This window comes from Scardinius erythrophthalmus (genome assembly GCF_964197995.2).
Source record: "Scardinius erythrophthalmus genome assembly, chromosome: 8".
Lineage (NCBI taxonomy): Eukaryota > Metazoa > Chordata > Actinopteri > Cypriniformes > Leuciscidae > Scardinius > Scardinius erythrophthalmus.
Genome location: NC_138228.1, coordinates 16,195,961 through 16,260,598, shown reverse-complemented (window position 1 = coordinate 16,260,598; position 64,638 = coordinate 16,195,961). Strand labels below are relative to the sequence as shown.

Genomic DNA, 64,638 nt, shown 5'->3' with positions numbered 1-64,638 from the left:
CATAAGCCAGCTGGAGATTGACCTACAGAGCATGAGACTGTTAACTTTGTTAACTTCTAAGTTGTCTTATCGGGCTTCTGCATTCACCTTAATACAACTTTAATCCTGTCTTATTGCATTAGTTCAGTGAGACAGAGATCCAGCATCTTAGACTTTGTTGGCAAGATCTCAGTGCTTTTTAAAGAGGTATGTGTCTTCTGATGGTCATCTTATCTCTTTCATGAAGCGGTGGGTAGATATTAAAACAACTACACCTCCTTAATGAAAAAGTGATGAGGGTTCTATTAAAAACAGTGATACCTGATCAACTGTTTGAATCATCCAGGCAAGTGTTGGAAGCAACTTAACAGGCTTTCTATTGAACGTGGACCTACAGCTGCTGACATTTGAGATATCACCTCAGCTGAATTGTTTTTTATGGAGAGGGTTTTTGCCGGTAATCCTCTGCTCTGCCACGGTCCTACAGAGTGAGGCTTTGTTGTGGTACTGGCTGGAAAGTTGCACTTCATTCTGTGTTAAGTGTAGCGGAGAGGCCTTTCTCTTGAGGGTCTTAAATCGCTCTGCCTGCTCGACCATGGCATTGTGATGGATACACGCTCAAAACTTTAAAGGGAATAGCCTGCTTGGTCATGGCCGATCCATTTCTTCAGGGCTCTCCATGTGTGAATATCCATACTTCTCTCAAACAAGTGATTTTCACCATTGAAGACCTTTGTAAGGGCTGAAATCAAAGCTTTGCAGTGTTGTCTTTGATCAGTATTTTCTTTATGTAGACTGCCATTTTGATAAAGTGAGAAATAACTGACTGATGCTTTATGCTATAGCTGCATGTCATGGTGTACTTCACATTTTTAATAATTCAATGGTCCATTGAGTCAATTAGAGGGTGATTCTCACTAAACTTGTCAAGAAAATGTTTAGGTCACAATTCACTTAAACTAACTTTTTTGGACCATTAAGATTTTTGCTTTTGTCAACCAATCCCCATTACTGTAATGAAAAAAATATTGTTTTTATTACGTAGTAATTCTCATTACTTTAACTCTGAGAAAATATTTGAATGTAAATTATTGATACATTTTTTATTTTAAAGGAGAACTCCGGTCAATTTTAACATTGAGCTAATTTTTTTTGTAAATTTGGAGTGCTGTCAATACAGAGAACAACGACAAAAATCGGTGTTCCCTACACCGTGTTATCCTCTTTTTAAAAGTTGCACCCTGTTGACTTCAATGGGGCAAGTTTTAAACCTGCTTTTAGCCTCTTAACATCCTTGATGTGTCATTACAAGTGCACAGCTAATGTGAGTGATTCCTTCAGAGTGAACACGGGTGAATCTGACTGCAGTAGATGTGAAAGATATTAATAAAAATGATGTTATTTCAGCCAGCGCTCATACCTGTATTTACATCCTGTTTTCGGTCGAAGTTCATAGTAATCGATTGTCGAGTTCACACGCATAGGTTTAGTTACCTATGATCACGCGCGTGAACTCGACAATAGATTACTATGGACTTCGACCGAAAACAGGATGTAAATACAGGTATGAGCGCTGGCTGAAATAACATCATTTTTATTAATATCTTTCACATCTACTGCAGTCAGATTCACCCGTGTTCACTCTGAAGGAATCACTCACATTAGCTGTGCACTTGTAATGACACATCAAGGATGTTAAGAGGCTAAAAGCTGGTTTAAAACTTGCCCCATTGAAGTCAACAGGGTGCAAATTTTAAAAAGAGGATAACACGGTGTAGGCAACACCGATTTTTGTCATTGTTCTCTGTATTGACAGCACTCCAAATTTACAAAAAAATTAGCTCAATGTAAAAATTGACCAGAGTTCTCCTTTAATAAAACAAAAAATTGTATAACAGTATTTTACTTTAAGGTAAAACAGATAAACTTTAAAAATAATGAAAATGGTCAAAGCAAAACATCAGGATGCATTATGGTAATGGGATTTTGGGGTATACTATATTTTTGATTGTTTTGAAAATAATGTCACAATACAGAAAATCTTAATGCTCCTAAATGTTGGCTTCAATTCCTTTATGCACATTTTTATATATATAATTTTGAGTGAATTATGACATTTCTTGACAAACTTTGAGATCTTCCTAAAACTTTTCAATTTTCCTAAAATGCTATTATGCAGAACTTCTTTACGCTGACTTTTACTGAATAGAATAGAATAGAATAGAATGAGTCATTTATATAGCGCTTTCATATGTACTGTACACCCAAAGCGCTTTACAATCATATCAGGGGATCTCTCCTCAACCACCACCAGTGTGCAGCATCCGCTTGGATGATGCGACGGCAGCCACAGAACAACGGCGCCAGTGCGCTCACCACACACCAGCTATAGGTGGAGAGAGGACCTCTCCTGCGTCTTGCTTAGAAACAGACCAATTTGCCATTTACTAGTTCAAGTGTTCATAATGTGGCAACTCGCATGAATCTTCTTTAAAACTGTGCTAATACATAATCATTTAGACAGTGATATAATATGAGCTAATACATATCACTTATGTATGCATGACGTTTTATGATATTTTGTGAATGCATGCGACTAAAAGGACATGTGATGCACACCTGTGTAAGCTAGATGCAGAGCAAAATTTACTATATAGATGAACAGAGCTTTCATTGCAGTCCACAGACTTAGCAGACTCGCACCCCTATTGAGATGGCAGTCTCTCCTCCACGAGTTTTCATCACGGGGTGCGTGTTCCACCCTGACAGCGCACTCCTCCCAGCCCAGTGGGATGGCTGTCTCGGCTAGCAAAGGATGTTTTCACATCATTTACATGAGAGAAAATATTTTCACTGCTGTGTGAATCATGAAAGCAGTGGTTCAAGGCCAAAGGAAACTAATCTTTGATATTAACACCAATTTAAACTGTCTTTTTTTATTAGGAGTTTCGGATGGGGGGAGTTAAAAGGAGTCTGTGATGCTGCTGTAACTCTCCAGGGTTAGGCTACTTGGAGGTGATTGACAGATGAAGAGAAAGTCAAGTTTCTGACCTATAGAAGAGAAAAATTACAAAAGACATTTCTCATTTGTTCCTCCTAGATAGCAACGAGATTGAAAGAAGAGCAAAAGGTGACTTTTTGAAAGGAAAAATTGGGGCTCAGTACATGTTAAGCTCCATTAACAGCATCTGTTGCATAAAGTTTATTACTACAAAAATATTTTTTTAACTTGTCCCTTAATAAAGTTGCATTGTTTTCCTATTAATTGACTGACAGCTCTCCTGTCCCTGTGTTGAGAGAAATCAGGAGTAAGTGCAGAGACATTGTGTGCGCTGTGTAAACATGATGGTTATTGTAGTTATAGACTAAATGTGAGCATACATTTGAAGAGTTCAGATGCAAAAGCCTCTAAATGCCATCTGAAATTTTCTTCTAGAATGATCATTTTTATCAAGCTTGTATATTTAAGTTCAGTAATTTCACTTAAATGGCAATGCAAATGACCTATTAATTGTCATTTAAGATAAATAACTGAACTTAAATATACGAGCTTGATAAAAATGATCATTCTAGAAGAAAATTTCAGATGGCACTTAGAGGCTTTTGCATCTGAACTCTTCATTTACTTATCTCGTGCAAAAACAGATTTAGAATCTCTTTAAAATGGATAAAAACAGTGAAATGTAAATTCGTAATATTACTCAAACCTGCAATAATTAAATAACTCAAATATACTTAATGCATTTAATCTCACTTTATTAACAATGCCTTTGCTGGTGAACTTTGATTATCCAATTCAACCATACAAATAAGCAAAAATGACTTTAGTTAAACATCACAATGTGTTTCTGCTGAAGTAAGAGTGTTTCTCAAACAGAAGGCTGTGTCTTAAGAATGCTGCATAGCTCTGCTGCCTCTTTATCAAGTGTCGCCGAGGATCCTTGGAAGGCAGCCTTCATTTTGCTTTCTTCATTTGGCCTGTTTTGAAGGATGTATCAAGTCTATCATTCGTGCCCTTTAGTCACCCACAATCCTTTGCACACATTCCAATTCACGAAAAAGAACTGATGGAAAATGAGTCTGCACTGAGCTTGTCTGAATTCATAATGAAATGTGAGACAAAAATAATGTTTTCGGAGATGAAGGCATACAAGTTCTCTTTTGTTTTTGGTATTAATTAATCACTTAACACTAAGCTGCCAATAATGTAAGCCTCTGGGAGACTACAGATGGTTGTCATTCACTGTATTTTACAGTGGTTCAACCTTAATTTTATGAAGCTACGAGAATACTTTTTGTGTGCCAAAAAATAAAATAACAACTTTATTCAACAATTTCTTCTCTTCCGTATCAGTCTCCACAACGCATGCGAGTGGTGATGACGCAGGAGCTTGCGTTCTGACATATGACCAGGAAACGTCGGGCTTTGTTTACAAGCAGAGGAAGACGCACGCGAGGTCACGCAAGCATCATGGTGCTCTCGTAAATGCACGTCGGAGACTGATACGGAAGAGAAGAAATTGTTGAATAAAGTTGTTATTTTATTTTTTTGCCGCACAAAAAGTATCCTCGTCGCTTCATAAAATTAAGGTTGAACCACTGTAGTCACGTTGACTATTTTAACGATGTCTTTTCCACCTTTCTGAGCCTTGAAAGTGTTAATTAAATAGCTGTCAATGGAGTCCCCCCTGAGCCATCGGATTTCCAAAGAGGAACGAAGGTCTTACGGGTTTGGAACGGCATGAGGGTGAGTAATTGATAACAGAATTTTAATTTTTAGGTGAACTATCCCTTTAATAATGAACAGTTCCCTGGAGAAAAAGACCCTTGTCTTGTCACTGTATGTAAAAAAAAAAAAAAAAAAAAAAGTCTCATTTGTATTTTTATCTTCATTAAGTCACCTTAAAGGTGCTGTAAGTGATCCCGGGAGATGTTACCTCTTGTTGACATTCGAATTGTTGTCAAACAAAACGGAGGCTAGCTAGACCCTCCCTCCTCCTCATCCCGTCTCCTCCCTCCTCCCCTCCCTTCCGACATAAAGGAAAGTCCAAATAGTCACTACAAACAAAGTTAAGTTTTACTGATACTTTATTCAGTGAGTAATGTCGCCAAGTTAGATAAATGCTTTTATATACTGCAGAACAGAATGCAGAAAAAGAGAAACATTATCTTAAAATCGTCTCGCCACCTGAGGTTATAAATAGCTCCCATACAAGGACGCAATAATAGCATGATAACGTTAGCTTCGCGTTTCGCAGTGAGTGAGCATAAACAACGGCGGCGGCGTAAACAAATTTAGTCAAAGTTGTCAATAGCCTATAAATGAACATTCAAATTCATAACAAACAGTGGATGAAAACAATCATTCACAAATTGTTGCCCTACTGTGAATTTGCTTGATCATTTACAATAGAGATTGATCGCTGCTAGAAACATACATGTTGTATTCACCAAAGTTAACGCTGACTGCATAGATCTAGCTAATTACATCCTTGTGATGGTTTAGCGAACATGAACGTCAGTTTAGAAAGAAAATTGGATTTACCTGTTCTGCAAAAACAGAGCAACTAACGTTATGTCGGATTGGAAGCCCTTCTGCCGGTGGAGTTCTCGCCACCTTTTAAAGGTTTTTCTGATGTAAATTCGGGACTTCGTGCGTTCCTTATCCTTGTCCCTCTTCTTTGCAATTTGTTCATCGGAATGTCGTCTCTTTGGTCGTGTGTCGGCCATAATTCAAACTTCCCTCTTAATGCTTCTCTGTTCTCTCTCCTCCACACACCCCCTTCACGTGCACGTGCACTAACCCCCCAAACCCCACCCTCCAATACTTCTTGTCGGTTATTGGCTGGAACTCTGTTTATTATGTTTCGTGGTGCGGGTGAGCCCAGTTTGTTTTTGTTGCCGTTTGTGGAGCCTGTGGTGTCTAGAGAGACCGCGTTTTTTTACAGTGTGTTCAGGGGACAGGCAGCTAGCGGATAGTGAGGAGATGTTTGCTGTATGTGACAAAAAATGTTTTGGCCTAAAAAACGCGTCGCATCACTTACAGCACCTTTAAAGTCCCCGTGAACCGGAAGTTGCAAACGACTTTTCTCCAGTGTTGTGACGCATTTCCCAGTGAAACGGAATATTGAACAGAGGGCAGGGTTTTACTCTAGCGCTCCTCCTCTCCATCGCTCGCTCATAACAGACTAACGGTTTGAGGGGAGTGGTTAAGCGTTGCCCAAACCAATTCCTCAAACCTACGTCATCAGAGAAGGTCCTCCAATGCAGAGGGGAGGGGCATTTTCAGATTTTGATTAAAGATTATGAAGCCAAAAAATTTTTTGGTGTGGATTGACTTGCATGGATGAATTGTTCACCACAAAACGATCAATTTAGGCAAACAAAGTAAATATGGTCAATTTTGATTTCATGAGGACTTTAAGTAATACCATTTTCCTCCTGGATATGTCCAATTTGTGTTAACAGATAATATTTATTGTATTGTTTGGACAGAGCATCATCTTGAAAAGGCTGGTGTTATATCTCTCTTACAAATGATCATCTGAAGTGTTTACTCAATCTGAGAGCCGCAGCGTTTAAAATCAGCAGTAGCGAGTTTAGCATCAGATTGATCAGATATCTGACCTTTTCAGCTAATCCAAGAGAAAGACATGTGTCCCAAGAAAATGTATGAGAGCAGAGATATAAAGCAATAATGTCAGTATAATAAGTGTACTGGCACAGGCTGAGTGATTTCTGATGGCTTCCTTTGCACTGGTGCAGCTTCCTAAAGCCTTCACTCTATTTCTCTGTTTGTCTCTCATTCAGCTGGAGATTGTAGGGTGACTGTCAGTATGTCCGGTAGCTGTTATCATAAAAGAAAGCGTGAAAGAAGGGGATAATGAAAGGTTAGGGTAATGGACAGCAGGCAGATGGAACTCTGCATATGACACACCCACTCATGCTGTGATTTCATGCAGATTGTATTCAAAAGGAACCAATTAGTCATTGTTTCACTGGCCTTGCCATTTTCATTCCAGTGCAGTCACCCTATAGGAATAGTAAGATGAGTAATAATTATTCAGTGCACTGCAGTATAGAGATCCAAATAGAAATCAACATTCCCTCTCTAGTTTGCTTCAAAAGCAGGTTGTTCAGAAATTATTATTTGTGATGTTAATGCCATGTGATGTAAATGTGATGTTAAGCCATATTAATGTATGACCATGTTTATATATACAGTCAAACCAAAATGTATTCAGACACCTTCAACATTTCTCACATTATCACAGTTTATTTGATATAGTTTAGAAAATGGTAATTAAATATGACAAGAACTCATATTTTGGCCAAGTTTTGGCCATCCTTCTGTTAGACTGTCTCACAAATGAATTGAATAGCTGTCAGCTGTTCAATTTAAAGAAGTAGTTCACTTTCAAATGAAAATTAGCCAATGATTTACTCACCCTCAAGCCATCCTAGGTGTATATGACTTTATTCTTTCAGACAAATACAATCGGAGTTATATTAAAAAATATCCGGGCTCTTCCAAGTTTTATAATAGCAGTGTTTGCAACCAACAGATTGAAGCTCAAAAACGTGCATCCATCCATTGTAAACAAACTCCAAACGGCTCCAGGGTTAATAAAGGCCTTCTGAAGCAAAACGATGAGTTTGTGTAGAAAAATATAGCGTGTGCACAACGCGCATGCAGTTTGCTTATCTCAGTTCTCATTTTTAGAAAACCATACATTATTACAAGGAAAAATATTAACACATGAGGGAAATCATTGTGTCCATGAAGAGGTGAAAAAATAGGCATAAATCTAGCTTACACATTTACCCAAATTATCATACGCCTGTTTAACCGAAGCTAATTTGGGTGTTTCTCCCATCCCCAATGTCACTTCTCTGTCTTTTACGGCCCTGACGAGATCGTCGGTCTCCTCGGCTGTGAACCGCTCCTGGCGCGCGCCTGGCAAATCCGCCGTTATAATAGCAATCCGCCATGGAACAAGCGCGCCTGCTCTTAAAGGGAATGTGAGATGTCGCTCTGATTGGTTTATTTCATGTTACGCCCAAACCACACCAATGAATAATGAAGCTACTTCAGACCAACCCATTTTAGATTTGCATCGGGCGCAAGAGTCATTTATCCCGCCAGCAACAGCAACAGCGCCCAAGACCCGTCCACAACGTTACTTGCGTTTCGCGCTTGGTACTTGCGTTTCAGATCGTTAAAATAGGGCCCATGATGTTTTTCTGAATTTTGTGGCCAAGTGTTTCCTGCCTAAATATTGGAATTAACAGATTTTTTATGAGTAATAACAATGTGGTATGGTTTAAATGGGAGAATGTTTTGAGCACTATTTGATGAAAAAAATAAAAAGGTAGTGGTCGAGTAGAGTATTTACAAAGGAATATATGATGTCACCTGATTCAACAAGCGTAACCAGAATGCCACATGCGAACATAGTATGAGATCATCTCAGAATTTAACAAGAATCAGCTGCCATTGGTTTACGAAATTACACGGTGCAATGCTGCTATCCAGAGGAATGGAGGTATGGAGCGTCCTCTCTTCACTTCTCAAATGATAGGCCAATGACGGTGATAATCATTTTTTGATTGATCCAAGTGCTGGAAGTGTGCTGAAGCGCTCTTGTTAGTCTGAACCTTAGGGATTGAGATCATCGGTCACAGGCTGGAGAAACTCAAACAGTGCAAACTAAGAGGAACGTGTAGAAGTGAGAATGACAAAGAAAATGGGCATGAAAGAGAAAAGTTAAGTGCAGTTTAATGGTGCTCCCAAAAATAACCGTTGGTGAACACAGCGCTGCTCTAATGAATCCAGCATTGGCTGCGTAACCACAGGCGCAGATGAAAGTGATTGTTCACAGTCCACACAGCTCAAGAGCCACACTGTGATTGTTTAGTGATGATCAGAGCATGAACGCTCCCTCTCATTTGTCATTGGTGGTTTACTTGAACGAGTGCACATCCATGCTGACTGTGTGCTGCTTTTTCCATCTTTTTTTGGCATACTAGTGTGTATAATATTAGAACATAAGATGGAAACTGTAAGGGGAAGTGGTCTCCTAATTCTTAAAGTCAGCATGAAATGGAAGTTGCTGTAGCTTTTTCTTCCTTATTGGCACATGAATTTAAAGTGACATTTGAAGGCCATGTATGGTAACTCATACTCAGAATTTGTCCTCTGTATTTAACCCATCCAAGTTAGTGCACACACATTAGAAGTGAACAGTGGGCAGCCATTCACTGCGGCGCCTGGGGAGCGATTGGGGGTTTGGTGCTTTGCTCAAGCGGACAATTTCCTGCCGGTATTGAGAATCGAACCCGCAACCTTTGGGTTACCAGTCTAAAGGCCCGTTCACACAAGCATGATAACTATAAAGATAATGATAAAGATATAATTCTAAAAATCTATCTCCATATTAAAGAATAACAGAGTTCACACCACAACTATAACGATAAAAATGTGAGGAACAATATCGTTGGGATCACATTCAGAACGATTTTTTTCCAGCTGTCGAACGATAAAACACTGACAGCCAATCAGAATCCATTCTAATTTAAAGGTCTCGCGCATTTAAAATGGATCTGGATCATCCGGGCGCGTGCGTGCTTAGAATAAAAAGACCGTTATCGGTCGCTGGTGTGGACACATATATAGTTATCTTTATCTTTATAGTTATTGTGCTTGGTGTGAACGGGCCTTAACTCTAATCATTATGCCACAACTGCCCCTATGTGCACTGATAAATCATAAATACTGCAAGATTCCGTTAAATTATTATTATTTTTTTTTTTCAATTTACTGTAGGCTCATCTGCAGGGTTCTTTTTCGAACCAGTCGTTGCTTGCTCGAGATGAACTTTGTGCAAGTAGTGCACAAAACATACTACAAAAAATACAGCCTAATTTTTTTTTTTCAGTTAAGCTAATTGTGCATTAATTTTTTTTATTTTTCAGTTTTTGTATGTCTATACATTTATTGTTAAATAAGTATTTTTAACTAAACGTTACATTTGAAGTCTACTAATATTTAGTTAATTATCAAATTGGCAATACGTGATGTGTCTCTTTTCTCAACACACTATTGTCATATATCAGGTGAATGTCACACAAGCATTTTGTAATATTTATCTGAATTCAATTACCACCAAAACACAAAGATTGGTGTAAAGTTATAGTTATAAAGTGGGCTTAAACATTATTTGGACACTTAATTAGTGCTTCCGTTGTTTTTATTTCAAATAAAACCCCTTTTTTATATTGTGTTATCTCATACAATGACATTCATATATTGTTCAACTTCCAAAGGACACAAGGACGACTCAAATTTCCGACTCAATCACTTTTCTTTTTCTTTTGGCTTCATCAGTTGATTGGTCTGTTCAGTGAATTAGGTTGTAAACCTTTAAAGACAAAAGTTACCATTTTAATTAAACATTTTTAATGAATTTTAAATGAGTTTAAACGTTTAATTAAACATTTTAAATGAATTTTATGATGAATTACCCACTTAAGCCTTTTACATGGAATAAAGAACCCATTTAACAAAAAATCAATGAAGTCAATGCTGCAATGCATTCCTTAACCAATCTAAACAGCAGTTAAACATAGCTCGAACATATTAAGCAGCATTTCAAACACCATGAAAGTAAATAAAACATTTCACCGACCATTGGCGTCTTTGGACTGAACCTACGAGTGAACTTAAAGTGTCTTCTCTATGAAGTTTGTTTGTCTGAATGACTAAGGACCTCCATGTCTTCACAGGTGCTCCAAATCAATGACAATGACTGATCAGGTGACAAGCAGCCGGTTTGCTGCTGCTGGTGCACTCTGGGATGTGTAGTTCTTTGAGACTCATTTCTGAGATTACGCTCAACAATTTGGATAAAGTGTCTTAACTTTTTTTTTTGAAGCCACTGTATATTAAGTTCTAAAGTTTGAGTAACAAGACAATTTTTGGAACTAAATAATTTATATATAATTAATATAAAAATATAATAATGATGTTTTAATCAATGTTATCCAACAGGGCACTCCAGTTAGCCCAGTGTCAGTAAATATGCCTAAAGGTGCGGTCACATTAAAACCAAATTTTTTGGTCCATTGTCGTTAAGCGATGAATGAAGCAATGGGCTGTTTAATTACTTTTTGACTTCATAAATTGTAATGCATCATCCTTATCGTCAGGAAAGGACAAAATTACAGATACATGTGTTAGAGAACAGCTGCTATATAAGCACGAGCCCCGTCTGATTGGTTGTGGCGGTGGTGCTGCAATCTATAGAGATATTCTTAATGTTACTCAAAAAAGGACACAGGTTTAATTCATTTGTAAGATTGTTTCTGTCTAAGTGAATACATAATATTAGCTAACTGCATGATTTGTAATATCTTAATACTGTACATTTTTTGACATATGGGGTATTACTTTGAAACAGTCACCTCTGATAACAAATTTCTCTAAACTGTAAATAGAAACCTTTTTTTCTGTAAAGATACATTGAAACGATATGTATTGTGAAAAGCACTATTACTTTCATTTGGACATGTGCAGAAATAAGATTTATGAAATATTCCGAAAAATTCCTTAAAACAATATTCTGATCGATAAGAAATTTGGCATCTGTCTAATTCTTAAAAGTTACTTATTCTGGTTATGGCAATTGCAGTTGCAATAACCAAATTCTAATAGTGAGCATCATTTTCATGTGCTTTTAAACATGTCCTCTGAGATGAGAACAGAAGTACATCATAAATAGAGGATAGCACAAGGGTGGAACCAAGAGAGTGAGAGAGAAACAGAAGGAGAGAGTGAAAGAGAAGAGGTGGGGGTGGATGTGAGTGGAGCGGAGTGTTTGGCTGTTGTCCATATGTGCGGCAGGGGAGTTGAAGCAGTCAGGAGGGGAGAGAGGGCTGGCACGTGGAAGGGCAGTATTTCACAGAGCCGAGAGAGAGAGAGAGAAAGAAGAGGCTTCTTCTCATTAGAGGAGGAGGAGGTGGAGGTGGAGGCTCTCCAAGATCAGCGTGCTTGATGTCTGACACACTCATACTCACACACATAGTGCTATGTGTTTGAGGAATCCATCGGCTGTGGTAAGAGTGACAGGAACAGTCAGCCAGGATTGAGTCACAGCCTTACACTCGGTTTAGACACTTTTCTTCTCACTGGAATCCACAGAAGCATCTCAAAGCCACACTCACACACCCTAAGCGTCAATGAAGTGAGTTTCATCACAATTCTCTGATGACAGCTTACAAGTTTTCTTCTTTAACCGGCAATTCAGTCTGTCAGCGGATGGAGGCTGCTCGTGGTGGATCATAAGGAGTCAGAGTTTCGCCGTTTAAGAGGAGTGTGTGAGGATGGCATGGGGTGTGTGGACCTTCATGCTTTGCATGACACTATGGATCAGCTCGGCAACTCAATCAGCAAAGAGTGTGTATCCAAGATTACGACTCTCTCACAAAGGTAAGGCAACAGGTGTGTGTTTGTGTGTGTGTGTGTGTGTGTGTGTGTCTGTGTGTCTGTGTGTGTGTGTGCAATGCTTGCACATGAAGTTCACTTAAATGAAATCTGAAACTAATTATTGGTCATCATTTTAGACAAATGTTTTTAGATGAACCCCAATAGAGCTCTTACTTTTTACAGGTTAGTTCATGTTGAACTTTGGACTAATTTACCACTTTCCCCCACATTTAAAATGTACAATTGCCTTAAATAAATAAATAAATAAATAAATAGCTACATTAATTAAAAAAATATTTATATATTATAAATAAATGGCATACAATTCATTATAAATTATGTATGTATAACTATTATACTTAGTTATTACACCACACTTATGAACCGTAATTCATAACTATTTTACATTTTGGATGATTGGTCATGGATTTATATGATTTCCTACAATCTCATTCCAATCTCATTTGTACAGTTTCTTTCGTACAATCTTCTTTCCCCACTGATGGTTAGGTTTAGGGGTGAACCTTCATGCTTAGTTTTTCTTCTGAAAATCTCGATTAAAATCGTGCAAATTCATACAAATTTGCCACCAATTTGCCAGAACGTAATATATAATAACTTAAAATAATACATTGTTTTCTCATGAGAACAGTTTTTATTATTTTCTCTTTTTTCTTTTATTAAGTCTAATGCACAGTGGATTATGGACATGTAGATTATTTGGATAAAGCCACTTGCACTGGCTTTAATACATCTGGAGTCTCTTTTATTTGTTTTTCCTCACTGTTATGGTGGTTGAGCTTCTACAATGTGGTTTTCTGTCACCTTAAGCGGTTCAGTGAAGGAATGTCAACTGTTCTTTTTACTATGCTGGTCTCGAATTGGCATGTTTACAATGAAATCCAGAGATAAATAGGGGCATCCTTTTGTAGATGAACATCCTAGCCCGAAGCAAACTGCCCATGCCTCGCTCAGTCTTCCTCTTTGAGCAAAATGCTGTGGAAACTGTGTCATGTAAAAATCCACACCCCAGCGTTGGTCATGGTTGAGAGTCCGTGTGGAATTTCAGTTCACAGTAAATCAAACCAATTCCGTCTAAACTAACTGTAAAATCATGGAAACAACACTTTTCCTTTGACACCTTTTCCTTTGAGAAAGTCACTGACAGTTTGAGGTGCGTCTGAGTGGCTTTTCTTATCAGATTTGTCATAATATTATTTTGACAGTCATATTCAGTGAGTTGTGTGCGTAGCTTCTGAGAAACTCAAGCAAATTGTGATTGACGTGTGGCGAAGAAACCGGCAGGTTCCAGAGGAAATGTCCCCAGGCAAAGATAAAATTTGGAATTTCTTTCTCAATCCTCTCATAGCCTCTCATTCTCCCTGTGCCTTGTTTTCTTTTCTTCTTCTTCTTCTTTTTTTTTTTTTTTTTGGTTTGATTTAAATGTTGATTTGATAGAAAAAAATAGAGAAACTGTTTACATTATAGAGCTATTTCTACCTGATCTGACCTGAAATCACTTTCATTATAGTCAGGTTGATAGTTTATATAAATATATTTAAAGGGATAGTTCACCCCAAAATTCTGTCATCATTTACTCAACTTTAAGTTGTTCTAAACCTGTATGAACTTCCTTCTTCTGCTGGACACAAAAAATATATTTTGAAGAATGTCGGTGACTAAACAGTTGATGGGCCCCATTGACTTTCATAGTAGGGGAAAAAAATACTATGGAAGTCAATGGGGACAATCAGCTGTTTGGATACTGACATTCTTCAAAATATCTTTTGATCAGCAGAAGAAAGAAATTCATAAAGGTTTGGAACAACTTGAGGATGTCTAAATTATGATAATTTTTGCGTGAACTACCTACCCTTTATGTATATTTTAAGATAGTTCATTCTTGTGTTTTCTGTTATTCTCTTGGTGTGCTCTGCGTGTCTAGACTGATAAAGTTTTCTCTACTCAGCTGAAGAAGCTTTTTCTTTTCTTGTATCCTATCATCATGGAATGAAAAACATGTATCAACTTTAAAATTTGAATAACACGAAGACCTCAGAGGTATTCAAGGCATTTTTTAGACCTTGGAGGCATTCACAGGAGGTTGATTTCTGGTTAAACCCATTGGGTTTCTCTTACTAAATTTTTAAGATCTGGAATCAAAACCAAGAGTTGATTTAATTTAATCCAGGCCTAATCTGTCAGCATGTTATGTGCTAAGTGAGATCTTTTTTTTGGGGGGCCTTTACCAGAAACAGTGCTTGTCCAACTAATCTGTCAGTTATGTGCTAAGTTAGATCTTTTTTCCCTACCAGAAACGGTGCTTGTCCAATTTATTAGATCCTTAATTTAATAATTTAATAAAAATTGAATCTGAGCCACAGTTTTTTTAGTCCACAGAGCCTAAATAGGTAATAGATGTTGGAAGAGTAACAAAGTACAGCAAACTATTTGCGCTACAAACATGTGTACTTATAATCATGACAAAACATTAAAATAATAAGGAATACCAGTTTTGCAATATCAAGCTAAATAAACTCTTTTCTGTCAGTTTAATCTCTAATGTCATCCCTTGCTAATTCCACAAAGTTACGTGGACTTGTGAATTTTCCTAGTCAGGCATTGCTTGTAGCAACCAGTGTTTGTGTGCTTGGGTAAACATTTGACATGCTTATCAATTTCTATAGAGCCTGAGTTTGTCTCTGTGGATTTTCTGAATGCTCCTTTGTTTCCGACTTGACTAGAACATGTGGTCCTGGATATTACATTTGAGTTTGATGCACTGAAAAGCTACAAAGCTGCAAAGTGCTCATTTTCTTAAATACATTTTCAGTTGTGTAGGCAGGAAAGTTTCAGTGGGATTTTCTTCCTCTAAATGTATTTTGGTAAGCATATTAACCCTCGTTTAGGGCTTGACACTAATAAAATAACACAATTTGAAGACTGAATATTTTATCTTCCTGTGATTTTCAGAGTTGTGTGAAGCTAACCAAGTGGAAAATACAGTCCAAATGGGAATTACAAATTCAAATTTGTTTAAGCACACAGTTTTAAACTGCTGTTCTGCATGCTAAAATTTGGCTAGGCTTTGCTTAAAGAAATGAAAAATAACTACAGCAAATGCTAATTACGTGTAAAGGAAGCTTATTTCAAAATAAACTTAAATTCATCGCCTTGAAATGTTTTGGCTTCATTGTCTAACAGCTGAATCATCAACACGTTCAACTGGTTTGTAGGTGTTTGGGTGGAATCGTGTAGGTGGGTGCACATATTTGATATTTATTTTTAAGTGGCTTTTATGGTGTAATGAGGGTAAAAACAACTAAAGTGAGAGTTAAGGGACTGCTGTTGAAATTGGCGTAATTAGTAGGAGCTGCAACTTGGCACTGTTGTTTGTTTATGAGGGAAAAATTTCAGACATGAAAATTGCCAACCGCATTTCTTAAGCAACATCCCAACTGTGCATTCTGAGCCTGACAGGCATCTTGATAATATGCAGGTATTTTTGAGAGTATCGAATAGCGAGGCTGAATTATTTAGTGGTGCGACTGTACATCCTTCACTACCGCAGGGTCCAAGGGGCAACATGCTGAGCACATGATCTGCAAGAGTTGTATATTTATTCGAGAGTGAATTCAGTTTCAATCTACTCTAAACATTATTTCAAAACACTTCCAACTGGTTTTGGAGTGTCCGACCCTAGTTTGGGGTGATGTCATGCTGTTAAGACAGAGTTTGAGTTTCGTGCATTAACTTGTATAAATAAACCTTGCTGGTTTCGGAATGGTATTACTGAACAGTTGCCCCTTGCAAAATTTCAACAAGGAGCCCCCCCAAAAGCTCTCCAGAGCTTTTAGCCCTTGTCCCAGCTACTTATAAAGAGTGTCAGTTTCTTATCCTGAATCTATAGCCATTCAAACATACAAATCCCCATGGACCTCCAGTTAGTCCCAGCTATCATCACGTAAATGGATGCTCGTGAACGTTTTATGAGGTTTGTTGAAACAATCCAAACATATAACATGGTTACCCCCTACATCAATATGAATGTGAGAAAAGAGACATATTTTGAGCTCTCTGACACTTCAGTACAGTCAAATAGGTAGCATACTTTAGTTTCGCCTTGTTATATGGTCTATAATAACAAGCTATAGTAGCTTTTCCATCGTCAGTCAGTCATCAAATGACTAATCACAGTTTGAGCACTATAAATCGGTTTTTCATCACCCTTCACTGGAGAACATTATCTTTAAGTTTTGAATTCAGCCTTGGGATTTGTTTTACAGAGCTTTTGGCTCTTAGTGAGGAAGACCAAGGTCTGTGTTTAATTTTTATATTCTTTTTTAAATTGACAGTATAACAGCCCATTAGCCAGCTCATGTTGCATTTAGGCTTGGATCATAATCACTAACGTGCTGCTCGAGTCTCTGCTGTAATTTTAAACCTACCTCAGTGCAACAAGTCTCATCTATGTTTCAGATGACTTTAAAAGAGTTTACCAAGGGTTATTTTCTTCTTGGTGAATAGAGGCATTTCAGTCCCCCACAGACTTTTTTTTAAAAACATTTTAGATTAAAATTCTCAATTTTAGATAAAAAAATTCTAATTTAATATTTTGCCATTACACATTATTTCATGTGAATGGTTTCATTCTGGCCAAGTTTTGGTAGTGGTATACATTGTTTCTCGCAAAGTTCGCTGATTCAGTATTTGTAGATTATATATCTACATGTTTCTATGGTATACTAGAAAACAAGCATTTCATAAGTTTTAAAGGCTTTTATTGGCATTCACATTCAATATATGCAGAGAATTCAATATTTACGGTCTTGACCCTTCTTCTTCATAACCTCTGCAACTCGCTCTGGCATGCTGGATATCAACTTCTGGGCCAAATCCTGACTGATGGTGATCCATTCGTGCCCTATAAGTGCTTGGAGTAGATCACAATTTGTGGAATTCTGCTTGTCCATTTGCGGATTTGAGGATTGACCACAGGTTCTTCATGGGATTAACACAGAGAGTTTCCAAAATTTAAATGCAATGATCTCTGAGCCACTTCATTATCACTTTTGCCTTGTGACATGGTGCTCAATCATACTAGAAAATGCACGGATCATTACCAAATTGCTCCTGGACCATGAGCAGAAGTTGCTCTTGCAGGACGTTTTGATACCATTCTTTATTCGTGGTAGTGTTTTTGGGCAAAATTGTGAGAGAGCCCACTCCCTTGGATGAACAGCAACCCCACACATGGATGCTTCACTGTTGGCATGACACAGAACTCATGGTACTGTAGTGTTCACCTTTTCTCCGGACAATCGATTTTCGAGATGTCCCAAACAGTTGGAAGGAGGCTTCATCATATAAAATAACTTTGCAGCAGTCTTTTGCTGTCCGATCTTTGTACTTCCTGCAGAATTTCAGTCTGTCCTTTAAGTTTTTCTTGGAGAGTAGTCGCTTCTTTGCTGCCATTTTCACCATGCCATTGCCCAAAAGTCTTTGCCTCACTGTGTGTGCAGATTCACTCACACCCACCCACTACCAATATTGAGCAAGCTTTGCACTGGTGAAGACATGATTCCATAGCAGACTCCTCAGGAAGAGATGGTCCTGGTGCTTGCTGGACACTCTGGGAGGTCCTAAGGCCTTCTTCACTGCAGTTCAATTACTCTCCTTGAAGTTCTTGATGATCCGGTAAATGGTTCTTTCAGGTGCAATATTCTTTGCAGTGATTTCCATGTGAGGCCATTTTGATGCAAAGCGATGATGTCTTTCTTTGGAGGTAACCATTGCTAACACAAGAACACAATGATGGGAAGTATTTCTTCCCTTCTTTTATAGCAATCATTCTGCTCTTATAATCCAGTCATAATGATTACTGAATGATAGTACTCATTCACTGTTTGATGTGCTCATGATATGATTAGCAAATTGTGGGTAATTTTGTGCCAGGCCCAAAAACATTGAAATGTGGGTTTTTGTGATAGTTAATTTGTTTGGACAATGATGCTTTCTGCAATTATTTAAAAAAAATGCATCCGATGCACAATCTAGAAACAATGTGAATCAAGCAGCAAACCACATTTAAAGGGATAGTTCACCCAAATCTGAAAATTATATCATTCACTCACCTTCATGTTGTTCCAAACCTGAATGGCTTTCTTTCTTCTACAGAACAGTGAAAATTCAGAAGACTGTAGTAGCATTAGGCTAAAAACAACATTGGGCCTTATTCAAAAAACATTTTCCAAAATATCTTCATTTTCCATAGAAGAAAGTTATGCAGGTTTGGAACAACTTGAGAGTCAGTAAATGATGTCAGCTTATTTAATTTCTCTCCCCAAAGAGAAATCATTTTCTCCACTTCTAGTCCCCATTACCATCATTTTATTTAGGGAATGGGAATGGTAATGGGTCTCTAGAAGATCTGACAGAAAGCATTTGAATCTTTTTTTATTTTTGTATTATTTTGGTAATGATGGAAATATAACAGTAACATGTAAGTGCATATTTATAGGACATATTTGCATTTGAGTAAGTGTGATCTGATTTTGATTTGGATTAAATGCATTAGAATGAAAGTGTAAATTCAATACTGCTAAAAAATGATGCTATCTGAAACTATGCAAAATTCTATGCAATGTGAAACATTTAACTCCAGCTGTAATGACCTTGTCATTCTAAAGACAAGTTTAGCTTTGAGTCCACAGCACATGAAAGGAGAAGGACTTATACAAGCAAACCTCCTGTTGTTTCATCACCCAGTCCATGTCTCCAGATAGTGCTGCATGTGATTAGCCAGCCCGCAGGTCATTGCGTAATTAATGATGTTCTTGGGAGAGTTTGTTCCTACTTTGGTCTGTTCCTGCCTCTTCCTACCTCTCACTGTGTCTTTCTCAGTATTTCCCCTGACAGTCCCGAAAGGTCTGTTTACGCAATAAACCCATAATTTCCTTTGAAATAAGGCATCTGAAAGGTCGTCATGGAGACGGGTTCTTCAGAGACAGCAAGGCGGGAAGGAAGAAATCCTGTTTTTTAATAAACTTCACAGTCAGTATAATCAGCGCAGGACAGCAGACCCACAGTCGGCACCCTAAAACAAGGGTTTCCTTGACTTACAGTGGCTTCAATGAATGCACATTGTTCTCTGGTCAATAAAAGATCTCCAAGGTCAGGCAATTCACAATGTATCCATCAATCAGCTTGTTTCCCTACATCAAACAACCCGAACAACCACTTCCAATAAAACAATAGCCTGACATTTCATAAAAGATCCAAGCATTGAAGGATAGTGGTCTATGTGATGTCCTATTTGATTTACTTGTACTCCAGTGAAGGCAGTTTATGGTTTTCTTTTAGATGTTCTATGTCCTCTACCTTCAGCTAATGATCTTTGCATTGATTCATTTGCTTTGTGTCCATGTGGCATTCATTTTAGAGGTGACATCATGCACAGTTTACACAACACAATGGATTTGTAAAGATTTGTGTAATTTTCTCTCATCTTGGAGAGATTTCAAACTAACCATTGGGTCGATATGGTTTAATACTTCTGAACTTTGGTAGAAAATGGTTTGAATCGTTTTTTTGATACCCAGTATTTCTCTACAGACTTGTCTCTTGAGGCATTCGTGGCAGTTCTTGTGGGAGGATGTTTGAGTAGAGCTAATCGTCTTATACTTGTAAGTGAATAATGATGTGACATTACTCTAGAGATGTAGTTATTCACGTTTAATCTACTCTGACTGACAGTCCAGGAATTATGATGTATAAATGTCAAGGTTTATTGTTAGTTAAATAAGTGAGTAGTAAATTGTTCTTACACCGTATTTCTCTTTCATACTGTTCAAGGTTCCGTCAAGGTAAAATATGAGAAATATGTTTTATGAACTCAAATCTTTGGCATATTTCCATCCCATCGGCTTTGGGTGTTGAAAGGCTGTTTTTTTTTCCATGAAGTGAGTGTGCGATAGGCCTTACTTTATCCACACTTGTGTTTTGAGACTTTTTCATCTCTTAAACGTGAGCAGTTATTCCAGGTGGGAGGAAATTATAGGGAATAAAACCATGGAAATCCCCTCAGTTCGTTTTCAAAGGATACCACTTAAAATGTGTTTTTATTTCTGTACATGCCAAGACATTGAACTGAAATAATATCTTTATTCAACATTCAGACGTTTGAGGTTGAAAGGTGAAAAAGCTCATAAATATAATATGATGAGTTAGGAGTTTCCTGTAAAATGCTGAGAGGGGTTTGTTATAATCACATATAAGAATCAAGGCTGATTCACCTAGTAGATTTTCAAAATTATTATTATTGTAAGGTTTTTTTTTTGTTGTTTAGTTTTTTTTATGTGTGTTCAAAATGTCCTAAAATTAAAACTTGTAAAAGGTAATAATAATACAAGCATGATAATATTGAGCATGTATACTGCATGGACAGCAAATGTTCCCTGAACACAGTTGCCCTACAAGAAATGTCCAGTTCCACAAAGTTGAGTTCATGTTTTTATAAATGGCTCTTTTTTTTTTTTTTTTTTTTTGGCAAACATGAATGCAGTATGAGAAATTAATTTAAACTAACAGAATGCTATTGAAATCAATCAGTCACCACAAAATAACACATGATGAGCAATATATATATATAGCAATGCTTCCATGAGTCTCTTCTTGAACCTCATGCAATCCGCAGCATGTTCCATCAGCAGGACCTGACCTCTGTCTCTCTAGCTCCACCTCCTGAATGATTGACACTTTTTGTGTTTGTATATTTGGTAATTTGCTATGTATCTACACATTATGTGTCCTAGCAGGTAGCTACTGTGAAATCGGCAGTAGCATGTTGTTTCAGTCAGCGCTGATGTTTGAAATCAAAATACCTGTCTGTCTCTGTTAACTTGATTGACAGGTCAGAAAGACCTTGGCCCATGAAAGGGGGAGCAGATACCCCCCCAGACCCCCCCCCCCACACACACACACCCACACCCCACCCCACCACACACACACATTTTTTTTTTCCTGTTCAATGTTTGATGGGTTACAGTTCTTTTTTTCTTTTTTCTTTTTTCTTTTTCATACAGAGCTGATGCTTGATATCACACTCAATCCCCCAAAAATTCAGATTATAGCATCACTGAAAGCTTCTGCACAAGGGTATGTCAGTTTGGCTGCTCGCTCATGTTTCGCCCCAAGCATCACTGAGAATGTTTATGGAAATAGTCTTTATCTAAGTTCTCCCCATCTCATATCTTCACCCTTAACTGAGTGTTGCATCTAAATGTGGAGTCTCTTTCAAATGAATGTACCACTGTTGCTTTAAATGCTTTGGTAAATGCTTTAATCTCGACCTACTTGCTATAAAACACAGACAAAACACTTTTTTGCAATGTGCCGTATCTCGGCAAAGAGCCATTGTTTCATCATATAGATGAACTGAGACTATGGAATTATCTTGGATATTTTCCATAATATATTTAACTGAAAAAAAGTCTAGATGTAATGCTATATTTGTGAACAAATAAACACATTTTGTAAGAAGACGTATGTAAAATAAATCTAAATTTGTACTTGCAGTTTTTGGTCAATATGTTGTGGCATTGGAATGAAAAGTTATCTATAAAGTTATTGTGTGTGTGCGCATGTATATATGCTTGCTTCACTCCTATTTCCTTGTGCTTTCATGTTTTCAGTCTCCTGTAGAGTTTGTTGAGGGAGGGGCAGGTTGATGTTAGACAGCTTCACTTCCTCTGTACTGGTTCATTGATGTATGACAGCTGCAAATTAGAATAGGTTGAAAGTACAAATAACATGAGTCAGAGCAAATCATACATACATAATACACAATGCAGTCAGAACCCTTTTAATGTTATTTGAGGCCCCAGTTTGCACCACCTCTACAAGGCCACACCGAAATGTGGCCCCAGATCAGGGACATCTCCCTGTCAGCCCGCCCACAAGAAGCAAACCCCTCTGGGCTTCATATCTAAACCAAAAACCTTCACCATTCCAGATCAGAAGAGACAAATGTTTATCATACTGTCGAGTTTTTTCAGGGAGAAATATTTCAAGGGTGGTGTATTGGATTATGTTCTGGCTGCAAACGTTTAGATTTGTATGCCTTTCTCTCAATATGGTCTTGTATAGTTTAATATGTATAATATATATCTATATATATTTATCTAGATAGATAGATAGATAGATAGATAGATAGATAGATAGATAGATAGATAGATAGATAGATAGATAGATAGATAGATAGATAGATAGATAGATATAGCCTACTATACAAGACCATATTGAGTTTGCAGCTAATGTATATATATTATCTTTATTTTGTATTTATATTATTTTATTTGACTTTATTTTATGTGAGCTAGGGAATTTAGACAGTTCAACGTGTATGGATTTATTGTAATAAAGGGAAGTGTTTAGATTTCTCATTGATTTGGTTGATTTTTTTATTTATTTATTTTAATTTGTAAGCTATAAATATTGAATGCACTAATTCCATTATACAAAGCTGTACTTGTGAAGAATATGTAGCCTAACCCAGACATGCAGTCTGTCTGGAAGAAGGTGAAGATCATATTCCCAAATACAGGATAACCCTTACGATAATTACTAGGGTTAACAGGTTAACACAGTCAATATGCTGTGTTAGAGGACAGAGTCTCTCTTAAACAAAGTCTTTCAGTCTTCTCTGGTCAGAATCAGATCTTTTATAGTAATTAGGTTTGGCTTACGGCCTTTTCTAAAGTTTTGTTGATTGAAATAAAATGGACTGTTCATACAAACAAGTTTGCTTTATACTACAGTGAGAAAAATATGATTTAAGAAATGTTCATCCATCTGGAGGTCTACATAATGACCTTTCCTGTTAGACAAAAGATGGAGAACTCACAGTGACCGATGAAAGAAGGAAGCTCTTTTTGTTTCCAGGATGAAAGCACTTCCCTATCTCCGATAGCCGATAGTCCCTCAGCAAAGGGAGTAGACGTCCACATCCGCAATCAGCCTATCAACTCTTTTTAAATCTGGAATCTTCAGCCCTCCAAAGCCCTCTTTAGGGAGAACCGTCACTTCCTTAGACCTGCTCACCCCGGCTGAGGTTCAGATGCCTGAGGCAGAGGAAACAGGTCTTTAGTTTAGCTTACGGGGAAATGCAGCCTGTTCAGCACATGGGGATATGGATTAGAGAGGGTTTGGGTCATTTCCCTTTCAATAACCGCTTTTTCAATTTTATTAGCTGACAGGTCTGAGAATGGGATTTGACAATGTTTCCTGAAAGCAAATGTAGTCACTTCCTGTCTTAAAATCATAGGGGCACCTATTAAAATGTACTTTTACTTACAATCTGAAATTCTGAATTAATAAATATGTTTCCGGATGAAACCATATAAACAAACATTATTGTTTAACAATTTGTTATTTTACTTAAATGTGATTGGCCGATCAAGACAGATCCCTTGAACAGCCAATCAGAATTGGACCTCGGGCATTTAAACCGGTAGACTGCTTTTATTATAAACAGAATGTTCTCATGGATTGATGTGGACACTATATAGTTAATGTTATAGATATTTTTATAGTTATCGTTATTGGTGTGAACGGGCCTTTATTTGGTCTTTTTTGCTCCATCAACAAAAACGGTTCCAAATAAAGTCAAAGCTTGATCAACCATCATGTGTCCATGAACAGTTTTTGAATGAATTGGTTGCATGAATAATTCAATGACTCACTTAAAAAGACAGTCACTTGTTTTGTTCCTGAAGTAATCTGTGTTTTGAACTAATTGGTTGAAGGTATCATTCTCACTCATAAATACGAAATCAATTGTCATCATCTACAGCCAAAACTCCAATCTTAGAAGAAAATGTTCTGTGTAGAACCTTGATTTTTGTATACGTTCATCAGCTGGAAAAAAAATAGTTCTGAAAGTGATTCCAATGATATCGTTCTTCTGTTATCATAATAGCTGTGATGTGGTCATCACTATTCTCATATAATTAGAATAATCATTAAAACTATATGGCTATTGTCCTTGGTGTGAATTGCACATAATAGGCAATATTGTGTCTAAAATGTTAAGTTACTCAGTATCATAACCACATTTGCTCATACTGAGTATATTAGGAGTACATTACTCATGTTTTTAATTTATAATACCAGTTGAATGGTTCTCTTTCCCCCTGATTTCCTCCCCTACCCCTCCACTGAAGAGTCTTATAGTACGACCCTTGCCCGGTCAAGGGTACTGAGTTAGTAATGGTGAGGGGTTAAAATTCTCGTTGCCTCTGGGGGCATTCAGGATTATTATTTTTGGCCTGGGACATTTGCTGTTTGTTCAAGATACAAGGTCTCTTTATAAACATTATGATGCCTTATGGCTTTTCATTGTGGTTCCCACTAATAAGTGCAATATATTAAATAAATATTTAAAAGAATGGACGATCCCTCCCTGTGAAACATCACTTAGAGGGCCCAGTAAAATCATGAGCTAAGTCTGGTTTTATTTCTTTCTTTTATCTTTCTCGTTTATCTTCATGAAGAAGAGGCCAAACGCATAGATTTAGAATGAGAAAGAAGCTCATAATCTAATCGAATGAAAGAGGCCTAGTGGAATTTATTTCATACAATGAACATAAATCAAATGAAACGACAGGTCACATAAGCATCAATAGGGCAGTGACCTTGAATTAATAAGAGTATATACAGTATATATATAATGCTTCACTCTGCTGTTTTGCAGATGCGGTTCCCTAACTGGAAATTATTCCTGACTTTTAGACCTCACTGTATCTGCAAAACCACAGGGTGAAGTATTAGATTGACTTCCAAATGAACTCGAAAACTGTGGGTGTGAGTGTTGCTTGTTTTAATGTTTTTTTATATATATATATCCCAAGGCATTTCTATTAACTGAAAGACTCATAAACCTAATTAAAGACACATTGAATGTCTTTCAGAAGAGCTGTTCTCAGACACTAAAATTTGATCGAAGTCTGCCACTTTACATTTCTGTTTTTGACCTTGTCTGTCTCTTTCCACTTTCTTGTCTGTTTATCTCTCTCGCTATCATTTCAGTAATCCAGTTTTATCCCTTATCTGTCTGTCTGGTTCCTTTATCTTCTTTTCATACATACTTTTGCCCTTCAACTTTCTAAGTGGCTCTTTTAAAGAATTAGTATATGCAAAATTGAGAATGGACTCCCCCTCTTCTTTCTTCTATGGAACACAAAAGGAGACATTTTGGTCTCTGTTTTCCATGTAATTACAATGGGGGCTGAAGTCTTTAAGCTTCTAAAATGATACAAAAAACAGTGCATATGACTCAAACTGTATACTCTTCTGAAGTGATATTATAGTTTTGTGTGATGAAAACAGTAACATTTAAATCATCATTCAATGGTGATCTTCCCTTCCAGTGAGCTACAGTATTAACTACTTCAATTTCAGTATGTTTCATAATGGCTTCATGATTCTTTTATTGTGCTTTTTGGAGATGACAGCCTTAGTCCTTGAACGCTTTCATTATATTAAAAAGAATGGGCAAGATATTCCCGAAAAATACACATTTAATGAAAGCAAGAATGTTAAAGGGGTTTGGAAATTACATTTAAAATGGGTAAACAATGGTAGAATGAATCATTTTCTGCTGAATTGTTCCTTTTAATATATTTATCTTTAAAAAAACAAAAAGATTTATTTATTTATTTATTGTCAATGTGTCATTGTACTCAACCAGCATCCAATGGCATAATGTGTGTATCCACTTATCGATGCATCTGCATGTGTGTTGGGAGGCTGCCATTTTGCAGTTTTAAGCAACCAGAGAGCATTTAAAATGAAAAACACATTTTGTCATTGGGTGTGTATGACTGGAGGGCCAACTCACACACGCTGAATAAATCAGAAGGTCAAGACCATTACGAGGGCAACTCCCTGTGGAGCAACCCAACACACACGCAAACGCACTCAGAAAATCTGTCATAAGTCATTGACACTGCATACTTTGATTAATCATATAATCCAATTTCTCTCATATCACGATTCACTGAAGCAGTGCATCTTTGTCTAATTTTGGTCATATATGTGGTCTGTTTAATCCTGTTCCAGCTGCCTGACTTCACTCTGTGGTGAAAAGAAATGCATCATAGCCGAGAGATAAGAGTCATGCGCTGTAGTTCAAATTTAAGGGCCAGAAAGTATTTAATTTTTACAAAAAAATTAAATTAAAATTAAAGCTGCACGATTCTGGATAAATTGAGAATTCTTTTTTTTTAAAATAGGGATCACGATTCTCCCATGATTCTGAATAGACAACTAAACAAAATAACGTAATTTTATTAGAGGTTCTGATAAAATGTTAATTGCTGCAGTCTATTTAAAAAAAATTATAATAATTTGAATGTTTGAATGAATGATTCAATGACTCGCTCATAAAGACTTAACTTGTTTGATTACTGAATGAATCCGTTTTTTAAAGAATCTCTTGAATGAATGATTCAATGACAAATCAATTTTTAACTGTCACTTGTCGCCACCTACTGGTGTAATTCTGTAATTAATACAGTCTTTATTTGAAGTGCCAAGTTACTTTCAAAAGGTGATTTACTCTATTTTGAATGCTACCGTAGACATTATCGTTTATATCCGAACTATAAACTTTTATCCCAGCACCTCTGTGATAATAAGAATTATTGTAACACAGAAATATTGATACTGTGTGTTTGAAAAGACTGTTTGTGAGGTTGTTTCATACCTAAACATGACAACTGCTCTCTCTTGGTCAGAACCATAGACTGTAAAAAAAGGTCAGAACGCAGATCTGAATGTTCGCTCTGATAATAGGCCTACTTGTCAAAAAGTTTATTAGGCAATAGGCACAGAGCCGAAACGCTGTCATTTAGGAATAAGATTGCGTGGGTGCTTGAATCGAGATCGAGATTGCAATCTTTTAACGATTAATCGTGCAGCTCTAAAATAAATTAATACTTTTATTCAAGGAGGACAAATTGATCAAAAATGATGGTAGAGAGAGACGTTTAGGCCTATAATTTTACAAAAAAATATTTTAAAAAAGAAGTTAAGAACATGTTCCTTTGATTCATCCGAATCCTGAAAAAAGGTAGGCTATTGTGGTTTCCACAAAATATTAAGCAGCACAGCTGTTTTCAACACTGATAATAATAAAACATGTTTCTTGAGCACCAAATCAGCATATTAGAATGATTTCTGAAGGATCATGTGACTCTGAAGACTGGAGTAATGATGCTGAAAATTCAGCTTTGTCATAACAGGAATAAATTACTTATTTAAATGTATTAAAATAGAAAGCAGTTATTTGAAATTGTAATAACAATTTTGATGTTTTATTGTATTTTTAATCAAATAAATTCAGCCTTGGTGAGCATAAGATACTTTTTTCAAAAACATTTAAAAATCTTACCGACCCCAAACTTTTAAAGGAGAACTCCGGTCAAGTTTTTTCAAGATTTACATCCTGTTTTCGGTCGAAGTCCATAATCGATTGTCGAGTTCACGCGCATAGGTTTAGTTACCTATGATCACGCGCGTGAACTCGACAATTGATTACTACGGACTTCGACCGAAAACAGAATGTAAATACAGGTATGTGCGCTGGCTGAAATAACATAATTTTTATTCATATCTTTCACATCTACTGCAGTCAGATTCACCCGTGATCACTCTGAAGGAATCACTCACATGGCTGTGCACTTGTAATGACACATCAAGGATGTTAAGAGGCTAAAAGCTGGTTTAAAACTTGCCCCATTGAAGTCAACAGGGTGCAGATTTTAAAAAGAGGATAACACGGTGTAGGCAACACCGATTTTTGTCGTTGTTCTCTGTATTGACAGCACACCAAATTTACAAAAAAAATGAGCTCAATGTTAAAATTGACCGGAGTTCTCCTTTAAACGGTATGTACATCCTCTCAGATACTGAAAACCCTCAAATCATTCAGGCTGGTTTGTGAACTGGATCAACCAATTCATTAAAAATAATGAATTCACAAAATGGCCTGTGAGCTGGGGCAAGTGTCTCGATTATTAGTGAATAACAAATACCTTTTTCTCACACAAAACAATCTGCCTTTTAGAAGTTTTGGATTCTTGTGCACATGGTGCTTTTATTGTGCTTTTCTGTCCGTTTTGAGGAAATGATGGCAGAACTAAATCAGCTTCACCAATAAATTCCCAAAGTGCTTAGTGCAATTGGATATGAATGGTGCGGCAAATCATGTGGACTTTCTAATTGTTTGTGTTTTTAGATTTATGGGAGTTGAACAGGACGTGGCTGTTCCAGGCCGGAGAGGGGCGTCTGCCACACTACAGTATGTTACTGGATGAGACCCAGGAAAGGCTAATCGTCGGTGGAAAAGACATCCTGTACTCTCTCAATCTGGAGCGCATCACTGCCCCTCACAAAGAGGTACATGCATTTACAATGTTCTTAGGATTTGGGCAACATGTCTGTCCAGCATTGTCATCTGTGTGTGTTGTGGTACAGTATATCAGCTCATTTGGCTCTTGAGTGTAAGTTGTGCAAGTCATTTTACGTCTGTTCTAAATAAGTCTCAGCATAACTACACACACATATTAAATAAATAAATTCAGCACTCATGCAAATAGAACCCAGAGATGGATTGCAACCATCTGCTCCCCTTCAATTCATGGACATTTACAAATCCTTGTGCTCGTTGTTGCACTGAAACTGTTAATTATAGTTGAATTTATTTGCACTTATTTTCGTGGATGCAGCATCACGTAAAAAGCAGACATTTTTGGTTTTCAATTTCATTGTAGAAATACAAACACAGGTGTATGTGTAAATTCATTCCAAACTAAAGTGTCTGATCGCATATGAATGTCGCATTTTAGCCCCTAGTGGCTTGCGCATGGAACTTTCAAGATGGTTGTGAAGCAACTGTTACCCTTCATGGTAAAATGAATGAATATACTGTGTCCACACAAACCAAATGACCACTGATTTGTTTGAAAGAGAAGAATAGTAGATTTTCTAGGGCTAACCAACATAAATAATTATGTAAGAATTATAAAACAATCATTACGGTCATAAGCATTCATAACCGCACATTTTACAGAATTAATATTTACAGTTATTTAGTGCAAAAATCTTGGTCATTTTTACTTCACGCTCATAGTTTTAATGAGAATGCATCACGTCAGTCAGGCCTTCTGAACCACAAATCAGATCTGAATATACGCAAATGATTTGTTAATCCACACAACTCCGATACTACTTTCAATTGCAATTGAATGACTTCCGATATGTCATTTGCAGAAATGTAAAGTCAGCTTTACTGAGATAAAGTAAATAGTATACAGCCGATCATGTGATCCCAGTATAGCAGCCATCATGAGGTTGGACCATATGCATATATTTCAGTCTTCATGTCATGTAATTTTTAATTTATATATATAGAAAATATTTAGTGGACTTAAAGCCAGGATTATAATTAGCCGGTTGTAACAAGTAATAATTCAACTGTAGTGGACTTGGAATTTACGAAATTGACGCTTTATCCAAAACGACATTTTATCAGTTCATGCGTTCCCTGGGAATCAAACCCATGACCCTGTAATGAAGGAATAAAGAAAGTTTAAACTTGTATTTTTCATGCAACCACAGGTCAAAAATATATGTGACAGTATTTAGTCAAGTAGAGCAAGAGCATTTCTGTGCCGGATCATTACCAGAACCAATCTGCCTGTCTCTCTGTTTTAGATTCACTGGGCGAGCTCTGAGGAGCAGGTGGGGGATTGTTTAATGCAGGGCAGAGAGAAGGTAAATCTGTTATACATCCTGTATATGTGATACAGTGGTATCCTGTTACATGACTACAATGTTTGATGAAATGTGTTAAAAAAAATATTCTTAAAGCTTCTTTTCTTTTCTTTTCCTCTCTTTATATTTATCTTTCTTTTTGTCCCTCTGTCTTAGCCGGAGTGTGCAAATTACATTAAGCTGGTGCAGCATTATAACAGCACCCACCTGTTAGCATGTGGAACTGGAGCCTTCAGCCCTGTGTGTGCCTATATCAGAGTGGGTCAGGGAACACAGGTAAATTTTATACTATTTTTTGTTTTTCCAAAGACAGAAGGTGAACAAACACCATGGTTTTGAAACCATGATATGAGTCACAGTTGTTGACAACAAAGTTTCAGAGATTCCTCAGTGACCACAGCGTCTTTAAAGGATTTTATTGTATCGGAAGCAGACTGAGGTCGCTGAAAATGCTCCGGTGTTGCTTTGTCCTTCTGTCCACTCTCTGACTTATATTCCAGAAAAAATGCTTTGAGGAGTTCCTGTTTGTCTTCTGAGGAATGTGTTGTAGTGACTCACAGATGAATTGTGTCCAGTGTTGTGCTGTTGTTTGTCACCAGAGACTGTACTGGAAACTACCCCTGTAGTCTGCAACTGTCACTCTCACTGTTTTCTACACATGGTGGAGTCCTGCAGAGACTCCTGCGATAATTGAAACCAGTCAGAGTGGTAACAAGTTAAAGCATTTAACATCTCAAGACACTAAAACATTGGTCTTGTTTTGAGATCTGAAATCTTTGATTGTAAAAAGATCCAGATGCTGTGCGTCACCGTGAATTTTAGGAGCACATTTCTGTTAGGAGGGCTGTTTGATAACACGATGGCTGGTTTTCAGCTTGCTTGAAATTCACAGTTTGCAGTTGGAAGGAAAGAAATACTTAAACGCATATGGAATTGTGTTATCATTTAAGGAATGTTAAAAATCTGGTGGTTTAGAGAGGCAGAGAAAAAAGAATGTGACCTACATTTTCACTGCTGTGTGTGTAACGGAGGTCAGCTAGTAAGAGCAGTGAGGTAAACCTCACTCCCCTGATCTCAAGAGGCACACTGGCAACTGTCGTTAGAGACTGAGATCATTAGCGTCCTTATTAGCGCCCCCGCTTCCCAGGCTAGAGACGTCGGTTTGAGTCTTGCTCGGAACGGGGCAAATAGGACCGAAGGGGTTTTATTGGTGTCGTGACCCGGATGGGAGTGAGGTTTAGGGGGTTGAGTGTAACAGAGGCCAGCTAGTAAGAGTTGTGCAAGTAAATTGACGCTAGAGACTGCAGTCTTTAGCATCCTTGTTAGTGCACCCACCTCCCAGGCAGGAGATGCCAGCTCGAGTCCCCCTCGGAGCAGGGCGAGTAGGGACCGGAGGGGTTACATGGGAAAAAGTTCAAGGTTCATGAGGTCCAAACTAAATTACGTGAACTCTTGGATGTGCAGTTCAACCAGAGAGGTTCACGGCTACTTGCATGCCAACAAACTGGGGACTATTGTAAGCAGGCGGTATACAGCAGGTGGAAAACCAAAGGGTGTAGCAAATACTATTCCTCATTCGCAATGCAGAATGTCCACAAGAGGTGGTACCAAAGATGACGCATCCCAAGCAACCGAACCACCCTCTTTTTATACTCCTAAAACGGCACTAATAGGTTCACAGATTTGCATTGCACTGGCCAATCGCAATGGGGGTTAAGCCTCAGCCTGCTACACTCATACAGTAAATAATAAAAGTAATACTAAAATAACACTGATCCAAAGATCCTTAATTTAATAAAATATCTTATTCAATCTTTCAAACTTTAAGGCAATAAAAATATTTTCATTAGCATCTTCATTTGTTTGCGGAGGTTTTAAATTTGTTGATGGCTGTTAAACTTTGTCATTGCGAAAAAACATTGTGCATCTAATCTGTCTTTCTATTGGCTGTATGTAAAAATCAATGCTTATTTGTATAGGCTATACACTAAGTTTATTTGTATATACACTAAACTTTTTACATCCTATTTTTGTATGCTAAACATTCACATACTGACATTTTGCTCATGCAAGTGTTGTGGGTTTGAGTCTCGATCACATGCCCCCTTTTTCTCTTTCTTCCCAAAAATTTCCTGTCATTATCTCCATACCTCCACTATCTCTCTAATGAGGCAAAATCCTATCAATACTTATGTAAAAGTGACAGAAAGTACTTGTCAGCGCTTTGTTTCTGAAGCGACTTTAACACTCTTCAACAGCCTGGTCTCCAGAGAGACAGACAGAGTTTGTTTTAGTGTGTGTGATGGAAAGTTTGATCATTCTCACTCTGTTAAAATCTCCAACCAAACATCCAGACAAGCAAAAACAAATATCTTCATCCTCCCAGGAGAGCACCAGTCAAATTACGGAGTGGCTAATTACAGAGAAGTGCGGTTTATTTGAAGGAACAGGCTAAAGAAAAGAGCAAAACGAGACGTTTATTTGAAGGAAACTGAGAATCTGGATTCTTTCCTGTGCCACATTGTGGCAGTCAGCCTTCAGACTTTCTTTCCCTCTACTTCTCAATCTTTGGAGGGTTTCAGGACAGAGAATTCTGGGGCCTTGCGAAATCCATTTTTTCCCAAATTCCATTTTATTTTATTTTTTATACAAATTCCATTTTTTCTGTTGTAATTTTTCTGGATTCTGTTTTTTACTATTTACATTTTTCTGGACTTACATTTAGTAATAGTATTAGTAATAATTTAGTAATCAAAGTAAACCAATTAATTAAAATCATGAAATGTACACAATTTAACATCAATTTATTTAAAGTTTAACACAAATTAAACTTCTGGGGCCATATGAAACGCATTTAATTTATATTTTTATTTAATTTATATAATTTTGTTTTATTTTTCTTAAATTCCATTTTTTCTGTATTTTAATAATACAAAATCATATCTAATTAATCGGATAAAAAAAACGTGGACTTTTGAAATTAAATTTTGTGTTTTATTTTTGCTGGATTTATGATTAATACAAATCTATTATAAAAACAGTGGTAATCAAATGAAGGCATAAAACAGTAAGTGTTATTTAATCTTTTAAGATGTAAACAAATGAAATTTAACAACTTTTTTATTTTATATTTTTGGCAGACAAAGTGCTAAACAACAGATGTTTACTGCTAAAATTAAAACATGGGAGAAAATTTGAGCTTTATTCCTTAAAAAATAAAGTTGTAATTAATTGTATTATTATTATTACTGTGAAAAGTCCATTCTACTATACATTAGTAATAGGCCTATATTTCTGTCACAATTTCTTAATTAAACCGAACTTGTATTTTGACAGGTTGTTGTTACTCATGAAGACCTTTGAGTTTCTATGTGTATATGATATTTTTCTTTAGTAAAATGGTGAAATGCTCATGAAGTGACTCTCAGAGAAGCTCTGGAGATGTCAATTGTCCTCTTATATAAAGAGATGGCAGACATCGAAAACACCATGAGCCACTGTGCTTGAGTATGTGCAGTAGATGAAACCATGCAATTCATTCACACAGAGATACTCAGAACATGCAGACTTCAATTGGTCTTTTTTGGTTTAATATTCACAGACAAGTCCATATGATGATTTAATTAGGTGTCCGACCCTACTTTTGATGTATTCATCCATGACATTTTTAATGACTGGATTTAGTTCCATCCACGTTTTCCACATCACGTAAATCATAGGTCCCTAGAATTCCCGCTTTTTATCCCAACCAGGTTCAGAGATCAGAACTCATGGCTGGGAATAGTAGTTCTGGCTCCCTGACCCTCCGGCAGAGGTGAAGGAGAGAGCCACGGGCGTTGTGGGAGCCACAGGCTGGAGATCAGAGAGGGTTTAATTAGAGGAGACAGTCTTCAGCGGGGTGCCTGATAACTCCAGCACACGCCTCAGTCTGGAACATCTACACCCTAAACACTTAATGAGATGCATACGTGGCACATATGCATCTGTGCACATAAAAGATGGGCTTTGCATTCATATATACACACTACGACGAAGATGGATACAGATACCTGCACAATTATACACACACTCGGCCCTGGAGCGCTGGGATGACATGATGCAGATGTAGCTGATGACAGGAAAGACTGATAAAGCTACAGAGACACAGACCAGAAGCGTAGAGAGAGCGGGTGAGAGGAGCGTACACACGTACATGCAGGCGAACGCCCCTGCACACATTCCTTCCCTAACATCAGGATTCTAAGCACCGTTTCGGCCCTTTGCGCCCATACGCACATCACCTGACACATCACAGCACACCGTTCCCTCTCACCATCTTCTCTTTCACCAAAACCTCGCGTTTTCTCATGGGCTTTACACATACTTATACTGTATACTAATGCACCCACATCATACCTCAATAACACCTTGCCCGAATAAACACATACAACTCTGTTTCAAAACCTGTTGAGCATCCTAATATAATATAATATAATATAATATAATATAATATAATATAATATAATATAATAAATGTTTTGCATGTTAATCATAGTTAAATGAAAAGTTATTATAGATCAAATTTAGATTAGCATTTAGCAGACACATGCTAAACAACTTGTTGATTGGGTTGATTAACAGAGTGTGCTCCACTCGTGTCTAATTAGGTTTGATTATCTGAATGTGCTCCACATGTGTTTAATTAGGTTTAATTATCTGAACGTGCTCCTCCCGAACTTTGTTGATAAAACATCATTCAATTTGATCAGTTCTTGGTTTCTCTGGGAATAGAACCCATGGCCTTCCCGTTGATGGTGCCATGCTGTTTAAGCTACAGGGAGGCTTTAAATAATTTAAAGGGGTCATCGGATGCCCATTTTCCACAAGTTGGTTTGATTCTTTAGGGTCTTCATGTAAAGTTTGTAACATACTTTGGTTAAATTTCCTCAGTGTTTGTGTAAAACCCTTTTTACCTCCTCAAAAACAGCTCTTTTCACAACGACCCATTTCGGTGCATGTCTCTTTAAATGATAATGAGCAACTGCTCACCCCACCCCTCTCTTCCATGGGGGGTGTCGACAAAAGACACACAAAGTGCTGCCTTGGCAACCTGAGGGCGGAAATATGCTAATACGGGACAGTGGTCGTGGGCGGAGCATGAGATGACATCATAATGCTCAGAAAATCCAAAAGGCTTGATTATTGAGAGTGTTTAGGCTTTTTGAGGATTAAAAAAAAGGAGTGAATGGATTTACGTAATTTGTAGGGCCGTGGTTGGTATTACTGTAGGATGCAGTCAGACACACTGTCTTCACACATATTTCCGAAAACTATTAAAAATGCTGTATTGTGCATGCCAGGCCAGTAGTTGGCGATGTCACTTTGTAAAGAAAAACTAGGCGTCTATAGACTGAATGCGTAATGCACGTTTTCCCAAATTCGCGTTTTTGTAGTTTACACAGAGACAACAACGGTATCGTTTTCAAAAACTTGCACTTTCAGCCCCTTTTCAAAACAAGTTTGTGTTTTCAGGCCCCTGAAACACTGTTGTCATGTACTGTAAATGAAAGGCCAACACACATACGTTTTAGTTGAAAACGGTGTTGTGTCAACTCAATGTCTAGGGAGGGTACAATCATGCTTAAAAGGCATTGGCAGCTCACTTGGTTTTTGGACCAGACCTTCACATACTAGTAATTCCACCACCAACACTCATTTTCGGTATTCTGCAGTTGTCAGTTTCAGGTGATCTCTAACCTAACATTTCAACCCTCCTAACTATACGCAACACGATCGCTAAACCTCATTCAAATCTGAACCATGTGTCCACCCACAAGGTGTGCATGTGAGTTTGCACTTTGCATGACTTAATCAGCCTTAAGGTGTGCTGATTATCATGTGAATCTCGAACTGTTTCATCTCATCTCTGCCACGGATGTTACTTCAGGCACATCATCTGCTTAAACAAGCAGATATGCTCACGTACAACCACGTGTGTTGGCCACAAGGGCTGATGCTATCGGACTGGTAATCACAAGACTGTGTTAAGTAAGATTTGTACATTTACGAAGGGCCTTACGGCCCCTCTGCATATACCCTATGTAGGCCACAGCCAACCTTTGTGATTTATACCCATATTTCTCCCATGTAACAGCAGCGCTTCATAAATTGAACATGAAGTTATGGGTTTGGCTAAGGATTTATTTCCATTCCAGTTTTGTATAAAGTTCGAGGAGCAAATGATCGGAAAAAATGTCTACCTGTTGAAAGAGTAGAAGAAAGATCTAAAGACAGGAAATGATGGATGGACTGGTGTTACATGTCTGGTGTTTGTTTCTCCAGGATCACACGGTCTGAGAACATAAATCAAGCTTGTGAAAGCCTGTCCTGCGACACATGTTGCACAGCTAATACCGTCACCTTCTGGTTAAAGTGAGATTTGCAGTAACAGTAGAGAGAAAGTGATTCTTCAAAGGGCTTTTCATGTGAGGAAGGACTTAGATGTGTGTTTTCGAATCTCATTTTACTCTCCATTGCTTCACCTGGATGGTACATTTCCCCTGAGATTGCAGGAAATGCAGTGAAGGCCTGTGTATTTTATGATGAAAAACCACTGTAATATACAACGATACTGATGTGTTAGAATTCATTGTATTCAGAGATACAAGTCGCCCGAAGGCTGACTGATAGTTTACAGTGGTTTTTTCTTCTTCTTGCTGCAATTCTCAGAACTGTAGTGTCAGGTTTCTGTTTTGTCTACCCTTCTGAAGATGCTAGCTTAGACCAGCATGCCTTTCCTTGCTGTTCGCCAGCAAAACTACTAGAGCTAGTCAGCCAGCATGATCTTTCTGTTGAAGCTGGTTTACCAACTCTTGCTGGTTATGTTTTTAGACTCTAGAGGGGATGCCAGCATCTAAAAAAAATACAATACAGTATATGCTGGTATCCAGATGGTATTTTAAGTGGGAATAAAAAAAAAAATATATATATATATATCAGTAAGATCTTTTTTTTATTATTAATATGTTTATTCAGCAAAAATGCATTAAATTGATTCAATTGATACATTTTTGATCAAATACAAAAAATCTTTTTGATAAATTGATAACGTTTTCAACATTGATAAAAATGTTTCTTGATCACAAAATTAGCATATTAGAATGATTTCTGAAGGATCATGTGACACTGACAACTGGAGTAATGGCTGATGAAAATTCAGCTTTGCCATCACAGAAATAAAATACATTTTAAAATATATTAAAATGGAAATCTTGTACACATTGTTTTTTTTTGTCTTCCTTCAAAAGCATAAAAATCTTACTTATGCCTTTTATACTAGTATATTTATATTTAGCATTTTGTAAAAATTACCAAGCTAGTCCACATAAGTTGATAAACGTGTGTGTGTGTGTGTGTGTGTGTGTGTGTGTGTGTGTGTGTGTGTGTGTGTGTGTGTGTGTTCCAGCAGGAGCGAGAGTTCAGGCTGGAGTCTGATCACATAGAGAGTGGCAAAGGAAGATGCCCATTCCATCCCAACAGCCCTTCGGCATCCACTGTGTACCGTAAGCATTCATCTATTCTTGCAGTTTCAGTCTCCTTCAGTCCTCCATCTTTAATACTCTCAGTCTTTGCCCTCCTTTCATTTACAGCCATGTCTTTATTTATCTGTAGCTTCCCCCTTCTCCTTTTCAGCGTGATGTTCAGAATGTGTGTATTCTTGAGTTTTGAAAGGAAAGGGAGTGCATTTTGAGCCATGGGCCACTGAGCACAAAAGCTCTTCATAACACACTTCAGCTCGAATCCTTTAAAGCACTCATTCACATGGCAACAGGGATCTGATTTAGAGATGAATTTGATGACTTCCTTTCTCACAGCAGCTGCAGACTTTATTCAGCTGAGCTTTTAATTTAGCCTCTCCCAGTCGGCACCAGCATCAGGATCGTTCTTTATAAAGAATGTTTAGATGCTAAAATGATATTGCCCTGTAGATCATGACTTCTTGACTTACTGCAGGATTTATGACTCACACTGAAGGCAATTATTTACCAGTGTCTGTAGTGCCACCTAGTGGTATCTCAATGCATGACAAACAGAATACCAAAACTATTATCCATTAGTGTTTAGGGATACAACTATTGTCAGTAAATGTTGAGGTATAGGCCTGCTATTGTAAAATGTTATGTGAAATCATAGCATAACTGAACTGTTTTAAGACTGATATTTAAAGTTATACACTGGAACTGTTAAATAACTGCTTAGAAAAAAATAATAATAATAATAAAAACTTCAGCTTTACATATTAAATACAACAAGACTTTCTTTCTTTATTTCCATAACACTGATTTGTTTTTTCTTCTCTCTTTTAATTCATGTTTGATTGACAGGAGGGGAGTTGTTTGTGGGCCTGTACACTGATTATTGGGAGAATGATGCCGCTCTGTATCGTCTAGGCAACCACAGCTTCATTAGGACTGAAGTGGGTGACAGACAGCAGCTGAATGGTGAGAGAAAACCAAAACTTAACTTAGAAATCCCTGTTGAAAATACAAGCATGGATAATGGTGGGCTGGTGTCCTCAATATTTATTTATTTTTAAACTTGAAAATCCAGCAAGACTTCTTTGGTCAACCGGCATCACCAGAAAGGCCATGCTGGTTGACAACCAGTACAAGCCACATATTATTTTAAAGCTACAATAATGTTATTTTTTCACCACTAGGGGTCACTAACCTCTTCAAAACTATAACAAAGGCGTAGATTGATGACGCAGTAAATGAGGGTGGAATCATGGAACTTGTCGTCATGCCGATGGATCTAATAATATTTATGGATGAGTGAATACATTTATGTTTTTTAACATGACTGTGGTATGAAGCAGGGCGCAATTGCTAATGAGAGACAGACATCAGTGCCACACGCGAGTCCCGCGGATATAAATGAATGCAGACATTTTATTCTGTCTACTGATCGAACTACCCGCAAGTGCTGAATTCCTACTCACACAGGTCAGTTTATTTAACAAATTAAAATTGTGAAGTAAACACAGCGCTGTTTCACTTGGTCTACACACTATCATACTAAACTGCATCTGAGTGTGTTGAAAGTTATAATGTTATTCTATGTGTTAGTTTGTTGGCTGTATGAGACTATCAGTAAGCTAGATCAACATTAGAATGACATACTGATCATATTCTAACATTTCATCATGTTGAGCTATATAACATTGATTTGTTTTATGTACATTTGCTCACCTGTCTAATAAAGTACATGCAAGAGCGGTGTCAAGTCGTGAAGCTCTGTCAAGTCGAAGTTTGTTGCGAAGAAAAAGCCACGCCGACATTGATCCTCGTTTTAGTTCTCCTCTTGTCCCAAAGTCTGCTTTCCATGGTCCATATTGTTTAACGAAACAACAACAGTGTGCCGCTAACAAGCGTGCAGTTGTCCACATCTGTCGCCATGGTTAGTATGGCAGTTCAAGCGGAAACCAGGGATAACGCGGATATTCCATCACTGACAGGCGACAAGTGATAAGGGACGGGCACCATTTAAAAATGTGAATTTCTCTGAATTTACAAATTCTTGGAAACTTTTAGCATAATGTAAGTACACAATTGAAATAAATATATAAAACTGTGCAAGTAATTTTTGGATATATTAATACAAAATTTTTACATATTGTATCTTCAACTGCAAAAGGCACAATATGTAAGATTTGTCCATTAAAATACAAAAACCACTAGGTCAGTGTTATATATTTTGTTCACTTGTGTACTTAGGCTACATTATCCCAAATGTTTCCAACAATGTTTAAATCCTGAGAAATTTGCAGTTTTAACCAGCATAATGTCACCTGTCAATGGTGTTGGGTGTTGGGAAGGGTCATAGCACTTGCATATTGTTGTCCTATTGTTAAGTTTAACTGATTCTGTTGTTCTCATTTGTAAGTCACTTCGGATAAAAGCGTCTGCTAAATGAATAAATGTAAATGTCATGTCCGTGTTATCCTCGGTTTCCGCTTTTACTGCCATAGAAACCATGGCAACACAGTGAGTCTCATGAAAAAATGCGGAAGAAGTAATTGTAGAGTCTAGTACGTTGTTTCGCACAGCTGTCATGGACCACGATTATTCGTTATCGTTTGCAGCAGGTTCTGTCACCAAAGATAACTCCAAGAAGCGTAAACATATGAGTGAATCAATTGGCCCAATTAGAGGTTGGGAGTCTTTGGACAAGAGGAGGAATAAAATAAGGATCAGTTTCGGTATGGCATTTCCTAGATGGAGAGAGCCTAAAGTAAATGGAAGTGTAATTTAATTTTAGTATGAGTATTTTTTGTGAATCCCGTTGGATTGATTTCCATCGGGACTGTAGGTGAAGGCGTCAACTCCCATCATTTCACGCTCCTTCACAGCGTCATCAAGCTATGCCTTTGTTATTGTTTTGAATATGCGACTGCTAGTGATGAAAATTACATACTGTGCCTTTAATAGTTACGTACACCAGGGGTTTTCATCCTTTTATGCCCGGATTTTGGACTGTCCCAGACGAAATATGACCAATCTTTGTGATTTTTGTGGTCATGGCTTTTTTTATATATATATAAAATATATAATATAAAATAATAATATATATAATATACGTATACACAAAACCATTATATAAACACAAACTTTTATGTTAGACTCGATTAATTGTGATTAATCGATTTGACAGCACTATTCATTTTATTTGAATTTATTTTATTTACTACAAATTTCACAACAAAAATAAACTGTATTAAAGCTATATGAACTGGCAATGCATTTTTTATTCTAAAACTGTTAAGTTAATTAATATTTGTTGGGAATTTATTTTTTTTAAACAAAGAACACATTTTTTTACTGCCGACAATGGAAAATAATTTATAGCTGCTGGATGCGAAAAGATTTAAGAGTGATGTACAGGCTGCCCTGTGTGTGGTTTAGATGGGCCTGTGGCAACCTGCTGTGAGCTGGTTTAATGTTTCTCTTCGCTGTATATCTCCTCCTGCAGCCATACGGGAGCTCTGGCCTTCAGCCCAGATCGCTACGACTGAGCCCAATGAAAGTGATGCTTTCACCATGCGTATCACTGTAGCAAAGCTTGTGCCCTCATCGTGGGTGCAGTTAGCACATCAGCTCCATGCCAAAAGATAGATTCAGAATGGTGTACTGCAATACTGCTACTACTACTATGTTTGCTATAATGTGCACAAAATCCAACTGTTCTGCAAAGATGGAATACATGCTTGATCTTCGACAATTTCCAGAATGTGCATTTAAGTACAGATAGTTTCGTCTTTTAAATTCTAATTGGATGATTCATGAATTTTATTTTCAAAATATTTGATATAATGCAAAATATTCAATACAATAACTGGATGCTACTTATTGAATTGGACATGCAATGTAGTAATACATGAAACATATCATTGCATACTATTCTGTTTCACATACTATGTTTGCACAGTATGCAGAAATAAGTATGCTAGTATTCATTCTGAAGATTGTGCATTCTTAGACAGATGATGAGTCTGTGCTAAGAATACAGTATCGTCTCACGCTTCTCACATGTGACTCAGACCCCTGCTGTGATGCATTAATCATACAGAGAGAGCGAGGTGTTTGACATATACCATCCATCTCTGTGAGACCTATTCACATCCATTCAGACATAATAAAACCTGGTCAAATACTATCACATCCTGAGGTCATCTGCTTGATAACGTACAAATGCTTAAAGCAGAGCATAGAGCACAAAACCATGGAGACTTTTACGTTTCTTGTGTGCACCCGATAGTCTGAGGTTGAGGTCTGTTCATGTTTTGAATGGTGTTAACCGGTGTTAAGTGTTCTCGCTTCTGACTCACGGAGCGCTGAAGATCTAATCCCACTCACACCCGCTGCACAATGCTGTAGCGCCCCGACATGCAGATCACACTGCATAATAAGATAGTGGATTTATTCATATTGGAATATATAGGACAAACAAATTGAATTTGTTTACAGCAAAAATACAGTAACATTGTGAAATATCATAACAATTTAAAGTTACTGTTTTCTCTTGTAAAATATAATTTGTTCCTGATGTCAAAGCTGAATTTTTAGCATCATTACTCCAGTCTTCAGGGTCACATGATCCTTCATTAGCAATTATTAGCACTACTGCTTTCACATGTAATAATAATAAATATTTCTTGAGCAGCAAATCAGCATATTAGACTGATTTCTGAAGGATCATGTGACACTGAAGACTAAAGTAATGATGCTGGAAAAATTAACCTTTGCATCACAGGAATAAATTACATTTTAGGATATCTTACAATAGAAATATTGTGACATATTTTTTTCAATTTATACTGTTTTTGATTAAATAACTAACTGAAAAGATATTCCAAACTTTTGAATGGTAGTGTATGTTTCTATGTAATTCTATTCTTTTGTACTTGTTTTTTTTTCTTTCCCATAGAGCCAAAGTTTGTGGGTTCAGCAGTGATCCCTGACAATGATGATCCTGCTGACGATAAGGTCTACTACTTCTTCACGGAACGAGTGGCCAACATGGAGGGTGGAAACAAAGCCGTCTACACCAGAGTGGGCAGAGTCTGTGCGGTACGGCACGTGGATGCCAAAAAATGCTTATCTCTTTCAATCAAGCTTGTTCAGCATTCACAATTGTAACCTATAATAGTTACACAAAGCTTTCTTTTTATCATTCTCAATAGCCCCTGGCCATTCTCCCTTTACTCATGACATCAAATACAACAGGGAAAATAGAAGCAGCTTTGTCTGGCAAAGCATTATTACATAATAAATTGCTTGCAAATATTTTAGTAAAAAGACTTTTTTGAATGGCCGTCAGTGGAGAAAGATGCTTTTTACTACTATAATGGGGCAATATTTTACCGGCGGCATACATTTCTGAAGCTATCCAACCCAGCATTGACCATTTACTTTAGTCTTTGTCAAAATGTTGTGCTGCAAGATAGCACCACCCACAGGTCAGGTGAAATAAAGTGTCTTTTTTATCATCAGAATGACCAGGGTGGTCAGAGAATGCTGGTAAACAGATGGAGCTCTTTCCTGAAGACTCGTTTGATCTGCTCAGTGGCTGGACCCAACGGCATTGACACACACTTTGATGAGCTCGGTAGGGGACGTTATACTTTCTGTCTTCCTCTCTGGTGGTCTTTTTCATGCCTGTCTTAAAACATGGATGTAATTCACCTTGTACCTCATCATGGAATTTTGGCCAGTAATTCTAAACATATGCCTGATATGGGATGATACCTATTTTGTTCACTTTCACTCCACATGAAAACTTTGTAGATTGTGTATGATGCAAAGAAAATATTACACTGGTATGCCAATGCTAGGACACACTAAAATTGTGTTTTTGATGTAAGCATTTGAATATATATCTAATGCATTTAACAACTTTGTCTTTGCATTCCTTAGTGTATTTATACAGCTGAAAAAGGAGAATTTCTCAAACCTGTCTTATTCTGTAGTACAATAAATAGTTTGTAATGCCCATAATGCTTGCATATATACTATATACATAAAATCAACCGGATACAGTATGTCATCTAGTTAACTTTGACTTATTTTGGACACAATACCTCATCTTGAATACCATATAGTAAAGATACAATGCAACTTTTTATTTAGCTCTTGTCTTGGTAATATACAGAGGAAGTCAATGTCATGCTCTGAGCAGTAGCCTATCTGTAAAGCATCGACTCCTGATACATCAAGATGTGCCGCTTGAACAAAATAGGCACAATAGCACTGAAAGAAGAGATTAAAAAAAAGAACTGCAGTTTTAGCTTCAGTGATGAGCTGTTTCTTCCAGCTCAGTGATTCTATTCATCAGATGCCTTAGAGCAAAACTGCTGATAAATCAGTTTTTTGCGTTTTCACATTTTTTCTTTTGCTAGAGATTTCATCAAGTATCCATCTGTCCACCCGGATGAATTTGCAATAGATCTCCATGTCTTCACAGTATTTATCACATTGAGTATAAGCCAGCTGTGAAAATTCAAATCTGTTTCACCAGCTGTGTTGCTTAACCATCACCCAACATTATAATCTTAAGAAGGATCTCGCTGATGATCGCTTTGACTTTCAGATTATAGCTCATTTGTTTCTTCACTGACATCCTATTAATCACTAATCTGTTCCAAAGATCATCAGAGTTGTAAAGTCCAAGTTTCCCTTATGTTTATTATTTAATAATGAAAGATGTGCTGATTGGGTTTGATAATAAGTGTAAAGAAACAGGAAAGCAGGTTTATAGTATTAATCTTCAATTAGTTTTAGCTCCACATACATAAGTGTAAATTCTCTAATCATCTTTTTTTTCATCCCCACCGTGCCTTTTATTTGTATTGTTGGATTATTTATTGTTTTAGCCTATATTATAATTGAGGTTGTTCAATGCTTATAAAACATCAGAGAACCGTGAACTATGAATGTGTTTTTAAATGATTGAAATATATGAACCCTTAAATACATGATTGTTTCGCCAATCATTATTGCATATTCCGGTCTTTAGTGACCCGGATCTATAACTAACACAGATGGATCTCTACCTGTCGCGATAATATAAAACTCTCCTGATATCAGAGTAACAATTACAGAAGAATAAAATAAAGCATATTTTGTTACCTTTTGGAGCTTGGAAGGGTTTAGTTTGAGCAGATGTTTATACCATCATCACTGTCATCATCAGAGCTCATTTCCCAGTACATTCAGCATCTGGCTCATATTCGTGACCTCAAAAATATTTTCCAAACTATAATTTTCAACCTCTTCAAAATCAATATTTTGATCGCTGACAGCTTCTTCACCAGATCCACAATCAAGTGACAGTGACACTAATGTCTGACTGCATTCAGTACTTGTTCTGCAGTAAATCACTGAGTCAGTTTTGCTGATGATAATTCCTATTCTTTTGTTTTCTGCCTGCGGTAACTATGACTTCACCATTGTGTATCAGACATTGCCACCTTGTGGAATAAATGTGAATTGCACTTATTCAGTCATCAAAGATTCAATTATTTTTACTTTATGTGCATTTTTATGTGTTGTTTTAGAGGATGTGTTTGTGCTGCGGAAGAGAGATGAGAAAAATCCAGAGATCTTTGGTCTTTTCAGCACCACCAGGTGGGTGAGGTCACATGTATCATTCTTATGTTCTGTTTATTTGAATGAACAGCAGTCTGGACACTCATCTGCATCTGTTTTTTCCCTCAGTGCTGTGTTTAAAGGATACGCAGTGTGCATGTATAACATGGAAGACATCCGTGCAGTGTTTAATGGGCCTTTTGCACACCGGGAACGGTCTGACCACCACTGGAAGGTGTACGATGGCAGTGTCCCCTACCCGCGACCTGGATCAGTGAGTTTTATTAGCTTGTATATTGGGTCCATCAGTCACTTTGTGTCATAATCTTTTTGTTATATCAGAAATCCCCATGTACAAAATGTCACGATGTGTTGCGTTTACACCTCTGACACGTGCTGCCGTTTGGCAGTGAATGTTGAATTTTGGATCTTATTTCTTCAGACACACAGAATCTCTCATGGCAGATAAGTCTATTTTCGGCATGACTGTGCACATCACTGTTCTCCTCAAGCGTGTCATGCCAATTCTTTAACGTTAATGCCTGAAACCGAGTACTTGCAGCATTGCCGTGGTCTGAATTATAATTATATCTGATACGTGCTGATTAATGTCCTTCTCTGGCTATTTATCTCTAGCAAGATAAAAGAGTCAGATTGGTTTCCAATAGTTAGTAATGGCCTGTAATTCACAGGCATTTTCTCTGGTGTGTTATGTCTTGTCTCATATTGAAGGATCAGGGTTTTTCCGTTGTTCACATCTCAAAATTAGTCTCATTTCTTTCCATGCACAGGTATATTTGGAAAAAGCATATGGGGAAAAAAGTATGTCTCAGACAGCTGACCTTTTAAAAGGCAATTTAGTGGTTTGAGTCATGCACTGCTGGGTTTCTGATTAGTCTCTTGTTCTAAAAGGTTATAGCTGTGAGAAGCAGGGCAGCTATTCTCAAATCAGGAGAAACAAAATGAAAGACCCAAATGGCGTTCGTGACTTGGCAAACTTTGTTTATGAGCATATTCATATTCACAGCCTTTTTGTGTCTCGCAGTGTGCCAGTAAGATAAATGGAGGCCAGTTTTCCAGTTCTAAGGCATACCCGGACGAGGTTCTTCGTTTTGCACGTTCCCATCCCCTCATGTTCCAGGCAGTGCAGCCCGTTCACAGGCGGCCCATTCTGCTGGACACCGAAGGAGGACGTAAACTCACACAGCTGGCGGTGGACCGGGTGGAAGCTGAGGATGGACACTACAATGTTCTCTTCATTGGGACTGGTACTCAATTTTAGTACCTATTTTATATTGTACTCCTAGACCTGCACTATCATATAGACTTTATGCAATGACTGTTGCTTGTGTCATACTAAATATTTGCTTGCTTTTTAGAGGAACATCACAGTATACCTTTACTTACCTTGATCTCTAGTCTACAAACCCCCAGAAATCAAAATTGGTGTTTTGTGAACTTAAGGCCAACTATATGTTATGTATGGAAGCTTATTTCCGCCACAGAATAAAACATTTTAAAAGATAATTGCGACTTTTTATCTCACAATTGCGAGTTTACATCTCGCAATTCTGACTTTATTTCTCAGAATTGCGAGATATAAAGTCAAAATTGCGTGAAATAAAGTCGTAATTGCGTGTGATAAAGTCAGAATTGCGAGATATAAAGTCAGAATTGCGTGAAATAAAAGTCGCAGTTGCGTCTTATAAAGTCAGAATTCTGACTTTTTTCTCGCAATTGCGACTTTATATCACGCAATTCTGACTTTATAACACGCAATTGCGAGATATAAAGTCAGAATTGCATGATATAAAGTCGCAATTGCGTGTTATAAAGTCAGAATTGTGAGATATAAACTATTCTGAGGTAAAAAAAGAAAAAAAAGTATTTTTTTCCCCCTTAGAATTGGACGTTATATCTCACAATTGTGAGTTTATATCTCACAATTCTGAGAAAAGATGTCAGAATTGCGAGATATAAACTCGCAATTATGTTATAAAGTCAGAATTGCGTGATATAAAGTCGCAATTGCGAGTTATAAAGTCAGAATTGCGAGATATAAAGTCAGAATTATGAGATATAAAGTCAGAATTACGAGATATAAAGTCGCAATTGCGTGAAATAAAGTCGCAATTGCGAATTGCATGATATAAAGTCGCAATTGCGTGTGAAAAAAAAGATAATTGCGACTTTTTATCTCACAATTGCGAGTTTACATCTCGCAATTCTGACTTTATATCTCGCAATTCTGACTTTATAACACGCAATTGCGACTTTATTTCACGCAATTCTGACTTTATATCTTGCAATTCTGAGATATAAAGTCAGAATTACGAGATATAAAGTCGCAATTGCATGAAATAAAGTCGACTTTATTTCACGCAATTCTGACTTTATATCTTGCAATTCTGAGAAATAAAGTCAGAATTGCGAGATGTAAACTCGCAATTGTGAGATAAAAAGTCGCAATTATCTTTTAAAATGTTTTATTCTGTGGCGGAAACAAGCTTCCATAGTTATGTATTGCTAGAACTTTTTTCAACATTGATAATCATCAAAAATGTTTCTTGAGCAGCAAATCAGCATATTAGAATGATTTCTGAAGGATCATGTGACACTGAAGACTGGAGTAATGATGCTGAAAATTCAGCTTTGCCATCACAGAAATAAATTACATTTTAAATGAATATTTCAATAGAAAACAGTTGTTTGAAATAGTAATAGTTTACAATATTACTTTTACTGTGTTTTTGATAAAAGAAATGCAGCCTTGATGAGCATAAGAGACTAAAAACATTACAAAAATGTCTCTGATAAACATATCCAGGGCTTATTATAGAGCAATAATATAACCAATATTACATAAAATGTATTTTTCAGTAAATAATTCAAGTTCTCTTTCTCTCTTGAACTCAGATAAATCTGTGGTATTAAAAATGATCACAATCTACAACAAAGAAGCCGGCACAGTTGAAGAGGTTCTTCTGGAGGAATTGCAGGTTTTCAAGGTCATCAAAAGTCATTTTTATCTTTATATTAAAACCATTTCATTTCTCTTAGAAACAATCTTCACACTTAAGGCTTTTTCTCGTTCTAGGTCCCTGTTCCTATTACAGAGATCCTTGTCTCTACCAAAAGGGTAAGACTCACAGACAATGTAGTTTTCCACCTGGAGATGGTGGTATTGAGTAAACTTTTCATGCATGACTGATCACCATACAGTCTTGATACCTGTAGCAAATTCAACATTCATAACAAAACAGATGCTTTGTAGTTAATTATAATGCTGACAATCATTACGATCAAATATAAGCTTCTTTTGGTGTTTGTTATTGTTACTGTAATGTATTAAATTATTTAGAATACACACAAATGATGCCCACTTCAGTAGAATGATTTGATCTTCATCATTATGCTAATGTGGTGATTTGGACATAATGGCTTTCATCACACGTAACAAAGCTGTTGACAGCAGTGTGTTTGTATCTCCATAGCAACAGCTGTACGTGGGCTCTGAGCTGGGTGTAACACAGATTCGTGTGCACCAGTGTGGGCTTTACGGATCCGCCTGCGCAGACTGCTGTCTGGCCAGAGACCCCTACTGTGCCTGGGACGGGTTCACATGTTCCCGCTACTACCCCGCTGGCCTGTATACCAAAAGGTACCATTTCAGTCAGATGTATAGAAAATTGCATAGCTTATATTTAGTCAAGTCAGATTTGTTAGTATAACATTTTTCACAGTACGTATTGTTCCAAAGCTGCTCTACAGAAAATAAAGGCTTAATACCCCAAGGTGAACAGCCTGAGGCAAGGAAAAACTCCCTAAGATGAATAGGGTGTGAAAGGATGTAGGTAGGATGTGAAATAAACCAAGCAGGCACATATGGACCCAAAAAGTATGTATATATTTATGTTGCCCTCAAAACTGATAGATATTAAAAATCTGAGACCAAAAATGATACTAGAACTTTTCTCAGAACTAAATTCACTTTTCTGAGCCATTATTTGCAGTGACTTAACCAACTGGTCTCAAAAGTCATTGTTAATGGATATATGGTGCTAGTTCTCAAGTTCACCCAGTTGTCCATCATATTAACTATGCACAGCCAGAAAGTGTCCAAATACCCCATTTTGAACAGTATATCTTTTATTATTGGAAACCTAACATAACTATTTTGTGAAACGTTTCTTGAAAAGTGTTTGTGCCATTTTTCTTAAAAAAAAAATGCTGCTTGTTTTGAAATTTTGTTAGTAATACAATGACATTCAGACATTAATATATATTTTTTTGAAAAGTTTTAATGAGTTTTAATGATTGAACCTAATGTTGTTCATGGTGGAATTAACTATAAGCCTATGCAAATGTAATGGAATAAGTCACGCTTAAATCTCTCAATAAATTCACTTTTCTGAGACATTTTTAGCAATGACTTTTAACCAACCGGTTTAAAATTCATTGTTAGTGGATATATGGAGCCAGTTCTCCTCAAATTCACCCAATTGTACATCACATTAACTATAGACATTTTCTGGCTGTGCAAAATGAATGAAAAATGTTCAAATGCAGTACCTCATTTTTAACAGTATATCTTTTAATTTTTATCTGAAACTAATATTTTGTTATGTTTTTTTAAAAGTGTTTTCACCTTTAAAATAATTACTGCTTGGTTGGATATTTTGTCATTGAATTACATGACATTCAAACATGTTTAAGTGTGGATGTAAGTGTTCAAATACTTTTTGGTGCCATTGAATTCAAATTATTATTATTATTTAATTTCCCCATGAGCTAATTTATTTGCTTCCTAATATTTATGATAATATTTACATGTTATTTTATACAGTAATTGCATAAATTAATAATGTGTTCTGAATTGTTTAGGTGTATGTAGACATTAATGTTTTTTTAAGGGTGACAGTCTTTTCCTTTAAACCTCTTGTATCAGGAGTCATTACATCTTGTGCTTCTTAACATTTAATCTCTTAGCCTTAAACACGCTCAAATAACTCTGACACATTTGGCAGGGCTGATATTTGGGGGATATATATAAAAGTGCTCTGTAAATATCAGCCTCGGACTGATAGTGCACACTGTAAGTATGGAGACTGTAGATTGCTTTTATAATAAGGTTAAAGACATGAGATGCCTTGACATTTAGAAAAGAGATTGTGTTTTATTTCCATGAACTTTGCATTGCAAAATTTGGATATTAATGCATTTCTTGATTAAGTTCTACAGTATTAGTGTGTGAGAATGTGTATGTATGTAGGCCTACACCAAAATCTAATTTCTGGTTCCAGCCCAGTGTTTCCATTAGTGAACTCACAGAGTGTGTATTTTTGTGAGAGCTCTTTTGATGTTTCACTCAGCCGCAGGGAAGCGTGTGTGCGCGCTTGTGTGTCGAGCATATCGGAGCAAAGGGTGAGTGGGAGGGTTTGCTTAATCCTGATTCAAAAGCCTGTCAGCTGTCTCAGTTTGGTCATCAGTTTGAGCTTGTTAGCGATTGATGCTAACACCTATCGCCCATATTAATACCCATCACACGCTCACTTTGTATGCAAAGCCAGACAAGTCGCACACAATCAGCACCAAATGCCTGTCAGAGTCATTACTCACAGAGTTCCAGACAAAAACCGGAGCGAGTGTGATTGAATTTCTGTCACCTCTCTGTGCTGTTACAAACCTTGGGCGGTAGGATGATATTATGACAATTGCAGGCAGACAGACAGGCTATGTCTGGGTTATGTCAATGTCTCATTTTTCTCTTTCATTCTTTAGGCGCTTCAGACGTCAAGACGTCCGCCATGGCAACGCGGTTCAGCAGTGCAATGGGCTTCAGCTTAGTGGTATGTTCTGGCCATAGCCTGATCAATGGAGGGTATTAGAGTCTTATAACGAAAAATGAGGCGGATGAGATCTGTGGAAGTTGAAGAGGTCACAGTACAGTTGATGAGAGTCTCTGACTCTTAATGCACAGATGGTGCTTTTACTTTCTTTTTACACAATTACCTTCTTTTTGTATTATTCTGTGACAGAAACAGGCTTCCATTGTTTACAGAGAAATATCAAGAATTTGAGTTGAAAGATGTTGAATAGACATGTGGTGAAAAGATCTTCATACTGTATAATGAATTTATTGGAATAGGCTGTTCAGTATGTGGGTGTGTGTGTTACAGAAGAACAAAGCATCTCAGAAAAGCTGGTATACGGTGTGGAGAACAACAGTACCCTACTGGAATGCAGACCACGATCACTGCAGGCGTCTGTAATGTGGTACATTCAACATGGCGTGGACATGGAGGAGGTACAAACACACATCTACAAGAGGACATCCTATAGACTTGTATTATTCTTAAATAAAACCCAATATATTATATTAACATGACATAATACTATCACAATCCTTACCCCTAAAAGATCATTTATTTCATATTATAAATAAATCTAAATGATTTATTTATTCAAATTACAAACAAATATTAGCATACACATCTGTCACCAAAGTTTGTCTAAGTAAACAACTTCTGAATGCAATAATTCAGATTTTTCTTCACACATGCAGCCTACATTTAAACATGCCGAGTTTACTTGGATGATATTGAGGTAGAGCTCATATGGTCAGGCTCAGAAATTATTTCATCACAAGGAATGGTCTGAACCCCTGGTGAGAGATGGCTGTTAAATATAGATTAAAGCTTCATTGTACCATTCTGACCACAGGGAGGCTGGGTAATATAGCCTCCAGTGATTCATCTTAAATGGAAAAGAATAATGACATTGGCTATGTCACCGACCATCTCTCTGCTTAGACATCTCTCTGCAGAAACAAGGTAAATTAGACTTTCAATAATGGCACATGTATTAGTAGTATTAGCTAAAGTGAGCATCACTATTACTATTGCTCTCCCGCATTAGAACAGACAACTGAAAGTGTTATATTTTGTTAATAATTATACCTCAAATCATTTGGGTTGATGAGAAGTGTATTGCTACTCTTCAAACCAAACTTATGATTTCTGCTGGGCAAATGATAAATCAGGGGGAAAAAATCATATAGGCTAGTCTTGCAATAAAGTGCCTCTATTATGCTATATTTAATGGTTCCTAATTTTGTTTTGGCGATCTCCCGCACTAGGGTTACATGAATTCAAGGTCAAAAACACTATTTTTCTCATAATATACATTGCACATAACCTCATTTCTGAACTTGAAGAGTCTGAAAACGGTTAATTCGAAGATTCAGTCTCTAAAACCCTCTTTTCCGCCAACCTACTCTGCTCTGATTGGTCAGACGGCCCAGTTCGTTGGTCTGCCGCTTACAGTGCGTGTCAGAAACAAAACTCCTATTATCTGAATAAATCTGGATTTCAGCTCTGCAGGCTTCGTCAGCGCTTGATACACAGTGATACAAACAGCAACAATGGCATCGGTTTTTATCAATTCCAGCGCGAGTCCTCATCCTTTTGAACATTTTGAACATCCATCTTCTCAACATGTCGACAACACAAACCAAACTTAACCAGGCAGGCCTCAGCTACAACTACAGTGTTTGAGTGTGGGTCAAATAGGCATTGTTCACTGGCAGCCAATGAAGACCATATGGCATTGTGCCAATTTATTACATTGTAACAAAGGTTTGTGCAGAAAGTGAGGCTGAATTTGCTGATGACTCTTTTCAGCAGTCCAGAATCGATTCTTTCTTTTAAGAGACAATAAATATATTTGTCGTGCACTTTGATCTTTAAAACTTTGCTGAGGTTTTACGTTCACAATTCGCTATATTACACTCTGCTTGAAATGTAATGTTTGAAAAAGCATAAAAGCATCACAGCTTTATCCAAGATTTGGATGTCGGCCCATCCAAAACATCCTAGCAACCAGCCAGAACACCCTAGCAACTGCACATCAACTTACTTTTACTTTTACTTTTATTTCACTATCACTAAATATGATAGTGTCCTTTATACTAGTGTCTTTCTCCATCCTTTTCTCAGGTGAAAGGTGATGATCGTGTGATTCACACCCCCCATGGCTTGTTGCTCCTTAAAATAGCGAAGGGAGACGCAGGAATCTATGTGTGCCAGTCCACGGAGCACGGCTTCGTCCAGACGGTGGTTCGTGTCACTTTGGAGGTGCTGGATGAGAGCAAAGTTGAGGGTCTATTGCATAAAGGAGAGGAGGAGGAGGAAGGCGATTCTCTGCACAAACCTCCGCCCTGCCCTTTTCCCAGCCTACCCTCTGCCTCCTCAAAGCACTGGTACAAGGATTTCATGCAGCTGATCGGCTACAGCAACTTCCAGCAGGTGGAGCAGTACTGTGAGAAGGTGTGGTGCGTATCCGACAGGAAGAGGAAGAAACTGAAGGGAATGGCACCTAAATGGCGGTACACACCTGGGGCGGAGCAGCGGGCGAGAGCACGGGCACCTCGACACATACAGTAAAGACTGTTAGATGAAACAACAAATCATTTAAACGCATGCTTAGCGCAGATGATCAAATCTAGACATTTATTATTATTATTATTATTATTATTATTATAAAAAAAAGAATGAATGACATTTAAAACATTTCTTTAGAGTCTTAATGTTGCGTCATTCGATCTGAAAACCATTACTCTACAGTCAGTATGCCAGAGAGTTAAAGGTACACTAAGTAATTTTCTCATAGACTTCATGGATGCAAGCAAGCTAAGGTATAACACTTACATTATGTATTACTTTTGTATGCTACATTGCTGTCTGTTTTCCCTGATTTACACTGCTGTGCAAAAGTTTGGGGGTCAGTATTTATTTATTTTTTTATTTAAGAATGATATTATTATTTTTTTCAGCATTTGAAGCATTAAAATGATCAAAAAGTGACTTTTACAGTTACAAAAGATTTATATAGATATATTTCAAAATAATGCTGTTCTTTTGGACTTTCTATTCATCAAAGAATCCTTGAAAAAAAGTTTCCAAAAAAGTTTCCAAAAAAGTGCTGAGCAGCATAATAATACTTTCAACACTGATAAGGCCTAAAAAAAAATTTGTTTGGTTCCGGTTTCCGACCGACCCTGTCAATTTATGTGCGACCCAAATTTATTTTATGAGACTGGGGAAGAACGGTCTTTCACACATCGTTAATTAAATTACAGTTTCCTTTAAATGCTGTTTTACACTTAAGTAATCCGTTAAAAACCATTAAGTATTGCATCAAAACCCTTTAACTGTCAATTCCTAAAGTGAGCTATAACTTAAGGTTTGGAAATCGTAACATTAAGAGAAACACGGGGGGGGGGGAGTCAACAACATATCGCGGAACAGAGAGGGCACTGACAACATGCTGACAGACAGGACATAGTTAACATTACCAGCTTACTTTTAATATGAAACAAAGTCTCATTTGGTTATTTCACCTTTCAAATGTGGTCATTTTTTAAAGAAATGTAAACAATAAATACCGTTTTGTGGCTCTTGAATGTGTCGAACAGATCGCTGTAAGTTAGATCATCAGTTAAAACTACAGTAACTGATCGTCTCTTGCTTCTAGTTAATTTATAGCATCAAAATCAAATAAACCACATAAATGAACATAACAAAGAATGTTGTTTGACTACAAAAAGATGTCTGTACACTCCGTTTTTCAAGTTCAAATCCTCCATGTTAATCTACCATGAGATCGCCTGTCAAACTCCCGCGAAGGCTTTTTGTGTGTGTGTGTGTGCGTTTTGCGTGTCTATGGCAACAACAGACTTTAAACGGGAATACAGAATCACTGTCGTAAAAGTTTGATTCGCCCGCGTAAATTAGTAATATCAAATACAGTAGCGTAACTTTAGCCTAGTCCATATCAACATATTATTCTTTCTTTTGCAATGATGGACATGTGTAACGTGATAATTATTTGCCCATGCAACACTAGCATGTCAACCAAAATTGTAAAATTGGGTTTAAAAACATTTGAAACCGTGCTTCAAGAAGTCAAAAAATGCTCTTGTAGATTCGTATCAGCTGCCGGCAAAGTCGACAGAGCTGAGAAATGGACAGACCTAGCAAGCGATGTGGTGTCGACACCAACTCACCAGCTTGGTTCGGTTGTCAGTGGTGTGACGTCCTTATTTCAGTTCAGGTATTTAGTGAGCAGAGTCAATGGCTGCCATAAGTTTCCTTAAGTTCAACGGTTTGAATTGTTACATTTTATTTTGAAGATTTTCTGAGAAGATTTGTATTGAGGTTAATACTATTAAAGATATTAGATGAAACATTGCTTGAGATGTCTGGTTTTTAGTAGAAAAAAGTACCGGTACACTCATTTAAAATCAGCGCGCGTGTGTGTGTGTGTGTGTGTAAAACTGCCACTGGAGGAAAATAAATAAATAAATAAAATTAAAAAAAATCCCTACCGACCCATGACCTCAACTGACAACCAACCGGAACCAAACTTTTTTTTTTTTTAGGCCTAATAAGAAATGTTTATTGAGCACCAAATCAGCATATTAGAAGGATTTCTTAAGGAACTGTTATTTTAAATTGTAATAGTATTTCACAGGTTTTACTGAATTTTTGATCATGTAAATGCAGTCTTGGTGAGCATAAGAGACTTCTGTAAAAAAAAAAAAACATCAACAAAAATCTTAGCAACCCTAAACTTTTAAACGGTAGTGTATTTCTTTGTTTAAATTCAGTGAATTACTAGCCTGGCTCCGCCCTCCTGCGTGATTCCGCTCAATTTTATTTCCCTTCAGTACTACGTCTGGGATTGTGGTGTATTCTTTGGTTTTCTCCGATAATTTTTTGGCAGTCCAACCAACAGAGGGAGTGGCTGAGAACGATGACGTTTAGGTCGTGCGCGAGTTTGAGTTGTAGGGTTACGTCACGACCAAAGGTTAGCGATTGGTTATGGCAGATCCAGAGTGACTCTGGGCAGATCCAATAGTTTTAAACTTCAACAGAGTACCCGCCTACAAGGAAGTTATCGCTTGTCAATGGAGAGAGGCCAGACTCTCTGTACAAATGAAATGAACGAGAGTCTGGTAGAACCAGGTTAGTGAATGACATCCTGTTATTGGAAATTAAATATTTGCTTACATTTTTATTTCAGTTTAATGTTAATATCAGTTGACAGTTTGGTCAAATAATTATTAAAACAATAACTAATAATAATAATAATAAAAAATCTTGATTTGTGACACTGAAAAAACTATTGTATTATGGGAAATAGAGTTTTTTTAAAGTGCTGTACTACACATTTTAGAAATTGTAATGGTCATCTGGCTTTTCCAAGCATACAGAAAATGAGTAAAAGATACATACTGCATGCATAGTACAGAAGTAGTAAGAGTAGTATGGTAGCATGCTATTCCAAACATAGCCATGTAATTACTTGGTGTACCTTTTTAAATAGAAAGAGGAATATAATGTGTAATTGATTTGAATATTTGTACAGGGCTCTTGTGTAACATTTCAGTTTCAAAGAAAATACCAAGGTTGCTTGGGAACATGCAATGCTACCTGACTGACTGGGCCGTTAAAGGACAAGGGGTTGAAAGACCCTTTCAGGATCTGACAAATGACATTTCCTCTTGGACTGCTCTGAACAATGACAAATGTCGGAGACCAGTTGACCTCTGGTCAACAATGAATGACTTTTCCACTGTTGACAATCTAAATTCAACAGTTGATTCAACACGAGTGTCAACCTTGCGCACATACTGAGTATATTTATATGTATTTTCATTATTTTATAAATTATTCTAGTTGGAGTAAGATTTGGTAGTTTTTTCTAGTGGTTTAAGATGTTCTTCTAGTTTTAACTGGACATGTATTACTGCATTTCAATTTTAGGTTTTTATATCATTAATCATAATGCATTTCTAGTGATCACCCCTTCAGCATAAAAACAATCCCATCATCTTCCTTTTTAGTTAGTATTTTAAGACATGCAACAATATTTTTGCTGTGAACTGCTAAGTTAGAACCAAATTATCATGATTATTCCAATGAGGTCAACTGTTTTGCTGTGTATTGTGATCTTTCAAAGTATGTAAAATATTTGAATTGCTATGTGTTGTGTAATAAATATCCTAAATCCTCACAGGGTTGAGGTATAGCTGGTTAGCATGGCACTGTTAACCCTGTAACTACACCACTGACCTGCTGCTGTTGAGATGAATAGGAATACCAACAGACAATTTTCTCCAGGTTTCATTGACCTTCGTAGTACTCACACTGCAGTATGGTATACACTACTGTTCAAAAGTTTGGGGTCAGTAAGATTTTTTTATGTTTTTGAAAGAAGTCTTATTTGATGACTCATTTGTTGAAAAATACAGTAAAAACAGTCATTTTCTATTTTTATATATTTTAAAATGTAATTAATTCCTGTGACGGCAAAGCTGAATTTTCAGCAGCCATTACTCTAGTACTCGTGTTGCATGATCCTTCAGAAATAATTGTACTCATCAAGAAACATTTCATATTATTATGCTGCTCAATATTTCTGTGTATTTTTTTTTCCAGATTCTTTGATGAAAAGTCGTCAAAAGAACAGCATTCTAAATCGAAAACTCTTGTAACATTGTGAAGGTTTTTACTGTCACTTTGCTGAATACAATTAATTTCTTTCCACCAATCTTGACCCCAAACTTTTGAATAGTAGTGTATTTCTGTCATGACAACTCTCTGAGAGATTGGCATGGTAATGGATATGGCGATGTTAATGTATTTGGTCTTGGCGGAATACTGCCAATACATTCACAGACATTGCTGTGAGCAAGTAAGACATGCTGCTGCTGCACATATAGGATCCATGAAATAACCCCTGTAGAAGATCTATACAGGTGGAACTGGAGAAGGAGGAGGGTTTCTGAAAGCACGCTGCAGACTGCTATCAGCAAACAATGCCACATATTTGAATGTTGAGCAGCAAGCTCATTGGCTGCTGATACACTAGCAACCAGTCAGCTGCGCTATGTAGATAACAATGTGATCGCTAACAAAATCAGTCTGCACAATCTAGAGTTTCATGACAGAACTTAGTATGTATTATGTAAATTAAATTACACACATTTTCTTGTTTGATACAAAGTATATCCTGTATGTCTTGCTCAAACTCAGCTTTGGAACTAAGGGTATGATGGGAAGAACCATGTTTTTGACATGATGGATGGATGCAGTTTGTGTTCATTGAGGTCCATCACATGCAGTATTAATATTCAGAGTCGGGTTCACCAGACTGTCTTCAGCCTTGTCGCTTTCCACCACAGCAGTTCTCCTGCTCTTTCTTCTCATCTCTGCTTATTTCAGATGGGCCTCCTAATTAGTAATATGTATGCCAGTCTGCAATGGAAATAATGTATTTCATTTATGAGTGAGAGAGTCACCCGAGTGTATCGCTGATAATGCCTCACCATAAACATGCGGCAGACCTCATGCTGATTCATTACAATGAGATTGCTTCCTCAGTCCTTCATTTTTCTCACATTTAAAACATTTCAACATAACACAGGAACCTTTTTCTCGTGTTCAAATTCTGTTTTTTATCATATTGAAAGGATTTAGACTGATGTGTATCAGTCTGTGCTAAACCATTTCATTCTGTTTACTTTCATTTCTTCTATACTGTATCTAACTCTAAAATATTTGACAGAAAATTGAGAAAATGTGCCATCCATTTAAAGCATGAGTCACCCAAAATGAAATTTATCTTATTTACTCACCCTCATGGCTTTCTTTCTTCTGTAGAACACAAAAATGAGATATTTTGAAGAGTGCTTGTCTTTCTTTTCCATGCAGTTCCATTGTATGTGTGTTTTTTTTTTTAATTATTATTATTATTTATTAAGTATTATATTATTAATATTTTGAATTAGCTTTTATTTTTATATATACATTTTAGTTTAAGTTTTAGTAAATTAAATTTTTTATTAGTTTTTTTAATCTAAATAAAAGTACTGTCTCACTTTACTTAACATACACATCAATTGCAAGAATATGACTAATGTTGAAGAATAAACAGTATAAGGAAAGGCTATTAAATAGCAGTCTCAAACTTGTTTTTGTTAAAGTCCAACTGAAATCAAAATTGACCCTATTTACTTTGTTAGCGCATATTACTAGTCTTGTGGTGAAAAATTAATCCGTGCAAGTTAATACACAGAAAAAAAAATTGTTTGCCGTCGTAATCTTTAATCAAAGTCTGAAAAGTTACTTCCGGTCTGGAATGGCGTTCCTTCTCTGATGATGTAGGTTTGACGGCTTGGGTTGGGGAACGCTTAGCCACTCCCCTCAAACCGTTAGTCTGCTATGAGCAGAGATGGAGAGGGGGAGCGCTAGAGTAAAACCCTGCCCTCTGTTCAATATTCCTTTTCACTGGGAAATATGTCACAACATTGGAGAAAAGTCATTTGCAACTTCCGGTTCACGCAGACTTTAATAATAATTGGTATGAGCTACCACATTCATTTAAAAATATACAAAATAACACAAAGTGAAAATAAACTGGAATTTAAGGGTTATGGAAACAACACTTATCATGGTAAATACACAATACTAACATGAACAGTTAAAAACATATGGACACTGATCCTGATTATTGGCGCATTCAGTCGAAGAATGCGAACTACGAGCACATTACAACGGCTGACAGGACAGGGAAGTTCTGGAAGTTTCTGGGGTGAGAGACATTAAAATAACGTTAAAATACACTGACATATAGCCTGACAACATCTCATCTGACCGCAGATACTGAATAAGGACAACACATTTTCTCTTGCACTCTACTTAAACTGTGTCTGGCAGAAGTTTCAACAGCTTTCATCCATGTTTTTCAAAATAAAAGCCTCTCATCAGAAAAACAGAATTACATTGTTTTTGTTACATTGTTTTTGTTTCTTGGGTTGGACCCACCAAGGTGGTTTCGGTAATGGTCACTGCTATTCTATTCTGGGCCACACGCACTTTTCTCGAGGCGGCAGCATCCGCCACAGCGCATCCTGAGCCATCTGCCCGCTCTGTCACGGCCATGGATGCCGTCCCTGCCCACTCTGTAATGGATATGAAGGCCGTCCAAGCCTCTGCTGCGCCATTGCCTCCTGATCCCAGTGGTATTTGGCTTTGTCTGCTCCACCCTGGAGTTTTTCTGCTCCACCATGGTGGTCTTCAGCTCCGTCTGCTCCGTCTTGGAGGTCTTCTGCTGCGCTGTGGGGTCTTTGGCTTCGTCTGCTCCGCCTTGGTGGTCCCCTGCTCCGTCTAGTCGCCTTGGGGGTCTCCAGTTCTATCAGTTTCGCCTTGATTCCCTGCTCCATCAGCTCTGCCCTGGTGTCCCCGTGCTCTGCTGGCTCCACTCTGGCTCCCCGCTCTGCCGGCTCCACCCTGGCTTCATGCTCTGCCGGCTCCGCTTTAGTCAGTCTTGGTCAATCGTTGTCTTTGCACATTTTGTAAAGCTGTTGCATTCTTGTTCCCTGTTTGGATTATGTTCCCGTTCCCTGTTTGGGTTATCTTTGTGTATTTTGAACAAACTACGCTGCACTTGGATCCTTGGCCCTCCTTTTCCTTGCCTCTACTTAAAAAAAAAATATTATATCCTGGTTGTAGCACTTTTATAAACTGGTGGTCATTATGTTTTTCATTCCTTTTAACTCAATGAATCGCCAGAACCTTATGGTGAGCCTTTTTAACAGCACCAGAATTTGGAAATATAAAGGAGGTGCCAAAGCTGAAAGTTATCTATGAATCATTTCCTGAAGATACGTGAGTTCTTCTTTTCTTACTGAGCAGTTCTTTTCATTCCGTTGGTGTAGATTTAGGCTAATTTTAGTCTCTTGAAAGGAAAACTAGTCACACTCATAAGCAGGAATGTATGCTCAAATTCATTCAAAGCAAGTTTTATTGAACTCATTCGTCTCATGAGAAGAACACCTCTCACAGCCGGCTTCCTGTCTTTAGCTTTACTCACCTCGCCCACAGACTTCTTTTTATAAAAGATTCCTGAAAAAGTGTGTGAATGTGGTGTGCTTGTAGATGAAAGGCTTCCGTTGACAGTACAACAGCGTTTTGTGGAGGTGTCTTATCTCTTTTTAACACACAGTTATCCTCCTAACATTTAGCATAGTCACCAAACCTTTAATGTGAATTATGTTTTCAATTCATCTTGCTTCTATAATTTTATGTATTTTTCAGGATATTCAGATACTTTGATTTTATACATCAGGAATTGATTGTATCGTGAAAATTTGGCATGGCATACCTTCATAGAGCAAGAAAGAATGTTAGTTTGCTAAAGCAATGCTATACAGCACCGAAAAATCTGCAGCAACATGCGTGCATTATGAAAATAAAGTCCATTATTAATGAATGAATGAATAAATGAATGAATTAGGCATTTATATAGCGCTTTCATATGTACTACTGTACACCCAAAGCGCTTTACAATCAAATCAGGGGATCTCTCCTTAATCCTTAAAGGGATACTTCACCGATTTGCATTAAGCTTTGTATCAGTAGAAACCCGGTAGTATTTTTGAATGACTGTGCTTCCCTCCCTCATGTCCCCCTGAGATGAGAGATTTTTGTATTGTGTGTCTAGAAAAAAACCTCAGATGACGCAAAAATCTTCATTTTGCGTCATCGGAGGCTTTTTTGGCCAGAGGCTAGAGACTACAGCCAGTAGTAGGAGCTACTGTAGTTCCGCATGTTTTCAACCCACCCATAGGGAGTGGGATCTCACAATAAAACAGCGTCTTTTCAGTTTCGAGTCAAATAGTAGCCTATCATTTCTTCCGATACTGCCCTCTGTAACCAGTAGGCGTGGCTTGGGAGTGGCCTTGTAGGGCAGCGAAGCAAGTGCATTCTAGGAGTTGTTATCTTTCATCCACATGAGCCAAAAATACATTTTCTGGCTTTTCTCAGTCTAGAAGGCACCAACTTCTAAAATAATTTCACATTTCTACTACATAAATGACTAAATACACATTCATCTTTCCAGCGGTAAAATATAGTTTTATATAATAATATATAAAACTCAGTCATTATTTACTCACCATCGTGTTGTTCCAAACCTGTATGATTTTGTTTCTTCTATACGGAACCCAATCGGAGATGTTTAGCAGAAAGTTTAAATCGTTTAGTTTTTTTCATCACTGTGATTTGTAAACATAAAAGGCACCATAAAAGTAACCCATTTAACTAAAGCATTGTATTGCAAGTCTTTTGAAGTCAAATGGCCTACAATAAAAATGGTTACTCACTAAAAAATATTGCCTTCTATTTTAGCTCTCAAGAACCAGTGAAGTTTGATGTGACGCATTTTAAAGGTCAGTAAATGATGACTGAATTTATATGTTTGGGTGAACTAATCCTTTAAAGATAAAAAGAAAACCATAAATGTAAAACACTATTAATGTATGCATTAAAGGGAGCTGACTGCAGTTTTAACTAAATCCAATTACTGTACCTGGTGAGTTACCATTTCAATAATCCATCAAACACATTGTAAGTACTAATAATTATTTGTAATCTTTGCTGACATTCTCTTTCAGCTTTACTCAGGCACTCTCAGACATCTTAAATCCTTTGAAAGGCTTTCATGTGATGCTCCGGCGCTGATATCATCACAGAGCACGGCTTAGTCCCACTGTTCTTTATCAAAGTTCATCAGCTCTCAAATAAACACTTGTCTCTGACTTCAGAATGATGCTAAAGGAGGCTGAGCAAACATGTTATCTAAAACCCCAGGCTGATTTCCCCAGCATCCATTAAAAAGCAGATTTTCCAAATATTGCAACTTGGTTCAGGATAAATCCCAAATCAGTTTCTTACAAATTTAACAGCAATAATTACTTTTTGCCGGAATATATCTGATGCCACTGCTGTGAGCAAATAAGACATGCTGCTGCTGTACAAAATAGCGTACATGAATTACCCGTAGCAGATGTAAATAGGTGGAGCTGGGGAAGGTGGAGGGTTTCTGAAAGCACACTGCAACTGCTAGCAAATGCTGACCAGCTATTGAAGGTTGAGCAGCAAGCTCATAGGCTACTGATACAGCCGGAACCAATCAGCTGTGCCCTTTAGAGAATGATGTGATTGCAAGCAGATCGAGTTAAGGACCTATCAGCCTGTGCCATCTAGAGTTTCATTACATATTACTAAATCTTGTAACGACGTTCAAGTTCAGGGAAAAAAGAGGCGGGAACCGGCAAACGTTCAACATACCCTTGAATGTAAAAAAAAATAAACACTATAAAACGAAGGTAAAGCGACAGCACCTCACGGATGACTGCCGCACAAACAAAAATACAACACAACTTAAGATCAGGCCTGGTCCTCTCTCCTCCATGGGACTTGCGTCAGGTGTGGCATGCAGGTGACGCTCATTATCACTTGCGGTACCAGCCTCGTTCTGTTCCCAGGGCTCTCGGCCCCGCCCTGCTTGCCACACTTACCGAACCCAAACTTTTGAATGGTGTTGTATAATGAAATTGTCATTAAACATTTTTTTTTGGTTGAAATATAGCCTGGAGATGCCCTTTAGATTTACCTGTTAAGTGAAGACAGAAAATTCCATTAGGATAACCCTGAAAATGTTCTATTTTTCAAGACAGCAGTAGCTGCTGCTATTGTTGTTAAGAACAGAGGTCACATAGGATAGCCATCAGTCCCTGCTCTGCAGAGCACAGTACAATACATCACATACAGTCACGCAAACACACTCAACGCTCCTACACTAAGGCTCCGCTTTACTCACACAGCCTGGAGCACAGTTATGGAGGAGGACAGCGAGGGAGTGGAAGTAATACCCACAATTCATCTGCCTGTGTGACACTTCACCCACTACAACTCAGCGTGAGTACGCAGACACTGACTCAGAGAGATGGAGAGGAGAGATAGTGGCACCAAAAGAGACAGAAGAGATAGAAATGTAAAGCAGAGGACTAGTTTGAGTATTCATCAGCCCTGAAAAAAGAGAGGACTGACATTTATTATGGATACAAATCATGTACAGTACTACCAAACCTTACCAAACCTATATATACACCTATCATAGATGTCATAGAGGCAGACCTCATAAATATGGATATAAAACTGGTTTATTTGAATGCAGTTGCATGCTATCAGCACATCAAAGAAAAATGAAGGCATGCATTTGAAAGAACGGAGTAATTTGGTGAATAGAATATTAAGGGGCCGAAAACAGATTCCTGTGGGACATTCATGGAGAAAGTGTAATGCC

The 64,638-nt window shown here is 37.4% G+C and overlaps 1 protein-coding gene across 2 annotated transcripts; it reads left to right on the top strand.

The window, feature by feature from the left end:
* The first annotated feature begins 12,300 nt into the window (after positions 1–12,300).
* On the top strand, positions 12,301–57,685 carry sema3e (sema domain, immunoglobulin domain (Ig), short basic domain, secreted, (semaphorin) 3E). Of its 2 annotated transcripts, none has more exons than XM_081372574.1 (17): positions 12,301–12,466; positions 28,761–28,921; positions 30,239–30,298; positions 30,455–30,574; positions 37,746–37,839; positions 38,662–38,778; positions 42,764–42,906; positions 43,330–43,444; positions 45,393–45,462; positions 45,553–45,697; positions 46,469–46,691; positions 48,340–48,431; positions 48,521–48,562; positions 48,918–49,084; positions 51,205–51,272; positions 51,603–51,730; positions 53,421–57,685. In XM_081372574.1, exons 1-17 carry the CDS (start codon positions 12,361–12,363, stop codon positions 53,865–53,867), a joined length of 2,298 nt encoding a protein of 765 aa, XP_081228700.1. In that variant the 5' UTR covers positions 12,301–12,360; the 3' UTR covers positions 53,868–57,685. The 2 variants fall into 2 exon arrangements, with proteins under 2 accessions (XP_081228700.1, XP_081228699.1); XM_081372573.1 differs by having other exon boundaries at positions 37,743–37,839.
* Positions 57,686–64,638: the final 6,953 nt, after the last annotated feature.

Coding starts and splice junctions, on each gene's coding strand:
- sema3e (XM_081372573.1), top strand. CDS start 12,361: ATGGCATGGGGTGTGTGGACCTTCATGCTTTGCATGACACTATGGATC. Junction 30,299..30,454: donor TAATGCAGGGCAGAGAGAAG/GTAAATCTGTTA, acceptor CCTCTGTCTTAG/CCGGAGTGTGCAAATTACAT. Junction 48,432..48,520: donor AGGAATTGCAGGTTTTCAAG/GTCATCAAAAGT, acceptor TTCTCGTTCTAG/GTCCCTGTTCCTATTACAGA.